This window comes from Apteryx mantelli, chromosome 11 (assembly GCF_036417845.1).
Source record: "Apteryx mantelli isolate bAptMan1 chromosome 11, bAptMan1.hap1, whole genome shotgun sequence".
NCBI classification, from domain to species: Eukaryota; Metazoa; Chordata; class Aves; order Apterygiformes; family Apterygidae; genus Apteryx; species Apteryx mantelli.
The window spans coordinates 25,622,374-25,693,436 of NC_089988.1; the positions used below are offsets into that span (position 1 = coordinate 25,622,374).

The 71,063-nt window shown below is 50.8% G+C and overlaps 3 protein-coding genes across 3 annotated transcripts; all 3 read right to left on the reverse strand.

Annotated features, from left to right (window-relative positions):
- Positions 1-6,099: 6,099 nt before the first annotated feature.
- On the reverse strand, positions 6,100-12,652 carry LOC136993151 (olfactory receptor 14C36-like; the record flags this gene model as incomplete). Its single annotated transcript, XM_067303162.1, has 2 exons — positions 11,750-12,652; positions 6,100-6,123 (listed from the first exon to the last, which is right to left on the reverse strand). Coding segments are annotated over exons 1-2 (927 nt in total), but the record flags the coding sequence as incomplete, so codon positions are not given.
- A 13,282-nt stretch (positions 12,653-25,934) lies between these two features.
- On the reverse strand, positions 25,935-26,870 carry LOC136993146 (olfactory receptor 14A16-like). The gene has a single exon (XM_067303157.1). The coding sequence runs from the start codon at positions 26,868-26,870 to the stop codon at positions 25,935-25,937; it is 936 nt and encodes a 311-aa protein (XP_067159258.1).
- Positions 26,871-59,575: 32,705 nt separating this feature from the next.
- LOC136993147 (olfactory receptor 14A2-like) lies at positions 59,576-60,037 on the reverse strand (the record flags this gene model as incomplete). Its single annotated transcript, XM_067303158.1, has 1 exon — positions 59,576-60,037. A coding segment is annotated over one exon (462 nt), but the record flags the coding sequence as incomplete, so codon positions are not given.
- Between the last annotated feature and the right edge of the window lie 11,026 nt (positions 60,038-71,063).

Below are 71,063 nucleotides of genomic sequence, written 5' to 3' on the forward strand. Positions count from 1 at the left end.
GTTTGAGAAACAGAGTTTCAGGGACTTTTTATTTTCTTTTAGATGGTCTTGTCACCCCTGGGGAGTGTTCCTCGAAGGCAGAAATCCTTGGCATTTCCACTGTGAATCCTGAGAAAAAGCATCCACTGTCCCTTCTTGCAGAGTGAGGACAGCTGGTCTGTTTATTAGTCTCGTTCTCAGCTGTCCTGTGCTTTCACCTCTTTGAGCTGTGGGATGATCACACTCATATGTTGCCCTAGAAAGAAACCAGCCCCTGCTGAGAGCACACGAGTCCAGTTTCAAAGTGCACAGCTCCAAACTTCTCACCCTTTCTCCAGGCACCTGAGGGAGCTCTGCACACTCCCCTTCTAGCCAAGGACACACAGGGCTCTTTGCAGATGCCCAGATACAGCCACCCACCACCATCTCTATACTCTCAGCATCTCTGCACCTTCCTCACTGGGCTGTCAGATATCACAGAGATGCTATGAGACAGCAATGCCTTTCTGGAGGGCAGGTGGCAGCCTGGCAGGACACTATAAGGAAATGGTCAAAGGATTCTTAGGACTGGAGGTGGGCTCTCTCTAAGGCAGAGTCAGCTCAATTTCCAGCCCCACAGACTGCATTTTCTGGAGCTCCACAAGTCAGAAGGGGGCTGGGGCGACCTCATTCCCATGCAGACCCCTCTGTTCCACAACTTGCAGCATCAATGTCTAAATTGCAGCTGAAAACACCCAAATCCAGAAAGGCCGAGAACAAGAGGAGCAGCATGGACAGGAGGGTAAACAAGGAGCAACACCGTGATCCTGCTGCCAAAGGAGGCAGGGAGAGAGACAGAGAGGCATTCTGGAAAGCCTTCCCCTCACTGAGCTGGGCATGCCGCCTCGCAGATGGTGACATCGCAGGGCAGACGCTCTCAGCCCCTTTGTCAGGCTGCATGAAATGGGCCCATAGCAGGAGAGATGCCCCTCTCCTCTGTCGGAAGTCTGGCTGCAGAGGAGGTGGCTCATGCCCTGCAGTTCCCTGTTATTCCCTGCCCATCCCTGCTGCATGGAGCTAGCCTGCTGGCAGCTCTTTCTCTGTCACAACATCTTTTCCCTGTCAGTGCTCACAGATACCATCCCACCCTCCTCCTCCTCCAAAACTGTGCTCACTTTTGCCCTAAGGAAACCTCCCGGGTCAGGGCACTCCCTAGGGGCATCTCTGTGCATGCACATCCTAAGGAGCAAGTCACATAAACTCCAATGAGGCCACAAAGGTGATGTTGATGCTGTCTGTAGGCTAAAGTGGGGATGAAGTGGCTTCCTGAGGTTTCCCAGTGACCTATTAATCTCTCAGAGTGAAGGTTAGGAGTCCCACTTCCTTCCCATAACAGAAACCTCGTTCCTTCATTCTCCCTGCCAAAATTAGGAAACTGAAAGTGCAGACACCTGAAGGAAAGCTCCTACCCTTTCAAGTAGCCCTTCTCTTGATCTCCTCTTGAAAAGACCCCTTGCACATATCCTGCGCATTGATTTGGAGCTGTGAGCATCCCTGACCCACACAGCACCCTCTCAACAGGAGAATGAACCTGCCCTGCCGGGGGTCGCTCCTCTCACGCAGAGTTTCTCCCTATATTGCTATGAGGAGCTCCCCGGTCAGGCTCAGGGCTGAGCCTCACAGGCAGCAGAGTCACTGCCTCGGGCACACAGCACCCTGGGGTGCAGGGACACTGCTCTGAATCACAGCCCTGAGCAGACCTCTGTGTGCTCCCTGGCTTCACACCCTGCAGGCACCCCTGGCAAAATGGAGCTGCACGCCCTGTCCCTGTGATGCTGTGGCAAGGAATCCCTGCTCTGAAGCATCTCCTCCTCTGCCTATGAACTGGATGTGCCGGGAGAGCGATCCTTAAAAAGCCTATGAGTTATGGGATGGGATGGGTTCAGAAGACCCCTCCAGGAACCTCAGTAACATTGTCCTGCAGCCAGAGACTTACAGTGTCAAGGGCTGCGAAGATTTCTCCCACAAGGAGCTCTCCTCTCTCCTCCCACTCCACACTGCCTTGCACTTCTCTCTGCCTTCTCTCCTCTCATCTCAGCAGCAGCAGGCAGTGCCCGCAGCCCTGCTGCTCTTTGCAGAGGAGCTGCTCCTGCACACAGCTGTCTCTGGGCAGTGCTGCCAGGTTGCCATGAGCTCCCTCCATCCCCAGAGCCTGGCCCCACTCAGGAGCAGAGGCCCAGCTGAGCTCATGAATTTCTCTGTCCCTTGTGCTCTCTCCTCCTGGGAAATGTTCACTGCAATGAACTAAAATAATCACCAATGGTCCCTCTCTAAGCACTGAAGGAAGACTGATTCCAGCATTAAAGATTTTTTTCATCAGAGGATAGTTATCTGCAAGAGGTGGAAATGTCCCACTCTAGAAGCCCCTATTCCCACCTCTTACCTAGGCAGGACACATAGAAAGGAGCAAGAAGGGAGCTCATTGACACATGGTTCAGGTGATGATTCAGATGAGTCAATCTGGGCATTTCAACACCATTTAGAAGCCCCTGGAATACAGTAGGATTCAACTAACTCCTGTGAACTCCACAAACACACAGCAGGTGGGATTCCCTTTGCCCAAGCTGATGGGTGCACAACACAGATGTCTGCATGGGAGCTCTCTCTGTAAGCTCCCATTGTAATCACCTGAGATGGAGGGTGGGAGTCAGTTGCTCACACACAAACACCTGGTGACATTGGAAGAGACAGAGGTTGTCCCAGGCATGTGCCAGTGTCTGCTTGCTCTCATGGAGCAACTGTGAGACACACATCCTTCTAGAGCATGAGGTGGGGGCCAGCTGGAGAATTTCCTTGGCCATCTCAAATGACACTAATTGCCCACTACTGTTAGAGCACCCCTCACTATGATGCTGAGACACATGGAGATGCCTACAGTGCAGACTGCTAATGTAATTCAGTGCACACACTCGATGTAATGGCTTAGAAACAGGCTGTCAGGGCCATGTCAGATGCCTGGGGTTTCTAGCACAACTGCCTGGATGGGACCTATGGGAAAACCATGCCCCTTCGGAGTGGCTGCTGGGCAGACAACCCAGGTTATCTCAGGCTTTCTACTTGTGCCCAAACAACTGAATCCCTCCACTGCCTTTAGGCCAAGTCCATGCTGTCTGCATCCAAGCGTGCTGCATAAATGGGAGGCACATCACACCAAGGTCTCCGCCCTAGTCTCTGCACTCTCAAACCCTTCTTGCTCTTCTCTGCCTGAACCTCTTCTCACCCCCCAAGATGATGTGAACGGGGACTAGGGTAATGGTGACCTCAGGGTGCCTGGATCACAGGCTGCGCAGGCCCAGGGTCTTCTTCAGTGGCACCTTGTCCTGCCTGGAGATCGGTTCACCTCTGTCATAAGCCCCAAGGTGCTACAAATCAGCTCAGGCAGCAAACCCCTCTCCTGGCATTCCTGCACAGTCCAGCTCTGTTTCTCCCTGGCCTTGCGCACTGCAGGCTTTGCTCTCTCGGTGGGAACCTCCTTTCACCATTACATTGCCACCTGCTATCCATGCCAGCATGGCTCTGCTCTGAAGTGGGGCCACTGCACACACAGTGTCTTTGGCTGACAGTAACATCTTTCACCATGACCAGTCTGCTCTCTGTGCCACAGCTGATGCTCTGCAGCCCAAATATATGCAAATGCATGCAGCCTGGGGTAGAAACAGGAGCAGATGGAGATGTACAAGCTGTCACAGGTGTGAAACATCACTGGAATGACTGAGATGTGGTGGGATCACTCACATGGCTGGAGGGCAAGGCTTTTGGGTACAATGTCTTCAGGAGAGACTGTCAGAGAAGATGAGGAGGGAGGATGTATTTTGTGTGAAGGGGCAGCTTGGATGTGCGGTGCACTTCCATGGGAGAGGCAAGGGTTTGGGTGAGTGCTTGTGGGTGAGCATCACAGTAGGGGTGACATCATGGTGGGAGCTACAGACCACCCAATGAGGGTAGGGAGGTGGATGCAGTCTCCTTTAAGCAACCTGAGCAAGTCTGTGGATCACAGGCCCTGGTTCTTGTTGGCAGGACTTTAATCCCCCTGACATGAACTGGAAGGGCAAACAGCAGAGTGCAAGCAGGCCACAAGGTTTCTGGGGGGCATCAAGGACAACTTCTTTGCACAGCTGCCAGATGGGCCAATAAGGATGATGCTTTCTTGTATCTGGAAATTTCAAAGACGGAGGAACGGATCAGGGATGGGGCAGTAGGAGAAAGGCAACTGTTACATCCATCTTCCAAAAAGGCCACAAGGGCAACCTGGGGAGCTGTAGGCAGTTCAGCCTCACTTTTGTGAGCAGTGAGTCATCAGGTGAATCCTCTCAGATTACATTTCTGGGCACATGAAGGGATAGAGACCTCCTGAGGTCCCTTCCACCCTGAAGATGTCCATGGTTCTTCCCACTCTCCATCTTCTCTTGTGGATGTCAGGGAAAGCACGCAGGTGCCCTGTGACAGTGGAAGCAGGCCAGCTTTCTTGTCCTCCTCCAGTCAGAATTATTCAGATGCAGGGCTTCTTGGCAGGAATCCCCAAGACAGCCCTGACCAATCCTTGACTTCACTTTTAATTTCCTTGTTTTTTTCTTCCATTCCTTCTAAGTCCTTCTCTTTTACCACCCTGATCCTGTCCCATACAGCCCACCCCACCCCTGCTCACCCTTAACTCAGTGGCACTGGCTTGGTTTCTCTGTTTATTTGTTCATTTTCTTTTTTTTTTTGTTTTATTTTGACACAGAGGAGCTTCAGTCCCAAAGGAACTTGAGAAATTCGGGTGAGTTGGACAACAAATACCTCATGAAGATTTAGAAGACAAGCGTCAAGTCCTGTGCCTAGGTGGGAATAACCCCATCCATGAGGAGAGGTTGAGGGACCTGGTTTTCTTTAGCCAGGAGGCAAAGGGCAGTAGACTATTAGCCTGTGACTGCTTGAAGGGTGGTTTCAGAGATGATGAAAATTTTCTTGGCAGTGGGAAATGGCATGCAAAGGAGAAAGGTCCACAAACTGCCTCTTGAGAGGTTCAGAATGGACTTCAGGTCAAAAGAATGTCACTCGTAGGGCAGTGCTGAGGTGCAACAGGTCACCCAGAGGGAGTCTGGGATCAGCCCCTGGCTTTGTGTTTCAAGGAAAAGCAAGGGAGGACAGGAAGACATCAGGAGAGGTAGGGAGATCATGGGGTGGGAGCAAGGTGGGGAAGCAGCTTGGGTGTGTACATTCTGCAGGGAAACAGGCAGAGGTGTGGGAAAGCATAGGACAGCCTGTGGTGGAGACGGCCAAGGGCACTGCCAAGGCTGAAAGCTCCCAACACAGCTAGGTCTTTGTCCTCTTGGCTATGGCTGGTGTCTCTGACACCGAGGCCCACAAGAAGATGCCATTCCTTAAAGCACTGTGGCCTTGCTACCTCCTTGTCCCTTGGGAGCCCAGGACATGCCATATCATGGTCCTTAACTTGGTATTGTGCACCCTCACCCTCGCACTGGCCCCAGGAAGAGCCCTGACCAATTCGTAATGGAAAGCATCACCCTACCCAGGGGATGGCTGTCAGTTCCTGGTCACTCTGCTTGATAATACACATCAAGGTTGACCTGGCATCACAGCCACCCTCACATTGCCTTTGCCTACCTGCAATCAGGGCCTCCAACTTTCTTCTCTAATCAGCCCCTGCGGAGACTTTGTTGGTAATGGCCCTCGGTGGGACCCATTAATGCTCCAAGAAACTTAGAATTTTTTTTGAATTTAACTTCTTGAGAAGTTTCTTCAGCCTCCTCTCAGCATCTGAAGTTCATGGGCTCAGCCCCAAATACACCAAGGGGTCATTAAAATAATAATAAAAAAACCCTAGGGAGCCATGCCTCTTTCCATAACTTTCTTCAGTTTGTCAATTCTTGTGGGGTTAATTGGAATGTTTGGAGGAGTGTATTGAAATTGGGCAGAATTCAATGAGCACCTGAAAAGAAAGATGTCTGCTTCTTAAGCTTTCTTGAGTCTTCAGTTTGCAGAATAAGTCATACCTTCATTCCCCAATTCATACTGACCCACAGTGTCTCCTCACAAAGTCAGGGCATGTAGGCAAAGCAGTATTTTTGATAGGAGACATGTATGGAGAACCTTCCTCCGCAGCTCTCCAGCCCTGCCATTTCCCTCATCAGCCACTGGGGACTTCACATCACTCTTGTGAAAATCGAACCTTTTGCCACTCAAGGCTGTAGTTGAATGTTACAGCTCATGTGCACCAGTTCCCACCTGCTTTCCTTAGAGAACTAGCTGCAGACGGACACAGAAGGGTTTTTTTCTTAACAGCAAATAAACAAAAATAAAGTTTGGAACAGTTTAATAAAAGATACAAAAAAAACCCTCCTCAACTGTATGCCAAGTCCAAGCTGCCTCCAGTGAGGTCCACTGCCCACAAGACACAACCTGCCTTGAAATGTTTTCCACAGATAGATTGGAAGGGATAGACCAAAACACAACAAAGGAGCTGGCTGAAGTGACAATGAGACTGCTGAAAGACGAGGCAAGCTTCAGACTCCCAGCAGCTCAGAGCAGCAACTGGAGAGTTGAGAGGTACCTGAATGATAAAGAGGAAGGGGAGGAGGAAACTGGGAAACTATGGAAAGTGCATATTTCCAGATAGTCTGATGCAAAGATGACTTCAGAAATGAAAAATTTTATCAGGACATGTGGAAATATGTGAGAGATCACTGAGACTACATGCACAGCCTAATAGACAGAGCAGTGGAAACACAAGGTCAAGGGCACATCGATATTTCTTCTCCCCAGATTAACACCCTTCCTGAAGATTTCCACTATTTCATCATGTTCATTGAAGTAGACTAATATAATCACCAATGGGCCCTCTCTAAGCGCTGAAGGAAGACTGATTCCAGCATTACAAATAATCTCATCAGGGGATGGTTTTGTGCAAGAGGTGGAAATGTCCGTCTCTGGAAGCCCCGATTCCCATCTCTTAACTAGGCAGGACACAGAGAACTGGGCAAGAAGGGGTTGACAACATTGACAACAAGGAGGAGGCTGATCTCACCCCAGGCCAGACCCCGTCAGTGCAGATGTCTCTGTCAAATACAGTTCTCTGCACTTCCCTTTCTACTCTATGGAGGGAACTAAGTTGTCTCAACTCAGTTGTTTTGAGATACTTTTCCTAACGACAAGCTAAGGTCCCACACAGGAATCACCTCCAAAATTTCCAGCACCACATGGCAACACAGCTACCCCAGGGCACCTCAGGCAGCAAATAGCCTCCCTATGAGGTCAAATGAATCAAGCCCCAAAAGTAGATCCTAGTCATAAGTTGAGATCTTCTCAAAAAATAACTCACTGCAACAATTGACAAGAAATCCTCTTTTCCAAAACTTCACACAGTTTTTACCATTGCCATATATATATATATTTTTTTTTTCTTGTTAATTGGCAGGACCATGTTCATGCATTACAGAAATTAGCCTCTCTATGCAAGTGTGTGTTTATACATATATGTGTGTGTGTGTGTGTGTGTGTGTATGTTATATATACACACACAAATTATTCATCAAAATACATTTGCTGCCAACACTCGGAATGCAGAAACTTTGTTTGGAGGAACTACTTTATTTAAACTGTCATGTTTCAGTTCTCTTCTTCTGCCTCTCTGTCCTTTCTTCTTCTTCAGCCACTTCTCTCTTTACAGAGCTCTCCAGGGAAAGATTCACTGAATCACAGCACTTAGGGTAGACGAGACCCAGGGGCTCCCCCCATGTATGCACTGGCCACAAACGTGCTGAGAGTGCACTCCATCCATTGTGCAGGCCATTCATAAAGGTGTTAAGCAGTCCTGCCCCACATGTTGATCACTGAGGGATGCCACTAGTAACCGGCTGCCACTTGGAACTTGGACCACTGATGACAGCGTTTCAGCCTGATGGCCCATCCAATCTTCCACCTGCCTTATGGTCCGTTGATCCAGGGCAGAGCTCAACAATTTGCCTATAAGGAGACTCTGGGGGACTGTGCCAAAGGCCTTGCTAAAGTGAAGGTTCACAAAACCCCTGCAAAATCCCCCTTGTGCACGCAGGCATTCATCTTATGGTAGAAGGCAATCAGCTTGGTCAGGCATGGTTTCCGTTTCCCTTTGGTCAACGCATGCTGCCTCTTCCAGGCCTTCTCCTTCCTATGCTTGGAGATGGTTTCCAGGAGGATTTGCTCCATCACCTTCCTAGGGACTGAGATGAAGATGACTAGCCTGTCGTTGTCCAGATCCTCCCTCTTGCCCTTCTGGAAAACGGCTGAGATGTCTGCCTTTTCCCAGGCATCAGGAACCTCCCTGATTACCCTGACATTTCATAGACAATTGGGAGCAGCATTGCAGTGACTCCAGCCACCTCTCCCTGCACCCTGGGGTGCTTCCTGTAAGGTCCCATGGACTTGTGTGTGCCCACTGGGCAAAAGTCCTCCCCAGATGCATCGTCCTCTACCACAGCTGAGGCTTTGCTAACACAGATGCTGCCAAAGGACTCGGGGGCCAGGGAGGCCTGGCAGTAGACAAGACCAGGAAAAGACCAGGGAAAAGAGGCAATGAGGTCCTCAGCCTTTCCCCTCTCTTTGTCACTACGTCCCCTGCCCCACTGAGCAGGGCCACCACATTTTCCTTGGATGTCTGCCTTGTACTGCCAATGTCCCTACAGAAGCCCTTCAGGTTACCCTCCCCATCCCTTCCTAGCTCCAGCTCCAGCTCCAGCTCCAGCTGAGCTTTGACTTGCCTAACTCCATCCCAAATGAGATGAAATCTTCTCTGCTGCGGTCCAGGATGGTGACTCTGTTATTCCTCTTACCTCTCCACCATCTCAGGAATGAGGAGGGAGGAGGAGGTGTTCACCTGCCTTCTTTTAGATGGTCACATAAAGCACAAAGGGCTCCTGTCCCAGATACATTTGCTCTGTGCTTGAAATGGGGCCTGAGTTCATTGGCTTTCAGGATAATTCAGGTTGAAGGGACCACAGGAGGCCGGTAGTGCAATGTGCTGCTCAAAGCAGGGTCAGATAGAGGGTCAGAAACCAAAAAATGCACCTGCCAAAGGACTTTCAGCAGTGATACAGCAGGAGAAGGCAGTAGAGGGTTGACGGGGTGATCTCATGGACAAAGGGTTTCCTTTTTCCCCTTCTCCTGAGAATGAAATCGTCAGCTCTCCACAGAGAAGAACCTGGGAAACAAACTTTGCCACTAACATGAAGGCAGAGAAGCTCCTGAGTCCCTTACAGACAGAGGCTGGTCCAAAGGCCACCACCCCAATGGCACCAGACCCCCAGGCATGCCTGCCTTGCTGCTGGAGGTCTGCAGGGAACAGAGTGGGGTGTGCAGCCTGCATTCCTGGCCACCCAGCAGGTGTGGTGGGACCCTGCTCCTCTAGATGAGACTGGGCTCTCCTGCATTTCCCCAGTGTGGAGCCTGCGTCCCTTCCAGCTGGGAATACAGCCTGGCAGGGAGGACCAACATGGGAAACACGATCTCTGTTCTGGGGTGTGAAGAGAGAGGGGAGGTCAGAGGGGGATCTGCTCGTGCCCTGGGCAGTGATCCCCTCCCTGCAGCCAGTACAGCCCTGCTGATGCCCTGTAACCTGTGAGTCCAGGAGATGGGACTGCAGTCTGCTCTGGCTGTAAAGATTTCTCAGCCCTTCAGACCCAGGATGCAAAGCACCGCTCTGGGGACACCTCAGCAGTCGAAGGGCCTGAATGCCTGGCGTGTTCCTGAGAACTTCTCTGCAGTCTCCCAGCACTGGTTTGACTCCTGTTGCCCATGGAGCAGAGACTCCTTCTGAGGAGGAACTCGCTCACTGTGTAACTCTGAGGACAGGCTTGACCAGGCAGTACAAGTGCCAGCAAAGCCTCAACCCCACAACACTGTCCCCTGCCCAGGACTCTGCTTTCCAGCCCCTTCCTCCTAGAGGATTTGTGTTTGGAGGGACCAGCAGAGATCTCCAGGAGCATGATCTGCTCTGAGCCAGGCTAACTTGACAGTTAGATCAGGTTGGTAGGTGCTTCTCCAGGAGAGTTTTGAAAATCTCCTGGCCCGTGCCCCTCTGCTATTCAACTGCCATGGTTATTTCTTTATTTTTTCCTTCAACTCATTTGAAATTTCCCTTACTGCATCTTCTCCTTGTTGTCTCTTGCCCTTTCCTCCCCTGCGCCCCCAGCCAGGCAATCCATCTACTTTGACTGAGGACAATCACAGCGTCACCTCCAAGCACATCCTTCCTGGGATTTGCTGGGACCACGGAGGCAGACCATGGTGGCCACCTCCAAGCAGAGATATGCGCTGCAGGTCTCTACACGGTCTCAGAAGAGAGCATATGGAGACATAACACGACCCAGGGCAGAACCTGTGGGCCGATGCCAGGGCAGGGCCAAGGGCAGCAGGCATAGGAAGAGAAGACCTCCAGCAGCTCCTCTCCACACCTAGGCAGGGAGTGATGCACCGGGCAGCGCTCCTGAGAGAGGACGGTGAAACAGGACAGGGGGGCACAGTGCAGTGCTGGGCACTGACCATCTGTGCTGGGTCTGGGAGTCCTGGCAGGTGGTGCTGGTGCCTGCAGCCCTTGAGAAACCCCCAGTCCTGCTAGTAGCAGTGAGTCCCCTTCATGACCGTTGGGAACTTCTGGAGTGTCGTGGCTCCCATCAGCACCTCAGCCCTCCACTGGCCCAGCCCTGCTGCCCTGCATGTGGCCCCACAGCCCCACTGTGCAGGCACCACACAGGACAGAGTGCGTTCTGGAGTGGGGAAACATCCCCCCAGCATGGTCCCCATGACAGCCCTTGGTGTCCCGTCCCCCTCAGCCCACCTGCCTGGCAGCCTCCCACCAGTCCCCAGACCCTGTGCAGCCATGTCCCTGTCCCCCCGGGGTTAGCAGACGGCCATGTTCTGCCATCTGCTGGGGTCTGAGCCCGCAGAGAGGCCAGGCAGGGATGGACATTCCCCCCCATACAGGTGCTGAGGCCAGCAGGGAGACGGAGCTTGTCACCCTCAGAGATCACCCCTCACCAGGACCACAGGGAATGGACAGTGCTGGAAATAGCTGGTATGAGATGCTGGGTGTGTGAGGAGTTTCCTGGGGCAGTTTCTCCTCTCTGTTCATGCAGCAACAAGCTGTGCTGGAACTCTGCACTGAGGCACCCTGCTTCAGGACCCCCATGGGAAGAGAATGGTCTACAGGCCCAGTAGATGGCCTCGGGACCTCCTCTGCATGCTCCCTGACAGCCCTGCAGAGGACCCAGCAGAGGACTTGTCCTCCCTGAGCTCACAGCTGGACATTCAGTCCTCCAGCTGGGCATGGAGCCTTGTCTGGGGATGATGTTTTGGGTAAGGACCAGCACGCAGTGTAGGCAAGTTTGTCTCAAGGAAATGTGCTGGGGACAGGGCATGAGGGACAGCAGCTTTGGAGGAAGAGCCCAGTCTTCAGGCACTGCACCTGGAAAAACCTACTTTATTACAAAGATATTGTGATGGGGTCAGCTCTGAACCAGTGCTAGACACAACTTTATATGGGCACCAGGTGAGACAGAGCAGTCACAGTAAAGGTGGAATGAATCCAACCATTTGTGTAGCAACAGGGTGACAGTTAATAATAACAACAGTAATATTAGTAATAACACAAATAAAGTGAACAAAAAAAGCTCAGTCCTGGTACGGGACACAGTGGGAGTCATTTGTGGAGAGCAATGGCAATGTTACCACTGCTGAAAAATGTCCATGAAATCACTTTCCTCAGGGCATCTTTGAGCTCCTTGTTCCTCATGCTGTAGATGAGGGGGTTCAGTGTTGGAGGCACCACTGAGTACAGAATAGTCACCACCAGATCCACAGCTGGGGAGGAGAGGGAGGGGGGCTTCAGGTAGGCAAACACGTCAGTGGTGACAAACAGGGAGACCACAGCCAGGTGCGGGAGGCACGTCGAAAAGGCTTTGTGCCGGCCCTGCTCAGAGGGGATCCTCAGCACAGCAGTGAAGATCTGCACGTAGGACAGCACAATGAAAATGAAACATCCAAAGATTAAACAGCCACTAACCACAAGAAGGCCAACTTCTCTGAGGTAGGAGTCTGAGCAGGAGAGCTTGAGGATCTGGGGAACTTCACAGAAGAACTGGTCCACTGTGTTGCCTTGGCAGAGTGGTATTGAAAATGTGTTAGCAGTGTGCAGCACAGAATAGAGAAAACTACTGCCCCATGCAGCTGCTGTCATTTTGACACAGGCTCTGGTGCTCATGAGGGTCCCGTAGTGCAGGGGTTTGCAGATGGCAACATAGCGGTCATAGGCCATGACTGTGAGAAGACAATACTCTCCACCTAACAAGAAGAAAAGCAGGAAGACTTGAGCAGCACATCCTGAATAGGAAATGGCCCTGGTGTCCCTCAGGGAATTGGCCATGGATTTGGGGACAGTGGTGGAGATGGTGCCAAGGTCCAGCACAGAGAGGTTGAGGAGGAAGAAGTACATGGGGGTGTGGAGGCGGTGGTCGCAGGCTACGGCTGTGATGATGAGGCTGTTGCCCAGGAGGGCAGCCAGGTAGATGCCCAGGAAGAGTGAGAAGTGCAAGAGCTGCAGCTCCCTTGTGTCTGCAAATGCCAGGAGGAGGAACTCATTGAGGGAGCTGCTGTTGGACATTTTGCTGTCTCCAGGCATGGGGACTGTCCAAAGACGTTGAGAAGTTAGCAGAGACTTCAAGGCAAGAAACCCCCAAACGTTGCAGGTCTCATACAAGCCCCCACATTGCCTCTCTCTTTACTGAGAGGATCTTTGTGCAGCTCCCCTGCTGAAGCTCCACTTTGCCCTGGCTGAGTGTGCTGTAAGGAGCAGGGACCTCTGCCCATGGGTTCCACAGGAGTCAGTCCTGCTGTAAAGCAGTGGGCACAGGACAACGGGGATGGCCAGCTCTGACATTCACAAGTTCTGTCAGGTGATATCCACTCATCGTATAGAAGGGCTTTTCAGCAATGTCAGTCCCAATTCTAAAAAATGAGGTTTGAGAAACAGAGTTTCAGGGACTTTTTATTTTCTTTTAGATGGTCTTGTCACCCCTGGGGAGTGTTCCTCGAAGGCAGAAATCCTTGGCATTTCCACTGTGAATCCTGAGAAAAAGCATCCACTGTCCCTTCTTGCAGAGTGAGGACAGCTGGTCTGTTTATTAGTCTCGTTCTCAGCTGTCCTGTGCTTTCACCTCTTTGAGCTGTGGGATGATCACACTCATATGTTGCCCTAGAAAGAAACCAGCCCCTGCTGAGAGCACACGAGTCCAGTTTCAAAGTGCACAGCTCCAAACTTCTCACCCTTTCTCCAGGCACCTGAGGGAGCTCTGCACACTCCCCTTCTAGCCAAGGACACACAGGGCTCTTTGCAGATGCCCAGATACAGCCACCCACCACCATCTCTATACTCTCAGCATCTCTGCACCTTCCTCACTGGGCTGTCAGATATCACAGAGATGCTATGAGACAGCAATGCCTTTCTGGAGGGCAGGTGGCAGCCTGGCAGGACACTATAAGGAAATGGTCAAAGGATTCTTAGGACTGGAGGTGGGCTCTCTCTAAGGCAGAGTCAGCTCAATTTCCAGCCCCACAGACTGCATTTTCTGGAGCTCCACAAGTCAGAAGGGGGCTGGGGCGACCTCATTCCCATGCAGACCCCTCTGTTCCACAACTTGCAGCATCAATGTCTAAATTGCAGCTGAAAACACCCAAATCCAGAAAGGCCGAGAACAAGAGGAGCAGCATGGACAGGAGGGTAAACAAGGAGCAACACCGTGATCCTGCTGCCAAAGGAGGCAGGGAGAGAGACAGAGAGGCATTCTGGAAAGCCTTCCCCTCACTGAGCTGGGCATGCCGCCTCGCAGATGGTGACATCGCAGGGCAGACGCTCTCAGCCCCTTTGTCAGGCTGCATGAAATGGGCCCATAGCAGGAGAGATGCCCCTCTCCTCTGTCGGAAGTCTGGCTGCAGAGGAGGTGGCTCATGCCCTGCAGTTCCCTGTTATTCCCTGCCCATCCCTGCTGCATGGAGCTAGCCTGCTGGCAGCTCTTTCTCTGTCACAACATCTTTTCCCTGTCAGTGCTCACAGATACCATCCCACCCTCCTCCTCCTCCAAAACTGTGCTCACTTTTGCCCTAAGGAAACCTCCCGGGTCAGGGCACTCCCTAGGGGCATCTCTGTGCATGCACATCCTAAGGAGCAAGTCACATAAACTCCAATGAGGCCACAAAGGTGATGTTGATGCTGTCTGTAGGCTAAAGTGGGGATGAAGTGGCTTCCTGAGGTTTCCCAGTGACCTATTAATCTCTCAGAGTGAAGGTTAGGAGTCCCACTTCCTTCCCATAACAGAAACCTCGTTCCTTCATTCTCCCTGCCAAAATTAGGAAACTGAAAGTGCAGACACCTGAAGGAAAGCTCCTACCCTTTCAAGTAGCCCTTCTCTTGATCTCCTCTTGAAAAGACCCCTTGCACATATCCTGCGCATTGATTTGGAGCTGTGAGCATCCCTGACCCACACAGCACCCTCTCAACAGGAGAATGAACCTGCCCTGCCGGGGGTCGCTCCTCTCACGCAGAGTTTCTCCCTATATTGCTATGAGGAGCTCCCCGGTCAGGCTCAGGGCTGAGCCTCACAGGCAGCAGAGTCACTGCCTCGGGCACACAGCACCCTGGGGTGCAGGGACACTGCTCTGAATCACAGCCCTGAGCAGACCTCTGTGTGCTCCCTGGCTTCACACCCTGCAGGCACCCCTGGCAAAATGGAGCTGCACGCCCTGTCCCTGTGATGCTGTGGCAAGGAATCCCTGCTCTGAAGCATCTCCTCCTCTGCCTATGAACTGGATGTGCCGGGAGAGCGATCCTTAAAAAGCCTATGAGTTATGGGATGGGATGGGTTCAGAAGACCCCTCCAGGAACCTCAGTAACATTGTCCTGCAGCCAGAGACTTACAGTGTCAAGGGCTGCGAAGATTTCTCCCACAAGGAGCTCTCCTCTCTCCTCCCACTCCACACTGCCTTGCACTTCTCTCTGCCTTCTCTCCTCTCATCTCAGCAGCAGCAGGCAGTGCCCGCAGCCCTGCTGCTCTTTGCAGAGGAGCTGCTCCTGCACACAGCTGTCTCTGGGCAGTGCTGCCAGGTTGCCATGAGCTCCCTCCATCCCCAGAGCCTGGCCCCACTCAGGAGCAGAGGCCCAGCTGAGCTCATGAATTTCTCTGTCCCTTGTGCTCTCTCCTCCTGGGAAATGTTCACTGCAATGAACTAAAATAATCACCAATGGTCCCTCTCTAAGCACTGAAGGAAGACTGATTCCAGCATTAAAGATTTTTTTCATCAGAGGATAGTTATCTGCAAGAGGTGGAAATGTCCCACTCTAGAAGCCCCTATTCCCACCTCTTACCTAGGCAGGACACATAGAAAGGAGCAAGAAGGGAGCTCATTGACACATGGTTCAGGTGATGATTCAGATGAGTCAATCTGGGCATTTCAACACCATTTAGAAGCCCCTGGAATACAGTAGGATTCAACTAACTCCTGTGAACTCCACAAACACACAGCAGGTGGGATTCCCTTTGCCCAAGCTGATGGGTGCACAACACAGATGTCTGCATGGGAGCTCTCTCTGTAAGCTCCCATTGTAATCACCTGAGATGGAGGGTGGGAGTCAGTTGCTCACACACAAACACCTGGTGACATTGGAAGAGACAGAGGTTGTCCCAGGCATGTGCCAGTGTCTGCTTGCTCTCATGGAGCAACTGTGAGACACACATCCTTCTAGAGCATGAGGTGGGGGCCAGCTGGAGAATTTCCTTGGCCATCTCAAATGACACTAATTGCCCACTACTGTTAGAGCACCCCTCACTATGATGCTGAGACACATGGAGATGCCTACAGTGCAGACTGCTAATGTAATTCAGTGCACACACTCGATGTAATGGCTTAGAAACAGGCTGTCAGGGCCATGTCAGATGCCTGGGGTTTCTAGCACAACTGCCTGGATGGGACCTATGGGAAAACCATGCCCCTTCGGAGTGGCTGCTGGGCAGACAACCCAGGTTATCTCAGGCTTTCTACTTGTGCCCAAACAACTGAATCCCTCCACTGCCTTTAGGCCAAGTCCATGCTGTCTGCATCCAAGCGTGCTGCATAAATGGGAGGCACATCACACCAAGGTCTCCGCCCTAGTCTCTGCACTCTCAAACCCTTCTTGCTCTTCTCTGCCTGAACCTCTTCTCACCCCCCAAGATGATGTGAACGGGGACTAGGGTAATGGTGACCTCAGGGTGCCTGGATCACAGGCTGCGCAGGCCCAGGGTCTTCTTCAGTGGCACCTTGTCCTGCCTGGAGATCGGTTCACCTCTGTCATAAGCCCCAAGGTGCTACAAATCAGCTCAGGCAGCAAACCCCTCTCCTGGCATTCCTGCACAGTCCAGCTCTGTTTCTCCCTGGCCTTGCGCACTGCAGGCTTTGCTCTCTCGGTGGGAACCTCCTTTCACCATTACATTGCCACCTGCTATCCATGCCAGCATGGCTCTGCTCTGAAGTGGGGCCACTGCACACACAGTGTCTTTGGCTGACAGTAACATCTTTCACCATGACCAGTCTGCTCTCTGTGCCACAGCTGATGCTCTGCAGCCCAAATATATGCAAATGCATGCAGCCTGGGGTAGAAACAGGAGCAGATGGAGATGTACAAGCTGTCACAGGTGTGAAACATCACTGGAATGACTGAGATGTGGTGGGATCACTCACATGGCTGGAGGGCAAGGCTTTTGGGTACAATGTCTTCAGGAGAGACTGTCAGAGAAGATGAGGAGGGAGGATGTATTTTGTGTGAAGGGGCAGCTTGGATGTGCGGTGCACTTCCATGGGAGAGGCAAGGGTTTGGGTGAGTGCTTGTGGGTGAGCATCACAGTAGGGGTGACATCATGGTGGGAGCTACAGACCACCCAATGAGGGTAGGGAGGTGGATGCAGTCTCCTTTAAGCAACCTGAGCAAGTCTGTGGATCACAGGCCCTGGTTCTTGTTGGCAGGACTTTAATCCCCCTGACATGAACTGGAAGGGCAAACAGCAGAGTGCAAGCAGGCCACAAGGTTTCTGGGGGGCATCAAGGACAACTTCTTTGCACAGCTGCCAGATGGGCCAATAAGGATGATGCTTTCTTGTATCTGGAAATTTCAAAGACGGAGGAACTGATCAGGGATGGGGCAGTAGGAGAAAGGCAACTGTTACATCCATCTTCCAAAAAGGCCACAAGGGCAACCTGGGGAGCTGTAGGCAGTTCAGCCTCACTTTTGTGAGCAGTGAGTCATCAGGTGAATCCTCTCAGATTACATTTCTGGGCACATGAAGGGATAGAGACCTCCTGAGGTCCCTTCCACCCTGAAGATGTCCATGGTTCTTCCCACTCTCCATCTTCTCTTGTGGATGTCAGGGAAAGCACGCAGGTGCCCTGTGACAGTGGAAGCAGGCCAGCTTTCTTGTCCTCCTCCAGTCAGAATTATTCAGATGCAGGGCTTCTTGGCAGGAATCCCCAAGACAGCCCTGACCAATCCTTGACTTCACTTTTAATTTCCTTGTTTTTTTCTTCCATTCCTTCTAAGTCCTTCTCTTTTACCACCCTGATCCTGTCCCATACAGCCCACCCCACCCCTGCTCACCCTTAACTCAGTGGCACTGGCTTGGTTTCTCTGTTTATTTGTTCATTTTCTTTTTTTTTTTGTTTTATTTTGACACAGAGGAGCTTCAGTCCCAAAGGAACTTGAGAAATTCGGGTGAGTTGGACAACAAATACCTCATGAAGATTTAGAAGACAAGCGTCAAGTCCTGTGCCTAGGTGGGAATAACCCCATCCATGAGGAGAGGTTGAGGGACCTGGTTTTCTTTAGCCAGGAGGCAAAGGGCAGTAGACTATTAGCCTGTGACTGCTTGAAGGGTGGTTTCAGAGATGATGAAAATTTTCTTGGCAGTGGGAAATGGCATGCAAAGGAGAAAGGTCCACAAACTGCCTCTTGAGAGGTTCAGAATGGACTTCAGGTCAAAAGAATGTCACTCGTAGGGCAGTGCTGAGGTGCAACAGGTCACCCAGAGGGAGTCTGGGATCAGCCCCTGGCTTTGTGTTTCAAGGAAAAGCAAGGGAGGACAGGAAGACATCAGGAGAGGTAGGGAGATCATGGGGTGGGAGCAAGGTGGGGAAGCAGCTTGGGTGTGTACATTCTGCAGGGAAACAGGCAGAGGTGTGGGAAAGCATAGGACAGCCTGTGGTGGAGACGGCCAAGGGCACTGCCAAGGCTGAAAGCTCCCAACACAGCTAGGTCTTTGTCCTCTTGGCTATGGCTGGTGTCTCTGACACCGAGGCCCACAAGAAGATGCCATTCCTTAAAGCACTGTGGCCTTGCTACCTCCTTGTCCCTTGGGAGCCCAGGACATGCCATATCATGGTCCTTAACTTGGTATTGTGCACCCTCACCCTCGCACTGGCCCCAGGAAGAGCCCTGACCAATTCGTAATGGAAAGCATCACCCTACCCAGGGGATGGCTGTCAGTTCCTGGTCACTCTGCTTGATAATACACATCAAGGTTGACCTGGCATCACAGCCACCCTCACATTGCCTTTGCCTACCTGCAATCAGGGCCTCCAACTTTCTTCTCTAATCAGCCCCTGCGGAGACTTTGTTGGTAATGGCCCTCGGTGGGACCCATTAATGCTCCAAGAAACTTAGAATTTTTTTTGAATTTAACTTCTTGAGAAGTTTCTTCAGCCTCCTCTCAGCATCTGAAGTTCATGGGCTCAGCCCCAAATACACCAAGGGGTCATTAAAATAAAAAAAAAAAACCCTAAGGAGCCATGCCTCTTTCCATAACTTTCTTCAGTTTGTCAATTCTTGTGGGGTTAATTGGAATGTTTGGAGGAGTGTATTGAAATTGGGCAGAATTCAATGAGCACCTGAAAAGAAAGATGTCTGCTTCTTAAGCTTTCTTGAGTCTTCAGTTTGCAGAATAAGTCATACCTTCATTCCCCAATTCATACTGACCCACAGTGTCTCCTCACAAAGTCAGGGCATGTAGGCAAAGCAGTATTTTTGATAGGAGACATGTATGGAGAACCTTCCTCCGCAGCTCTCCAGCCCTGCCATTTCCCTCATCAGCCACTGGGGACTTCACATCACTCTTGTGAAAATCGAACCTTTTGCCACTCAAGGCTGTAGTTGAATGTTACAGCTCATGTGCACCAGTTCCCACCTGCTTTCCTTAGAGAACTAGCTGCAGACGGACACAGAAGGGTTTTTTTCTTAACAGCAAATAAACAAAAATAAAGTTTGGAATAGTTTAATAAAAGATACAAAAAAAACCCTCCTCAACTGTATGCCAAGTCCAAGCTGCCTCCAGTGAGGTCCACTGCCCACAAGACACAACCTGCCTTGAAATGTTTTCCACAGATAGATTGGAAGGGATAGACCAAAACACAACAAAGGAGCTGGCTGAAGTGACAATGAGACTGCTGAAAGACGAGGCAAGCTTCAGACTCCCAGCAGCTCAGAGCAGCAACTGGAGAGTTGAGAGGTACCTGAATGATAAAGAGGAAGGGGAGGAGGAAACTGGGAAACTATGGAAAGTGCATATTTCCAGATAGTCTGATGCAAAGATGACTTCAGAAATGAAAAATTTTATCAGGACATGTGGAAATATGTGAGAGATCACTGAGACTACATGCACAGCCTAATAGACAGAGCAGTGGAAACACAAGGTCAAGGGCACATCGATATTTCTTCTCCCCAGATTAACACCCTTCCTGAAGATTTCCACTATTTCATCATGTTCATTGAAGTAGACTAATATAATCACCAATGGGCCCTCTCTAAGCGCTGAAGGAAGACTGATTCCAGCATTACAAATAATCTCATCAGGGGATGGTTTTGTGCAAGAGGTGGAAATGTCCGTCTCTGGAAGCCCCGATTCCCATCTCTTAACTAGGCAGGACACAGAGAACTGGGCAAGAAGGGGTTGACAACATTGACAACAAGGAGGAGGCTGATCTCACCCCAGGCCAGACCCCGTCAGTGCAGATGTCTCTGTCAAATACAGTTCTCTGCACTTCCCTTTCTACTCTATGGAGGGAACTAAGTTGTCTCAACTCAGTTGTTTTGAGATACTTTTCCTAACGACAAGCTAAGGTCCCACACAGGAATCACCTCCAAAATTTCCAGCACCACATGGCAACACAGCTACCCCAGGGCACCTCAGGCAGCAAATAGCCTCCCTATGAGGTCAAATGAATCAAGCCCCAAAAGTAGATCCTAGTCATAAGTTGAGATCTTCTCAAAAAATAACTCACTGCAACAATTGACAAGAAATCCTCTTTTCCAAAACTTCACACAGTTTTTACCATTGCCATATATATATATATTTTTTTTTTCTTGTTAATTGGCAGGACCATGTTCATGCATTACAGAAATTAGCCTCTCTATGCAAGTGTGTGTTTATACATATATGTGTGTGTGTGTGTATGTTATATATACACACACAAATTATTCATCAAAATACATTTGCTGCCAACACTCGGAATGCAGAAACTTTGTTTGGAGGAACTACTTTATTTAAACTGTCATGTTTCAGTTCTCTTCTTCTGCCTCTCTGTCCTTTCTTCTTCTTCAGCCACTTCTCTCTTTACAGAGCTCTCCAGGGAAAGATTCACTGAATCACAGCACTTAGGGTAGACGAGACCCAGGGGCTCCCCCCATGTATGCACTGGCCACAAACGTGCTGAGAGTGCACTCCATCCATTGTGCAGGCCATTCATAAAGGTGTTAAGCAGTCCTGCCCCACATGTTGATCACTGAGGGATGCCACTAGTAACCGGCTGCCACTTGGAACTTGGACCACTGATGACAGCGTTTCAGCCTGATGGCCCATCCAATCTTCCACCTGCCTTATGGTCCGTTGATCCAGGGCAGAGCTCAACAATTTGCCTATAAGGAGACTCTGGGGGACTGTGCCAAAGGCCTTGCTAAAGTGAAGGTTCACAAAACCCCTGCAAAATCCCCCTTGTGCACGCAGGCATTCATCTTATGGTAGAAGGCAATCAGCTTGGTCAGGCATGGTTTCCGTTTCCCTTTGGTCAACGCATGCTGCCTCTTCCAGGCCTTCTCCTTCCTATGCTTGGAGATGGTTTCCAGGAGGATTTGCTCCATCACCTTCCTAGGGACTGAGATGAAGATGACTAGCCTGTCGTTGTCCAGATCCTCCCTCTTGCCCTTCTGGAAAACGGCTGAGATGTCTGCCTTTTCCCAGGCATCAGGAACCTCCCTGATTACCCTGACATTTCATAGACAATTGGGAGCAGCATTGCAGTGACTCCAGCCACCTCTCCCTGCACCCTGGGGTGCTTCCTGTAAGGTCCCATGGACTTGTGTGTGCCCACTGGGCAAAAGTCCTCCCCAGATGCATCGTCCTCTACCACAGCTGAGGCTTTGCTAACACAGATGCTGCCAAAGGACTCGGGGGCCAGGGAGGCCTGGCAGTAGACAAGACCAGGAAAAGACCAGGGAAAAGAGGCAATGAGGTCCTCAGCCTTTCCCCTCTCTTTGTCACTACGTCCCCTGCCCCACTGAGCAGGGCCACCACATTTTCCTTGGATGTCTGCCTTGTACTGCCAATGTCCCTACAGAAGCCCTTCAGGTTACCCTCCCCATCCCTTCCTAGCTCCAGCTCCAGCTCCAGCTCCAGCTGAGCTTTGACTTGCCTAACTCCATCCCAAATGAGATGAAATCTTCTCTGCTGCGGTCCAGGATGGTGACTCTGTTATTCCTCTTACCTCTCCACCATCTCAGGAATGAGGAGGGAGGAGGAGGTGTTCACCTGCCTTCTTTTAGATGGTCACATAAAGCACAAAGGGCTCCTGTCCCAGATACATTTGCTCTGTGCTTGAAATGGGGCCTGAGTTCATTGGCTTTCAGGATAATTCAGGTTGAAGGGACCACAGGAGGCCGGTAGTGCAATGTGCTGCTCAAAGCAGGGTCAGATAGAGGGTCAGAAACCAAAAAATGCACCTGCCAAAGGACTTTCAGCAGTGATACAGCAGGAGAAGGCAGTAGAGGGTTGACGGGGTGATCTCATGGACAAAGGGTTTCCTTTTTCCCCTTCTCCTGAGAATGAAATCGTCAGCTCTCCACAGAGAAGAACCTGGGAAACAAACTTTGCCACTAACATGAAGGCAGAGAAGCTCCTGAGTCCCTTACAGACAGAGGCTGGTCCAAAGGCCACCACCCCAATGGCACCAGACCCCCAGGCATGCCTGCCTTGCTGCTGGAGGTCTGCAGGGAACAGAGTGGGGTGTGCAGCCTGCATTCCTGGCCACCCAGCAGGTGTGGTGGGACCCTGCTCCTCTAGATGAGACTGGGCTCTCCTGCATTTCCCCAGTGTGGAGCCTGCGTCCCTTCCAGCTGGGAATACAGCCTGGCAGGGAGGACCAACATGGGAAACACGATCTCTGTTCTGGGGTGTGAAGAGAGAGGGGAGGTCAGAGGGGGATCTGCTCGTGCCCTGGGCAGTGATCCCCTCCCTGCAGCCAGTACAGCCCTGCTGATGCCCTGTAACCTGTGAGTCCAGGAGATGGGACTGCAGTCTGCTCTGGCTGTAAAGATTTCTCAGCCCTTCAGACCCAGGATGCAAAGCACCGCTCTGGGGACACCTCAGCAGTTGAAGAGCCTGAAAGCCTGGTGTGTTCCTGAGAACTTCTCTGCAGTCTCCCCGCACTGCTTTGACTCCTGTTGCCCATGGAGCAGAGACTCCTTTTGAGGATGAACTCGCTCACTGTGTGACTCTGAGGACAGGCTTGACAAGGCAGTACAAGTGCCAGCAAAGCCTCAACCCCACAACACTGTCCCCTGCCTCTGACTCTGTCTTCCAGCCCCTTCCTCCTAGAGGATTTGGGTTGGGAGGGACCACCAGAGATCTCCAGGAACACGATCTGCTCTGAGATGGGCTAACTTGACAGTTAGATGAGGTTGGTAGGTGCTTTCTCCAGGAGAGTTTTTTAAGATTTCCAGTCCCCTGCCGCAGTGCTACTCAGTACCATGGGTATTCTATATTTTTTCCCATCAACTCATTTGAAATTTCCCCTACTGCCTCTTCTCCTTGTTGTCTCTTGTCCTTTCCTCCCCTTGGCCCCCACCCAGACCATCCCATCTGCTTTGACTGAGGACAATCACAGTCTCGCCTCCAAGCACAGCCTTCCTGGGATCACTTGGGACCACGCAGGCAGTCTGTGGTGGCCAGCTGCAAGCAGAGCTAGGCACTGCAGGTCCCTATGTAGTGTCAGATGAGAATGTATGGAAACATAACATGACCCAGGGCAGAGCCTGTGGGCCAATGCCAGGGCAGACCTGGGAACAGCAGGGATGAGAAGAGCAGACCTCCAGCAGCTCTTCTCCACACCTGGGCAGGGAGTGATGCACCCAGCAGCGCTCCTGAGCGAGGACGGTGACACAGGATGGGGGGCATTGTGAGCTGCAGTGCTGAGCACCGACCATCTGTGCTGGGTCTGGGAGTCCTGACAGGTGGTGCTGGTGGCTGTAGACTTTGAGAAACCTACAGTCCTGCTAGCAGCAGTGAGTCCCCTCCATGACTGCCAGGAGCTTCTGGAGTGTCGTGGCTCCCATCTGTGTCTCATCCCTCCACTGACCCAGCCCTGCTGCTGTGCATGTGGCCCCACAGCCCCACTGTGCAGGCATCACACAGGACAGGGTGTGTTCTGGGGTGGGGAAACATCCCCCCAACATAGTCCCCATGATAGTCCTTGGTGCCCTGTCTCCCTCAGCTCTCCTGACTGACAGCCTCCCACCAGTCCCCAGACCCTACCCAGACCTGATCCTTTCAACTGGGATCAGCATACGGCCATGCTCTGGGGTCTGATGAGGTCTGAGCCCTCAGAGAGGCCATCTCCAAGCATGTGGAGGAAAAGAAGGTGATCAGGAGTAGTCAGCATGGCTTCACCAAGGGGAAATCATGCCTAACCAATCTGATAGCCTGCTATGATGGAATGACTGGCTGGGTAGATGAGGGGAGAGCAGTGGATGTTGTCTACCTAGACTTCAGCAAGGCTTTTGACACTGCCTCCCATAACATCCTCATAGACAAGCTCAGGAAGTGTGGGCTAGATGAGTGGACAGTGAGGTGGATTGAGAACTGGCTGAATGGCAGAGCTCCGAGGGCTGTGATCAGCAGCACAGAGTCTAGTTGGAGGCCTGTAGCTAGCGGTGTCCCCCAGGGGTCAGTCCTGGGTCCAGTCTTGTTCAACTTCTTCATCAATGACCTGGATGAAGGGACAGAGTGCACCCTCAGCAAGTTGGCTGATGATACAAAACTGGGAGGAGTGGCTGATACCCCAGAGGGCTGTGCTGCCATTCAGAGGGACCTGGAGAGGCTGGAGAGGTGGGCAGAGAGGAACCTCCTGAAGTTCAACAAAGGGAAGTGCAGGGTCCTGCACCTGGGGAGGAATAACCCCATGCACCAGTACAGGTTGGGGGTTGACCTGCTGGAGAACAGCTCTGCGGAGAAGGACCTGGGAGTGCTGGTGGACACCAAGTTAAGCATGAGGCAGCAATGTGCCCTTGTGGCCAAGAAGGCCAATGGTATCCTGGGCTGCATCAGGAAGAGTGTTGCCAGCAGGTCGAGGGAGGTGATTCTCCCCCTCTACTCAGCCCTGGTGAGGCCACATCTGGAGTACTGTGTCCAGTTCTGGGCTCCCCAGTACAAGAGGGATGTGGCACTACTGGAGCAAGTCCAGCGAAGGGCCACAAAGATGATGAGGGGACTGGAGCATCTCTCTTCTGAGGAAAGGCTGAGAGAGCTGGGCCTGTTTAGCCTGGAGAAGAGAAGACTGAGAGGGGATCTAATCAACGTGTACAAGTATCTGAAGGGAGGGTGTCGAGAGGATGGGACCAGACTCTTTTCAGTGGTGCCGAGTGACAGGACGCGAGGCAACGGGCACAAACTGAAACACAGACACTTCCATCTGAACATGAGGAAATACTTTTTCACTGTGAGGGTGACAGAGCATTGGAACAGGTTGCCCAGAGAGGTGGTGGAGTCTCCTTCTCTGGAGATATTCAAAACCCGCCTGGACGTGATCCTGTGCAACGTGCTCTAGGTGACCCTTCTTGAGCAGGAGGGTTGGACTAGATGATCTCCAGAGGTCCCTTCCAACCTCTACCATTCTGTGATTGTGATGAGGAGAACATCTTTAAAAAGAGGTCCTACTGCTGTGTGGGGATGTGTCTCCAGGAAAGCTGCAGCCCCCACGGGAAGGCTGCAGTGAGGAAATGCCTGCTGTGGCAGTAGGGGGATGATACTGTCCAGCACTGGGTCTGTCCCCACAAGCTGCTGCCTGACTCCCCTCCCCTCCACTCCCCCTCCACTTGTAGTGTTGGAACGCCAGAGAGGGAAAGGACCAGCCCACAGTGACACTTGGCTGCCACCCTCACAGGAGAGGAGGTTGACATCACACCCTGACTGTGGCCAGGGGAGCTGAGCTCTCCTAATGGACATGGGACCCATGGTCTCACCGTGTCTGTACTAGTCTGACCCTGACTCTGTGCCCCTGAGCTCCCTCAGTGTCAGTGCCAAAAGAGACCCTGCAAAGGGAAACTCTTCTCATTGCCCTGGGGGCACCAGAGGGAGCTCAGACTAGCAGGCTCTGACGTTCCCCCATCTCTGCTGATGAAGGGGGACACCTGGCTTCCTGCTGCAACATGGCCTCTGGGTCAGACTCAAATGAGACATTCCTGAGTAGACATAACAGGAACCTGTTTTTTTTTTTTTTTTTTTTTTAAGGAAAAAGAGAAAAAAGAGAAAGAAAGAAAGAAACGCAAAACACACAGCCTTGATGCCAGATAGCCTGAGGAGTGGATGCACAATGGACAGTTATTGATGCTGATATTGTACCCATTGAATGAGTTTCTTCAGCTCATCTTTGAGCTCCTTGTTCCTCATACTGTAGAGGAGCGGGTTCAGCGTTGGAGGCACCAACGAGTACAGAACAGACAGCAACAGATCCAGAGCTGGGGAGGAGAGGGAGGGGGGCTTCAGGTAAGCAAACATGACAGTGCTGATGAACAGGGAGACCACGGCCAGGTGTGGGAGGCATATGGAAAAGGCTTTGTGTCGCCCCTGCTCAGAGGGGATCCTCAGCACAACAGTGAAGATCTGCACGTAGGACAGCACAATGAAAACGAAACACACAAAGCCTAAAAAAAGACTAACCGCACTAAGCCCAACTTCCCTGAGGTAGGCGTCTGAGCAGGAGAGCTTGAGGATCTGGGGGATTTCACAAAAGAACTGCTCCACGACATTACCTTGGCAGAGTGGTATTGAAAATGTGTTAGCAGTGTGCAGGACAGCATTGAGAAAACCACTGGCCCAGGCAGCTGCTGCCATTCTGACACAAGCTCTGTTGCCCATGAGGGTCCCATAGTGCAGGGGTCTGCAAATGGCAACATAGCGGTCATAGGCCATGACTGTGAGCAGATAAAATTCTGCGGAAAATAAGAAAAAGAAGAAAAAGACTTGAGCAGCACATCCCAAGTAGGAAACGGCCATGGTGTCCCACAGGGAATTGGCCATGGATTTGGGGACAGTGGTGGAGATGGTGCCAAGGTCCAGAACAGAGAGGCTGAGGAGGAAGAAGTACATGGGGGTGTGGAGGTGGTGGTCGCAGGCTACGGCTGTGATGATGAGGCCATTGCCCAGGATGGCAGCCAGGTAGATGCCCAGGAAGAGTGAGAAGTGCAAGAGCTGCAGCTCCCGTGTGTCCGCAAATGCCAGGAGGAGGAACTCGTTGAAGGAGCTGCTGTTGGACATTTGCTCCTTTGTGGCACAGGGGGATTTTCTGAGGAAGAAGACACATTGACAAGTTAGGACAGACTTCTCTGAGCAAAACTTTCTCATAAAACCCTCCCAAACACACACACATTACCTCTCCCCATCTTAGCAGAACCGTCATGGACAACTGGCGCTTGAGCTCTGATTTGTGCTGGCCAAGTTTGACATGAGGAACAGGGGTGTCTGCCCATGGGCTCCAGAGGAGTCAGCCCTGACCCACAGCACTGTGTACATGAGAACAGGGGTGACTATACTTTTATATTCCCAGTTCCACTCAGATTTCATCCATTGATAATATTGAAGGCATTTTCAGCATCTTCACTCCCACTTCTAAATAATGTGGGTGCATTAAAAGTTTCAAGGCTTCTTTTGTTTCTTTTAGCTGACCCTGTCACACCTGAGGAGGATTCTTGGAGGTAGAAATCCTCAGCATTGCTGCTGCACGCAGAGTGAGCAGCTGTGATTCTGGAGAGGCAAAAGGATTCATTCTGGCATTAGTGCAGACGGAGCAGAGCTGGTCTGTCCAGCTGCCTTCTTCCCAGATGCCCTGTGCTCCCACCTCGGAGGTGGAGGACAGTTGCACTCGTGTTACCCCAAAAAGAAACGACACAGCGGAGGGCAGAGGAATGCACTTGCAAAGTGCCCATCAGCACTCTGTCTGAGGGGATGTGAGGCAGGTCTCAGCCCTCCCCTTCTAGCCAGCAACACATCGGCCTCCTTCCAGCTCCCCACACCCACCCTCCCACCAGCATGTCGCATGTCCATTGCCTCAGGATCTAGGTGGCTTCTGCCTGGGGCACCTAGATAACACGCAGCTGCAATGGGAGAGCTGTGTCCTTGTGGAGGGCAGCTTGCAGCCCAGCCAGACACCCCAGGGAAATGGTGGAATGTCCTAAGGATGGGGTGTCCTGGCGAGAGAGTTGGCTCACTCCCAGCACACACCCCCACTGCATTGCCCAGAGCCCCACAGGTTAGAGGGGCACTTGGGCACCTCACTGTCAAGGACACATTTGTGTGGCAGCAACCGCAGGGTCAGTGTCTGAACTGCATCATAACCCCCCCTGCCCAGAGAGTCCAAGGGGAAGCACAAGGGCAGCACAGGCAGGTGGGAAACATGGAGCAATAGCATGATATTTGTGCGGAGGGAGGCAGGGCCAGGGAGGGACAGAGGGGCACTCAGGAGTGTCTCCTCTCCTGCATGTCCGGCTGCCGAGGAAACGACTCCTGCCCTGGACCCCCCAGCCTTGAGAGCAGAGGGCTGTGCTGGCTGAGAGAGGAGAGGAGGCCTTGGAGTTGACAGTTTCCTCTCACACTTTGAGCATGACTCTGCTGCCTGGAGCCATCCCTGCGGGGAGCTGTTTCTCCATCCCCACGTCTCTCCCCTCTCAGTGCTCACACACCCCATCCCACCCGCTGTGAGCTCAGCTCTGCCCTGCAGAAACCTCCTGGGGGCAGGACACTGCCCAGGGCACCTCCATGTTTGCGGGTGTTACGGAGCAGGGGAGAGAAACCTTGCTGAGGCTGGAAGGTGATGCTGGCTCTGTCCTTAGGCAGAGGGGTGGATGAAGGCATTTGCTGAGTCCCTCCCAGAACTGCTCCTCTCTCAGTGTCACTGTTTTGGAGCCTCCGTCTCCTGTCTAAACCTGACAGATCTATTCCCATTTCACCCCACCCTAACAGAAAATAAGTGAAAGCACAGACTCATGACAGCTCCTTCCCTTTCATGTATCCGCTGCCTTGACTTTCCTTTTGGAAAATCTCCTCCAGAAATGTCCTGGGATTGAGCTGGAGCTGTGGGCAGCCCTGACCCACGCAGTACCCTCCCAAAGGCAAAATGAACCTGCTCCACCAGGGATCACTCCTCCCACCCAGAGCTTCTCCCCACAGCACAGCCGGGAGTTCCCCGGGCAGGCTGAGTGCTGACCCTCGCAGTCAGTAAAGTCAATGCCTGGGACACACAGGACACTTGGCACAGGGCACCGCTCTGAATTAAAGCCCTGCACAGGCTTGTGTGCACACCCCAGCTTCACCCCCCTGCAGCGTCCCTGGGAGAAGGTAGCAGGATGCCCTGTCCCTGTGATGGTGTGGCAGGGAATTCCTGCTCTGAAGCATCTCCCTGTCCTCTGCAAAGGAGAAACCGGGAGAGGCATCCTTAAAAATCCAATTGTGCGACTGGATGGGTTTCAAGACCCCTCCAGGAACGTCAGTAGCATTGCCCTGCAGCCAGAGACTTACTGTGTCAGGGGCTGTGAAGATTTCTCCCACAATGAACTGTCAGCCATCCTTGCACTCCACACTGCCTTTCACTTCTCTCTGCCTTGTCTCATCTCATGTCAGCAGCAGCAGGCAGTGCCCGGAGCCCTGCTGCTGTTTGCAGAAGAGCTGCTCCTGCACACAGCTGTCTCTGGGCAGTGCTGCCCAGTTGCCATGAGCTCCCTTCATCCCCGGAGCCTGGCCCCGCTCAGAAGCAGAGGACCAGTTGAAATCATGAATTTCTCTGTCCCTTGTGCTACCTCCTCCTCAGAAATGGTCACTGGAACAAACTAAAATAATCACCAATGCTCCTCCTGGGAAATGCTTCCTCCTGGGAAACATTCACTGAAGTAGACTAAAATAGTCAGTTATTTTCCTTTGCTAAAGAGTGGAGAGAGAGTGATTCCAGCATTGCAATTTATCTTATCAGAGAAAGGTTATCTACAAAAAGTGGAAATGTCCCACTCAGGAAGCCCTGATTCCCACCTCTTAACTAGGCAGGACACCTAGACAGGGACAGGAATAGAATTTGTTTTCCCATTGTTCAGGAATTGGTTCAGATGAGTCAGTCTGGGCTTCTCAGAGTGCTTTAGAGGGCCCTGGGATGCAGTAGGATTCGGATCCTTCTCGTGAGTTCCACAAAAAAACACAAAAGAGGTGGGAGTCCCCTTGCCCAGGCAGAAGTGAGCACAGCATAGATGTCTGCATGAAAGATCTTGGTCTATGCTCCTATTTCAATCACTAGAGATGGAGGGCGCGATCAGTTGCTCACATGCAAACACCTGGTGACATTGGAAGAGACAGAGGTGGTCCAAGGCATGTGCCTGTGTCTGCTTGCTCTGATGGAGCAAGTGTGACACCCACATCCTTCTAGAGCATGAGGTGGGAGCTAGGCGGGGAATTGCCTTGGCCACCTGCAATGATACTAGATGCCCACTGCGACCAGAGCTCCACTCACTAGGAAGCTGAGACACATGCAGATCCTGATAGTGCAAACAGTTGATGTCATCCAGTGCAGGCACTTGATTCAGTGACACAGAAATAGGCCTGCAGGACCATGTTGGATGCCTGGTGTTTCCAGCCCATCTACATGTCTCTAGCAGATACACCATGGGACCTCTAGGAAAACCATGCCCCTTTGGAGTGGTTTTTGGGCAAGTGCCCCAGGACATCTCAGGTTTCCTACTTGTGCCCAAACAACTGGATCCCACCACTGCCTTTAGGCCAAGTCCTTCTGATCTACAGCCAAGACTGCTTCACAAATGGAAGAGGCACATCCCACCAAGGTCTCCATTCTAGTCTTTGCACCCTTAAAACCTTCTAGCTTTCCTCCCCCGAACCTCTTCTCACCCCCAGATGATATGAACAGGAACTGGGCTAATGATGACCTCAGGGTGCCTGGATCACAGGCTGCCCAGGGCCAGGGACTTCTTCAGTTGGACCTTGTCCTGCCTGGAGATCGGTTCACCTCTGTCACAGGCCCCAAGGTGCCACAGAGTCAGCTCAGGCAGCCAACCCCTCTCCTGGCATTCCTGCACAGCCCAGCTCAGTTTCTCCTTGGCCTTGGGCACTGCAGGCTTTGCTCTCTCAGTGGGAACCTCATTCCACCATTACATTGCCACCTGCTATTGATGCCAGCATGTCTGTGCTCTGAAGTGGGGCCATTGCACACACGGTGTCCTTGGCCATTGGTAACAGGTTTCACCATGTACTGTGCCACAGCTGAGGCTCTGCAACCCAAATATACACAAATGCATGCAGTCTGAGAGGCACAGAGAGGAGCAGATGGAGACGCACAAGTTGTCACAGGACTGAAACATGGTTGGAATAACTGAGATGCAGCGGGACCGTTAGCATGATTGGAGGGCTGTGATGACAGGGTACAAGCTGTACAGGCAAGACCATTAGGGAAGATGAGCAGGGGGGATGCCCTTGGTGTGAAGGGACAGCTCAGATGGATGGAGCTCTTGCATGGGATGGACAAGGGTTTGGGTGAGAGCTTGTGCGTGAGCATCAGAGTAAAGGTGACATTGTGATGGGGGTTACAGACCCCCTGATGAGGGTGAGGAGGTGGATGCAGTCTCCTTTAAGCAACCTGAGGAAGTCAGTGGGTCACAGGGCCTGGTTCTTCTGGGGGAACTTTAATCTCGCTGACATTCATTGGAAGGGCAAACAGCAGGGTGCAAGCAGTCCATGAGATTTCTGGAGGGTGTCAGGGCCAGCTTCCAAGCACAGCTCCCTGATGGGCCTGTAAGGTGACACTCACCTGGACCTGGTACTCACACACAAGGAAGCACTGATGAGGGCTGTGATAATCTGTGGAAACCTTGTTTGCAGTGACTATGGAATAGTGGAGTCCCAGATCGTGAGGGCAATGAGGAATACAATCAGGCATTATGGTAAGATGGGTAGACACACAGGTGGGTAAAAAGCTGGTTGGATGATCGTGCTCAGAGGGTTTTTTTGAATGGGTCATGCTTTACCAGGAAGCCAGGTAAAGGTGGAGTGTGGAGGGGTCTATACTGGGACCTGTCCTGTCTAACCGGTTCATCAGAGACCTGGAGGATGAAACTCTCATCACATTTGTAGATGACACTTAGCCAGGAGGAACAGTCATATGTTTGAGGGCTGCCATTCAGATGGACCTCAACACGCAGGAGGAATGGGCTGTCAGGAAATTCAACAAGGACAAATGCAGGTCCTGCCTCTGGCACAGACCAACACCCTGCAGTGATACGGGCTGGGGAGAGCTCTGCCAAAAAAGGAAATGGGAATCTTTGTGGGCAGCGAGCTGAACATGAGCCAGCAGCGTGCCCTGGCAGCAAAGCAGGCCACAGCATCTTGGGCTGCATGAACAGGACCACAGCCAGGAGATGGAGGGAAGTGATTATGCCCCTCTACTCAACACTAGTTAGAGCACATCTAGATAATGTGTCCAGTTGGGGCTGCCTGTAGAAGAATGCTGTTGATCACAGGGAGTGAGTTCAGTGGCAGGCCTCCAAGGTGGCTGGGGGCTGGAGCACTTGCCCTCTGAGGAGAGGCTGAGGGAATGGGTTTGCTCAGCGCAGAAAGGGGAAGGTTTTGGTGAGGATTCATAATAGTTTCCCAACTCAAGGTTGCCTCTGAAAATGAACCAGGTTTTTACAGGAATTCATGGCAGGAGAATGAGAGGCAAAGGGTATAAGCTGAAACAAGTGCACTTAAAATTGTGTATAGGGAAGAAAAATCAGTGAGGATCCTGAAGCATTTGAGGTGGGGTCCAGAGGGGTTAGGGACTCTATCTTCTGGGAGGCTTGTGGGAGATAGCTGGACAAAGGCCTGAGGAACTTGGTGTGAATTCAGTGTTGATTCCTAAGTGAGCAGGAGGTTGGATGACAGTCCCCCCAGGGTCCCTTCCAGCCTGAATGACTTGGTGATTTTGTCCTCTCTGGCGATAGCCACTACAATTCTTGCAGGCAGCAAATCCTTTGCTGCATGTGGGTTAGTACCTGACACGGCCTCCCCAGCGCCAGTCCCTCCTAGTGGTGTGAGCTTGCCTCTTGGACCTGAAAGGTTTTCAGTTCAAGGTTTCATTATGAGCGACTGCTTGTCCAGAGTGAGTCCTCTTCACAGCCTACAACACCTGAACATTACAACACGATGCCAAATGCGTATGGCAAATGCAGAAAGTCATGGTGTGAGGGTGATTGCACTCTAACATCCATGAGGTCCTTTGCTGATCCAAGAATAATCAGAAGGACTGAAAGAGCCTTTAAAGCTCCTAGGCACACCTAGGTAATGCTGACTTTGTCCCTCTGGGAGTTAAGGGAGCTGTGTTTGTTCAGCCTGGAGAAGAGAAGGACTTGGGGAGACCTAATAACAGCCTCCCCATGCCCACCAGGATGTCATCAAGAAAATGGAGGCAGGCTTTTCACCCTTGTGCATGATGTGAGGGTGAAGGCCAATGGGCATTAGCTGAAAGAAGAGAGGTTCAGTTTGGGTGTAAGGAGAAACTTTTGACCCATCCAGAGAGTCAAGCACTGGGGCAGGTTGCCCAGAGAGACTGTGCCATCTCCATCATCAGAGGTTTTCAAGTCCGAAATGAGTAAAGCCCTGAGCAACCTGATTGGACCTGATAGCTGACCCTGCTGTGGGAAGGAGGTTGGGCCAGAGACATCCTGGGGTCCCTTCTAGATGGAATGATTCTGCATTTCCTTCCACCTCGAGTCTTCTCTTGATCTTGGGAAAACATTCCGCTTGCCTGTGATCATGGAAGCAGATCTCAGAAAAGTATAATCGGATCAACTGCATGTTCCTTCTCCTGTTCCAGAGTAGTTCAAATTCAGGACTGCTTGGCAGGTACCCCCAAATAGCCTCTTTTTTTTTCTTCTTCACTTTTTATTGCATTTTTCCCTCTTTTCCATATTCCAAGTTGTTTTCTTTTACCAACCTGATACCTTCCCATGAAGTCAGCCAACCCCTCTTTACCCTTTCCTCTTTGACCCTGGATTTGCTTTCTTTGTACATTCACTTGGCTTTTCTGAGCTGCTTGCCATGGTGATGCCTACCTTTGCCAGCAGTCCCTTTAAAGGACTACCTCCTTTTATTACCCGTAGTGTCCTGCAGGTCCTCCTGCTGTTATCCTGTCAGAGGCACCGCAAGACAGGATGAGCCATCTGCACACACTCATTTACAGCTGACAGAAGGGAACTTCAGTCAAGAGGGGCCTTGAGAAACTTGGGGATTTGGCCAACAGAAACCTCATGCTGTTGTATAAGGAGCACTGGTAGGTCCTGCATCTGGTGGCAGAACAGTCCATGCATCAGGAGAGGCTGGCACCTGATCGTCAGAGGAGTGACCCTGAGGAGAAGGGCCTGGACATTACGAGGGATGCCATATGAGCCAGTGGTGCACACTCACTGCAGATGAGGCCAGCTTCATATGAGGCTGCTGCAGGAAGCGTGTGGCCACCCAGACAAGTGGAATTATTATGTCCCTCAACTCAGCCCTGATGTGGCCGCATCTGGAATAGTGTATCCCAGTGTGGACTGCCAGTGCGGGAGGAATGGGGAGCAACTGGAGAGGGTCCAGAGGAGTCTTCCAAGATGGCGTTAGTGTGCTGAAGCACATGGCCTGTATGGAGAGGCTGAGGGACCTGGGCTTCTTCAGCCTGGTGAAATGGAGGCAAAGGGCAGTACAGTAGTAGCCTCCAAGTGCTTGAAGAGATGATGGATCTTTTCTTGGTGGTGGGAAACAGCATGAGAAGGGGAACCAGGCTGAAACGGGAGCTCACAACTCATCTCCAGGGCAATATGACACCATAAAAGAAGGGGAAGGAGGGATATGCAGCAAAGGAAGAATTCAAAAATATTGTCCACCGAAATAGGGACGGTGTTAGGGAAGCCAAAGCTCTCAGTAGGTACATACTGGCAGGGGACATCAAAGGCACGAAGAAGAGCTACTACTGCTTCAGGAATGGTAAAGAATAAAAGGAAAATGTTGGCTCTTTGGTGAAGGGGGCAGAGAATCTAGTAAGAGCAGATGTAGGGAGGTCTGAGGAGCTCAGTGCCTTTTTGGCTTCCGTCTTCTCCAGCAAGGTCTCCCGGGCTGTTGTGCCTAGAGTCAGGGCTCCAGACGAGAAAAGCAACCAACAGGGGATGAGGGCTGATTGAGGGATGACTTGCAAGAACTCTACCCCTACAAGTCAGTGGGACTGGAATGGCTGCACCCATGGACACTGAGAGAGCTGGCTGCTGTCATAGCAAGGCCACCCTCTGTCATCCTTGAGAGGTCGTGGAGATGGGGTGAGGTCCCAATAACTGCAGAAAGGCAAACGTTACATCCACTCTCAAGAAAGGCCCAGAGGGCAACCCAGGGAATGACAGGTCATGCAGCCTCAACTGGTTGAGGAGTGTGTCATGGAGTGAGTCCACTCATTTCTGGGCACATGAGGGAGAAGAAGGTGATAGGGAAGAGGCAGCATGGATTTGCTCAGGGTAAATTGTGCCTCACCAACCTGATTGCCTTCTAGGATTGCATAGCTCTATTTGTGTTTGGAGAGCAGAAAATGCCTTTCAACTTGATTTGAGCAAGGTGTTTGACACTGTCTCCCACAATATCCTTGTGGAATACAATTTAGAATTTTACCACCTAGATGGGTGCACAACCAGATGATTTGATTAGTGACATGGAAGAGGCAATACTCACTATGCTTGTTGAGAACAAAAAAACTGCAGGGGGCCCCAGCCATATGCTTGAGGGCTGCCTTTCAGAGGGCCCTAGACAGGCAGGAGGAATGGGCTGTCAATACATGGAGTCCAGGGCATGAGCCACCTCCTCTACATCCAGACCACTTGCATGCATGTTAGAACATTTCAGTCTAGAAAAGTAGACAACTGGATAGGTAAAAAGCTGCTTGGATGACCAGAGGCTGAGAGGGCAGTGGTGAATGGGTAGTAGTCTTCCTGGAGGCCAGGGAGAAGTGGAGCACCACAGGGTCTCTCCACGAACTTGTCCTGTTTATCATCTGTATTGGTTACACTGAGGATGCAACACTCATCATGCCTGTAGATGAGGGCTGCCATTCGGAGGAACCTAGGCATGCAGGAGGAACGGACTGTCAGGAACCTCATGGAATTCAATAAGGACAAATGACATGTCTTGCACTTGGGATAAACCAACACCCCACAGTGTTACAGGCTGGGGCCTGAGGGCCTGGGCAGCAGCTCTGTGGAAAAGGACGTGAGGGTGCTGGGGGACAGGAGGCAAACCATGAGCCAGCAGCATTCCCTGGCAGCAAAGAAGACCAGAAGCATTGTGGGCTGTATGAGCAGGAGCACAGGCAGGAGGTGGAGGGAAATGGTGATTGCCTTCTAAGTCAGTATTCATTGGAGCACATCTAGAACCCTGCATCCAGTTTTGGGTTCCCAGAACAAGAAAGAGGTTGATAACTGGGAGCGAGTCTGGCCCAGGGCCCTCACAGCAGTCAGGGAGCTGGAGCACTTGCTTTGTGAGGAAGCACTGGAACTTGATGCCCAGACAGCGCTGTGCAGTCTCCTCCTTTGGAGGTTGCCAAGACCAGGCTGGATGAAGCCCAGAGCAAGCTGGCCTGACCCCAGAGATGACCCTGCTGGGAGCAAGCAGATTGGGCTGGAGACCCCCTGAGGTCCCTTCCACTCTGAAGGAGTCCATCATTCTTCCCACTCTCAATCTTTTCTTGTGGATGTCAGGGAAAGCACGCATGTGCCCTGGTACAGTGGAAGCAAGCAACTTTCCTGTCCTGCTCCAGGCAGAATTATTCAGATGCAGGGCTTCTTGGCAGGAATCCCCAAGACAGCCCTGACCAATCCTTGGCTTCACTTCTAATTTCCTTGTTTTTTTTCTCCCCCCCCCCCCCAAGTCTGTCTCTTTTACCATACTGATCCTGTCCCATTCTGCTCATCCTCACCTGCTCACCCTTAGCTCATTGGCACTGGATTGTTCTGTTTTTGTTGTTGTTTTGTTTTGTTTTGTTTTTGTTTTGCTTTTTTTTTTGACACAGAGGAGCTTCAGTCCCGAAGGAACTTGAAAAATTCGGGTCATTTGGACAACAGATACCTCATGAAGGTTTACAAGTGAAGAGTCAAGTCCTGCGCCTAGGTGGGAATAAACCCGTCCATGAGGAGAAGTTGAGGGACCTGGGCTTCTTTAGTCTGCTGAAGTGGAGGCAAAGGGCAGTAGAGTAGGAGCCGATGACTGCTTGAAGGGTGTTTTCAGAGATGATGAAAATTTTCTTGGCAGTGGGAAAGAGCATGAGAAGGGGAAAGAGCTACAAACTGCATCTTGAGAGGTTCAGACTGGACTTCAGGTCAAAAGAATGTCACTCGTAGGGTAGTGCTGAGGTGCAACAGGTCACCCAGAGGGAGTCTGTGATCAGCCCCTGGCTTTGTGGTTCAAGGAAAAGCAAGTGAGGACAGGAAGACATGAGGAGAGGTAGGGAGATCATGGGGTGGGAGCAAGGTGGGGAAGCAGCTTGGGTGTGTACATTCTGCAGGGAAACAGGCAGAGGTGTGGGAAAGCATAGGACAGCCTGTGGTGGAGGTGGCCGAGGGCACTGCCAAGGCTGAAAGCTCCCAACACAGCTAGGTCTTTGTCCTTTTGACTATGGCTGGTGTCTCTGACACCGAGGTCCACAAGAAGATGCCATTCCTTAAAGCACTGTGGCCTTGCTGCCTCCTTGTCCCTTGGGAGCCCAGGACATGCCATATCATGGTCCTTAACTTGGCATTGTGCACCCTCACCCTCACACTGGCCCCAGGAAGAGCCCTGACCAATTCGTAATGGAAAGCATCACCCTACCCAGGGGATGGCTGTCAGTTCCTGGTCACTCTGCTTGATAATACACATCAAGGTTGACCTGGCATCACAGCCACCCTCACATTGCCTTTGCCTACCTGCAATCAGGGCCTCCAACTTTCTTCTCTAATCAGCCCCTGCGGAGACTTTGTTGGTAATGGCCCTCGGTGGGACCCATTAATGCTCCAAGAAACTTAGAATTTTTTTTGAATTTAACTTCTTGAGAAGTTTCTTCAGCCTCCTCTCAGCATCTGAAGTTCATGGGCTCAGCCCCAAATACACCAAGGGGTCATTAAAATAAAAAAAAAAAAACCCTAAGGAGCCATGCCTCTTTCCATAACTTTCTTCAGTTTGTCAATTCTTGTGGGGTTAATTGGAATGTTTGGAGGAGTGTATTGAAATTGGGCAGATTTCAATGAGCACCTGGAAATGAAAGATGTCTGCTTCTTAAGCTTTCTTGAGTCTTCAGTTTGCAGAATAAGTCATAACCTCATTCCCCGATTCATACTGACCCACAGTGTCTCCTAATGAAGTCGGGACATGTTGGACAAGCAGAATTTTTGATAGGAGACATGTATGGAGAACCTTCCTCCCCAGCTCCCCAGCCCTGCCATTTCCTTCAGTAGCCACTGGGGACTTCACATCACTCTTGTGAAAATCGAACCTTTTGCCACTCAAGGCTGTAGCTGAATGTTACAGCTCATGTGCACCAGTTCCCACCTGCTTTCCTTCGAGAACTAGCTGCAAAGAGACACATTATGATTTTTCTTAATAGCAAACAAACAAAATTAAAATTTGGAACAGTTTAATAAAAGATACAAGACACTCCTCAACTGTATGTCAAGTACAAGCTGCCTCCAGTGAGGTCCACTGCCCACAAGGCATAACCTTCCTTGAAATATTTTTGACAGATACATTGGAAGGGATAGACCAAAACACAACAAAGGAGGTGGCTAAAGAGACGAGGAGACTGCTGAAAGATGAGGCAATCTTCAGACTCCCAGCAGCTCAGAGCAGCACCTGGAGAGCTGAGAGGTACCTGAAAGGATAAAGAGCAAGGGGAGAAGGAAAACTGGGAAACTATGGAAAATGCATATGTCCAGAGAGTCTGATGCAAAGATACCTTCAGAAATGACCAGTTTAATCAGGACATATGGAAATATGTGAGAGATCACTGAGATTTTATCCACAGCCTAATAGACAGAGCAGTGGAAACACAAGGTCAAGGGCAGATCGATATTTCTTCTCTCCAGATTTACACCCTTCCTGAAGATTTCCACTCTTTCATCATGTTCATTGAAGTAGACTAAAATAATCACCAATGGGCCCTCTCTAAGCGCTGAAGGAAGACTGATTCCAGAACTACAAACTGTGGCATCAGAGGATGGTTATGTGCAAGAGGTGGAAATGTCCGACTCTGGAAGCCCTGATTCCCATCTCTTAACTGGGCAGGACTCAGAACGGGGCAAGAAGGGAGCACATTGACATCTCGCCACACTTCCTTTTCATTCCCTGCACAGTCAACAAAGTGTGACTTCATTTTTGGGGACAACAAGGATGAGGCTGATCTCATCCCAGGCCAGACCCCATCAGTGCAGATGTCTCTGTCTCATACAGTTCTCTACACTTCCCTTTCTCCTCCAAAGAGGGAACTTAGTTGTCTCAGCTGATTTGCTTTGAGATACATTTCCTAATGACAAGCTAAGGTCCCGCAGGAGCCGCCTCCAAAATTTCCAGCACCACATGGCGACACAGCTACCCCAGGGCATCTCAGGCAGCAATAGCCTCTCTATGTGGTCAAATAAATCAAGCCCAAAAAAGGAGATCCTAGTCATAAGTTGAGATCTTCTCAAAAGATAACTCACTGCAACAACTGACAAGAAATGCTCGTTTCCAAAACTTCACACAGTTTTTACCATTGCCAGATATTTTTTTCTTTCTTATTAATTGGCAGCACCATGTTCATGCGCTACAGGAATTAGCCTGTCTATGCGACTGTACATGCATATATACACACATTATTCATCAAACTACATTTGCTACCAACACTTGGAATGGAAAAACTTTGTTCTGAGGAACTACTTTATTTAAACTGTCATGTTTCAGCTCTCTTCTTCTGCCTCTCTGTTCTTTCTTCTTCCTCGGCCTCTTCCCTCTTTACGGAGCACTCCAGGGAACGGTTCACTGAATCACGGCACTTAGGGTGGATGAGACCTCTGGACGTCACCTTGTCCAGTCCCCCTGGTCAATGCAGAGGGAACTAGATGAGGTTGTCCAGGGGCTCCCCCCACTTATGCATTGTCCACAAGGGTCCTGAGAGTGCGCTCCATCCATTGTGCAGGCCATTCATAAAGGTGTTAAAGAGTCCTGCCCCACATGATGATCACTGAGGGATGCTGCTAGTAACCAGCTGCCACATGGAACTTGTACCACTGATGACAGCGTTTCAGCCTGATGATCCATCCAATCTTCCACCTGCCTTCTGGTCCATTGATCCAGGGCAGAGCTCAACAATTTGCCTATAAGGAGACTCTGGGGGACTGTGCCAAAGGCTTTGCTAAAGTGAAGGTTCACAAAATCCCCTGCAAAATCCCCCTTGTGCACGCACGCATTCACCTTATGGCAGAAGGCAATCAGGTTGGTCAGGCATGCTTTCCATTTCCCCTTGGTCATCCCATGCTGCCTCTTCCAGGCCTTCCCCTTCATATGCTTGGAGATGGTTTCCAGGAGGATTTGCTCCATCACCTTCCCAGGGACTGAGATGAAGATGACCAGCCTGTCCTTTCCAAAATCCTCCCTCTTGCCCTTCTGCAAAATGGGTGTGATGTCTGCCTTTTCCCAGTCATCAGGAACCTCCCTGATTACCCTGACATTTCATAGACAATTGGGAGCAGCGTTGCAGTGACTCCAGGCACCTCTCCCTGCACCCTGGGGTGTTTCCCTTCTGATCCCATGGACTTGTGTGTGCCCACTGGGCAAAAGTCCTCCCCAGCTGCATCTTCCTCTACCATGGGTGAGGCTTTGCTAACTCAGATGCTGCCAAAGGACTTGGGGGCCAGGGAGGCCTGGAGGTAGACAAGACCAGGAAAAGACAAGGTAGAAGAGGCAATGAGCTCCTTAGCCTTTCCCCTCTCTTTGTCACTATGTCCCCTGTCCCACTGAGCAGGGACACTACATTTTCCTTGTGTCACTGCCTTGTGCTGCCAACGTCCTTACAGAAGCCCTTCAGGTTACCCTCCCCATCCCTTCTTAGCTCTAGCTCCAGCTCCAGCTCCAACTGAGCTTTGGCTTGCCTAACTCCGTCCCAAACAAAATAATATCCTCTCTGCTGCAGTCCAGGGTGGTGACTCTCTTATTCCTCTTACCTCTCTACCATCTCACAGGCACTGCAGTGACAGACAACCTCCAGATTCACATCCCCATCCAGCCTGAGCTTCAGGCAAGAAACCAAGGGGAGGATGGCACCATCTACTTAGAGGCACAAACTACAGAGGTACAGAAATCACACCGCAGAAAAGCTTGCTCTTCTCCCCTCACCCCTGAGGGGATCCAGGCAATGGCCTTTCAGGTGGTTAAAGGTGGATGCAAAGAATTTCCAGAGTAATGTAGATATGCCTGAGGCAGTGCCTCCCAGGCTGCCCTTACAGGCAACAGGGAGGAGGAGGTACTCACCTGCCTTCTTTTAGATGGTCACATAAAGCACAAAGGACTCCTCTCCCAGAGACATTTGCTCTGTGCTTGAAATGGGGCCTGAGATCATAGGTGTTCAGGATAATTCAACTTGAAGGGACACAGGAGGCCTGTAGTGCAATGTGCTGCTCAAAGCAGGGTCAGATAGAGGGTCAGAAACCAAAGAATGCTCCTGCCAAAGGACTTCTGGGGGTGATAGATCAGGAGAAGGCAGTAGAGGGTTGATGGGGTGATACAAGTCCCAGGCACAAAAGGGTTTCCCTTTCGCCTTCTCCCGAGAATTAAATCCTCAGCTCTCCACAGAGAAGAAACTGGGACATGAACTTTGCCACTGACATGGAGGCAGAGAAGCTCCTGAGTCCCTTACAGACAGAGGCTGGTGCAAAGGCTACCACCCCAATGGCACCAGACCCCCAGGCATGCCTGCCTTCTTGCTGGGCACCCTGCAGCCCCAGCCAGGAGGTGTGTGGGGAACAGAGTGGGGTCTGCAGCCTGCAGCCCTGGCCACCCAGCAGGTGTGGTGGGACCCTGCTCCTCTAGATGACGCTGGGCTCTCCTGCATTTCCCCAGTGTGAAGGCTGCGTCCCCTCCAGTTGGGAATGCAGCCTGGCAGGGAGGGCCAACATGGGAAACACAATCTCTGTTGCGGGGTGTGAAGAGAGAGGGGAGGTCAGAGGGGGATCTGCTCATGCCCTGGGCAGTGGTTCCCTCCCTGCAGCCAGTACAGCCCTGCTGATGCCCTGTAACCTGTGAGCCCAGTGGATGGGACTGCGATCTGCTCTGGCTCTAAAGATTTCTCAGCCCTTCAGACCCAGGATTAAAGCACCGCTCTGGGGACACCTCAGCAGTTGAAGAGCCTGAATGCCTCGTGTGTTCCTGAGAACTTCTCTGTAGTATCCCTGCACTGGTTGGACTCCTGTTGTCCCTGGAGCAGAGACTCCTTCTGAGGATGAACTCGCTCACTGTGTCCCTCTGAGGACAGGCTTGACCAGGCAGTAGAAACACCAGCAAGGCCTCAACCCCACAACAGTGTCCCCTGCCCCTCACTCTGCCTTCCAGCCCCTTCCTCGTAGAGGATTTGGGTTGGGAGGGACTGCTGGAGATCTCCAGGACCATGATCTGCTCTGAGCGGGGCTAACTTGACAGTTAGATGAGGTTGGTAGGTGCTTTCTCCAGGAGAGTTTTTTTTAAGATTTCCTGTCCCTTGCTCCAGTGCTGCTCAACTACCATGGTTATTTCTTTATTTTTCCTTCAACTCTTTTGAAATTTCCTGTACTGCATCTTTTCCTTGTTGTCTCTTGTCCTTTCCTCCCCTTGGTCCCCAGCCAGACCATCCCATCTACTTTGACTGAGGACAATCACAGCCTCACCTCCAAGCACAGCCTTGCTGGGATCTCCTGGGACCACGCAGGCAGGCTGTGGTCCAAGCAGACCTGTGTGCTGCAGATCCCTACGTGGTCTCAGACAAGAACGTATGGAGACATAACATGACCCAGGGCAGAGCCTGTGGGCTGAAGACAGGGCAGAGCCAAGGGCAGCAGGCATGAGAAGAGAAGACCTCCAGCAGCTCTTCTCCACACCTAGGCAGGGAGTGATGCACCCAGCGGTGCTCCTGAGAGAACACAGTGACACAGGATCGGGGGCACTGTGAGCTGCAGTGCATGGCACTGGCCATCTGTGCTGGGTCTGGGAGTCCTGACAGGTGGTGCTGGTGCCTGTAGCCCTTAAGAAAATTCCCAGTCCTGCTAGCAGCAGTGAGTGACCTCCATGCATGTCAGGAGCTTCTGGAATGCGGTGGCTCCCATCTGTGCCTCATCCCTCCACTTACTGAGCCCTGCTGCCTTGCATGCAGTCCCACGGCCCCCACTGTGCAGGCACTGCACAGTACAGGGTGTGTTCTGGGGTGGGGAAACATCCCTCCAGCATGGTCCCCATGACAGCCCTTGGTGCCCTGGCCACTACGGCTCTCCTGCCTGGCAGCCTTCCACCAGTCCCCAGACCCTGCACAGGCCTGTCCCTGTCCCCCTGGGGTTAGCAGAAGGCCATGCTCTGGGGTCTGATGAAGTCTGAGCCCTCAGAGAGGCCAGGCAGGGCAGCCATTCCCCTAAGACGGGTGCTGAGGTCAGGAGGCAGACAAAGCTGGTCACATTCAAAGATCACACCGCACCAGGACCATGGGGAATGGCCGGTGCTGGAAATGGCTGGTACGAGAGTCTGGGAGTATGAGGAATTTCCTGGGGCAGTTTCTCCTCTCTGTTCATGCAACAACAAGCTGGGCTGCATCTTTGCACTGAGACACCCTGCTTGAGGCTCCCATGGGAGGAGGATGGTCTACAGGCCCAGGAGATGGCCCCAGGACCTCCTCTGCATGCTCCCTGACAGTCCTGCAGAGGACCCAGCAGAGGGCTCATCCTCCCAGGGATCACAGCTGGACATCCAGTCCTCCAGCTGGGCATGCAGCCTTCTCTGGGGGTGACTTTTGGGGTGAGAACCAGCATGCAGGGTGGGGGAGATTGTCTAAAGGAAATGTGCTGGGGACACGGTGTGAGGGACAGCAGCTTTGGAGGAAGAGCCCAGTCTTCAGGCACTGCACCTGCAAGAACCTACTTTATTACAGAGATACTGTGAGGGAGTCAGAGCTGACCCAGTGTTAGACATAGCTTTATAGGGCACCAGGTGGCCTCAGAGCAGTCTCAGAAATGTGGAATGAACCCAACCATTTGTGTAGCAACATGGTGACAGATAATAATAACAACAGCAATAATTGTAATAATACAAAAATGGTGAACAAACAAAGCTCAGTCCTGGTACGGGACACAGGGGGAGTCATTTGTGGAGAGCAATGGCAATGTCACCACTGCTGAAAAATGTCCATGAAATCACTTTCCTCAGGGCATCTTTGAGCTCCTTGTTCCTCATACTGTAGATGAGGGGGTTCACTGCTGGAGGCACCACCGAGTACAGAACAGCCAGCACCAGATCCAGAGCTGGGGAGGAGAGGGAGGGGGGCTTCAGGTAGGCAAACATGATAGTGCTGACAAACAGGGAAACCACGGCCAGGTGTGGGAGGCACATGGAAAAGGCTTTGTGCCTGCCCTGCTCAGAGGGGATCCTCAGCACAACAGTGAAGATCTGCACGTAGGACAGCACAATGAAAACAAAGCACCCAACAAATAAACAGCCACTAACCACAAGAACCCCAACTTCCCTGAGGTAGAAGTCTGAGCAGGAGAGCTTGAGGATCTGGGGGACTTCACAGAAGAACTGATCCACTGTGTTGCCTTGGCAGAGTGGTATGGAAAATGTGTTAGCAGTGTGCAGCACAGAATAGAGAAAAGCACTGGCCCAGACAGCTGCTGCCATTCTGACACAAGCTCTGGTGCCCATGAGGGTCCCATAGTGCAAGGGTCTGCAGATGGCAACGTAGCGGTCATAGGCCATAACAGTGAGAAGAAAATACTCTCCTCCTAACAAGAAGAAAAGCAGGAAGACTTGAGCAGCACATCCTGAGTAGGAAATGGCCCTGGTGTCCCACAGGGAATTGGCCATGGATTTGGGGACAATGGTGGTGATGGAGCCAAGGTCAAGGAGGGAGAGGTTGAGGAGGAAGAAGTACATGGGGGTGTGGAGGCGGTGGTCGCAGGCTACGGCTGTGATGATGAGGCTGTTGCCCAGGAGGGCAGCCAGGTAGATGCCCAGGAAGAGTGAGAAGTGCAAGAGCTGCAGCTCCCTTGTGTCTGCAAATGCCAGGAGGAGGAACTCATTCAGGAAACTGCTGTTGGACATTTTGCTATCTCCAGGCATGGGGGACTGTGCAAAGAAGAAAAGACACTGAGAAGTTAGCAGAGACTTTTCAAGCCAAGAAACCCCCAAATGTTGCAGGTCTCATACAAGCCCCCACATTGCCTCTCTCTCTACTGAGAGGATCTTTGTGCAGCTCCCATGCTTGAGCTTGCTTTGCACTGTCTGAGTGTGCTGTGAGGAGCAGGGACCTCTGCCCATGGGCTCCAGAGCAATCAGTCCTGCTGTCAAGCAGTGGGTACAGGGGAACAAGGGTGACCTGCTCTGACAGACACAATTTCCATCAGGTGAAATCCACTCATCGTGTAGAAGGGCTTTTCAGCATCTTCACTCTGAATTCTAAAGAATGAGGTTTGAGGAACAGAGTTTCAGGGTTTTTTTTATTTTCTTTTAGATGGTCTTGTCACCCCTGGGGAGTGTTCCTCAAAGGTAGAAATCCTTGGCATTTCCACTGAATCCTGATAAAAACGGATTCACTGTCCCTTGCTGCAGAGTGAGGACAGCTAGTCTGTCTGTTAGTCTCATTCCCAGCTGTCCTGTGCTCGCAACCTCTTGGAGCAGGAGGATGATCACACTCATATGTTGCCCCAGAAAGAAAGCAGCCCCTGCTGACAGCACACGAGTCCAGTTTCAAAGTGCACAGCTCCAAACTTCTCACCCTTTCTCCGGGCACCTGAGGGAGATCTCCACACTCACCTTCTAGCCAAGGACACACAGGGCTCTTTGCAGATACCCACATACAGCCTCCCACCACCATCTCCATACTCTCAGCATCTCTGCACCTTCCTCATGGGTCTCTCAGATATCACAGAGGTGCTATGAGACAGCTCTGCCTTTCTAGAGGGCAGCACGCAGGCTGCCAGGACACGACAGGGAAACGGTCAAAGGACTCAGGACTGGAGATGACTCTCCTTAAGGGAGAGTCAGCTCATTTCCCAGCTCACCAGACTGCATTTCCTGGAGCACCACAAGTCAGAAGGGGGCTGGGGCCACCTCATTCCCATGCAGACACTTCTTCTGCACAACTTGCAGCATCAAATTCTGAACTGCAGCTGAAAACACCCAACCCCAGAAAAGCCCAAAATAAGAACAGGAGCAGCATGGCCAGGAGGGGTAACAAGGAGCAGCACCATGATCGTGCTGCCAAGGGAGGCAAGGAGAGAGACAGAGAGGCATTTTGGAAAGCCTTCACCTTATCCAGCTGGGCATGCCACCTCGCAGATGGTGACGTTGCAGCGCAGTCGCTCTCAGCCCCTTTGTCAGGCAGCCTGAAATGGGCCCATAACAGCAGAGATGCCCCTCTCCTCTGTCGGAAGTCTGGCTGCAGAGGGGGTGGCTCATGCCCTGGAGTTCCCTCTCATTCCCTGCCCATCCCTGCTGCCTGGAGCTATCCCTGCTGCCAGCTCTTCTTCTGTCACAACATCTTTTCCCTGTCAGTGCTCACAGATACCATCCCACCCTCTGTGTGCTCAGCTCTGCCTTACAGAAACCTCCCGGATCTTGGCACTGTCTAGGGGCATCTCTGTGCATGCACGTCCTAAGGAGCAGGTCACATAAACTCCTATGAGGCCACAAAGGTGATGTTGATGCTCTCTGTAGGCTAAAGTGGGGATGAAGTGGCTTCCTGAGGTTTCTCACAGACCTGTTAATCTCTGAGAGTGAAGGTTTAGGAGTCCCACCTCCTTGACAAAACCAAAAACTTGTTCCTTCATTCTCCCTGCCAAAATTAGGAAACTGAAAGTGCAGACACCTGAAGGAAAGCTCCTTCCCTTTCAAGAAGCCCTTTTCCTGATCTCTTGAAAACACCCCTTGCACATTTCCTATGCATGAGCGAGAGCTGTGAGCAGCCCTGACCCACACAGCAACCTCTCAGCAGGAGAATAAACCTGCCCTGCTAGGGGCTGGTCCTCTCTCCCAGAGTTTCTTCCCATAGTGATGGGGGGGCGGGGGTCCCCAGGCAGGCTGATGGCTCACCATCGCATGCAGCAGAGTCACTAGCCCAGGCACACAGCACCCTGGGGTGCAGGGACACTGCTCTGAATCACAGACCTGCACAGACCTGTGTGTGCTCCCTGGCTTCACACCCCTGCAGCCACCCCTGGCAGAATGGAGCTGCACGCCCTGTCCCTGTGATGGTGTGGCAGGGAATCCCTGCTCTGAAGCATCTCCTCCTCTGCCTATACACTGGAGGAGCTGGGAGAGTGATCCTTAAAAAGCCCATCAGTTATGGGATGGGATGGGTTCAGAAGACCCCTCCAGGAACCTCAGTAGCATTGACCTGCAGCCAGAGACTTACTGTGTCAGGGGCTGTGATGGTTACTGCCACAAGGAGCTCTCCTCTCTCCTCCCACTCCACACTGCCTTGCACTTCTCTCTGTCATGTCACCTCTCATGTCAGCAGCAGCAGGCAGTGCCCAGAGACCTGCTGCTCTTTGCAGAGGAGCTGCTCCTGCACAAAGCTGTCTCTGGGCAGTGCTGCCCAGTTTCCATGAGCTCCCTCCATCCCCAGAGCCTGGCCCTGCTCAGCAGCAGAGGCCCAGCTGAGCTCATGAATTTCCCTGTCCCTTGTGCTCCCTCCTCCTGGGAAATGTTTACTCCAATAAACTAAAATAATCACCAATGGGCCCTCTCTAAGCACTGAAGGAAGACTCATTCCAGCATTACAGATTGTTTCACCAGAGCATGGTTATCTGCAAGAGGTGGAAATGTCCCACTCTAGAAGCCCCTATTCCCACCTCTTACCTAGGCAGGACACATAGAAAGGAGCAAGAAGGGAGCTGATTGACACCTGGTTCAGGTGATGATTCAGATGAGTCAATCTGGGCATTTCAAGACCATTTAGAAGTCCCTGGAATACAGTGGGATTCAGCTAACTCCTGTGAACTCCACAAACACACAGCAGGTGGGATTCCCTTTGCCCAAGCTGATGGGTGCACAACACAGATGTCTGCATGGGAGCTCTCTCTGTAAGCTCCCATTGTAATCACCTGAGATGGAGGGTGGGAGTCAGTTGCTCACACACAAACACCTGGTGACATTGGAAGAGACAGAGGTTGTCCCAGGCATGTGCCAGTGTCTGCTTGCTCTGATGGAGCAACTGTGAGACACACATCCTTCTAGAGCATGAGGTGGGGGCCAGCTGGAGAATTTCTTTGGCCATCTCAAATGACACTAGATGCCCACTACTGTTAGAGCACCCCTCACTATGATGCTGAGACACATGGAGATGCCTACAGTGCAAACTGCTAATGTAATTCAGTGCACACACTTGATGTAATGGCTTAGAAATAGGCTGGCAGGGCCATGTCAGATGCCTGGGGTTTCTAGCACAACTGCATGGATGGGACCTATGGAAAACCATGCCTCTTTGGAGTGGTTGCTGGGCAGACAACACAGGTTATCTCAGGGTTTCTACCTGTGCCCAGACAACTGAATCCCTCCACTGCCTTTAGGGAAAGTCTTTCCCATCTGCTTCCAAGTGTGCTGCATAAATGGGAGGCACATCACACCAAGGTCTCCGCTCTAGTCTCTGCACTCTCAAACCCTTCTTGCTCTTCTCTGCCTGAATCTCTTCTCACATCTGGATGACGTGAACTGGGACTGGGCTAATGATGACCTCAGGGTGCCAAATCACAGGCTGCCCAGTGCCAGGGACTTCTTCAGTGGCACCTTGTCCTGCCTGAAGATCACTTCACCTCTGTCATAGGCCCCAAGGTGCTACAAGCCCTTTCCTGCCAGGGCTGCACAGCTCAGCTCTGTTTCTCGCTGGCCTTGGGCACTGCAGGCTTTGCTCTCTCGGTGGGAACCTCCTTGCACCATTACATTGCCACCTGCTATCCATGCCAGCAAGGCTCTGCTCTGAAGTGGGGCCATTGCACACACAGTGTCCTTGGCTCTTGGTAACAGGTTTCACCACAACCAGTCTGCTCTCTGTGCCACAGCTGATGCTCTGCAACACTAATATATGCAAATGTATGCAGCCTGGGGGAGAGACAGGAGCAGATGGAGATGTACAAGCTTTCGCAGATGTGAAACATCATTGGAATGACTGAGATGTGGTGGGATCACTCACATGTTTGGAGGGTGATGCTTGTAGGGTACAATCTCTTCAGGAGAGATTGCCAGGGAAAATGAGGAGGGAGGATGCCTTTTGTGGGAAGGGGCAGCTTGGATGTGTGGAGCTCTTCCATGGGAGAGGCAAGGGTTTGGGTGAGTGCTTGTGGGTGAGCATCACAGTAGGGGTGACATCATGGTGGGAGCTACAGACCACCTAATGAGGGTACGGAGGTGGGTGCAGTCTCCTTTAAGCAACCTGAGCAAGTCTGTGGATCACAGGCCCTGGTTCTTGTTGGCAGGACTTTAATCCCCCGACATGAAGCATAAGGGCAAACAGCAGAGTGCAAGCAGGCCAGGGGGTTTCTGGAGGGCATCAAGGACAACTTTTTTGCACAGCTCCCAGATGGGCTGATAAGGGTGATGCTTTCTTGTATCTGGAAATTTCATACAAGGGGGAACGGATCAGGGATGGGATAGTAGGAGAAAGGCAACTGTTAGATCCATCTTCCAAAAAGGCCACAAGGGCAACCTGGGGAGCTGCAGGCAGTGCAGACTCCCTTTGGTGAGGAGTGAGTCATGGAGTGAACCCTCTCAAAACACATTTCTGGGCACATGAAGGAGAAGAAGGTGCCTGGGAACAGTTAGCATGCATTTACCCAGGGTAAATTCTGCCTAACCAACCTGATTGATTTCTATGATTAAAAAAAAATCTATTTGTGGATGCAGAAGAGTAAATGTGTTTTTCCTGGGCTTTAGCAAGGTGTTTGACACTGTCTCCCACAATATTCTTGCATGCACATTAGAACATTAGAGTCTAGAAGAGTAGACAACCGTATTGGAAAAAGCTGCTTGGATGATCAGAGGCTGAGAGGGCAGTGGTCAATGGGCAGTACTCTTCCTGGAGGCCAGGGAGAAGTGGAGCACCACTGATCTCTCCAGGAACTTGTCCTGTTTATCATCTGTATTGGTTACACTGAGGATGCAACACTCATCATACCTGTAGATGATCCCTAACTGGAGGTGGGGGGGGGCACTCATATGCTTGAGGGCTGCCATTGCGAGGGACCTAGAGAGGCAGGAGGCATGGGCTGTCAGGAACCTTATGAATTCAACAAGGACAAATGACAGGTCTTTTACCTGGGATAAACCAACACTCCACCGTGTTGCAGGCTGGGGCCTGAGTGCCTGGGGAACAGCTCTGTGGAAAAGGACGTGAGGGTGCTGGGGGACAGGAGGCAAAACATGAGCCAGCAGCATTCCCTGGCAGGAAAGGCGGCCAGAAGCATTGTGGGCTGTATGCGCAGGAGCACAGGCAGGAGGTGGAGGGAAATGGTGATCGCCTTCTAGTCAGTATTCATTAGACCACATCTAGAACCCTGCATCCAGTTTTGGGTTGCCAGAACAAGAAAGAAGTTGATAAGTGGGAGCGAGTTTGGCCAAGGGCCCTCACAGTAGTCGAGGAACTGGAGCACTTGCTCTGCAAGGAAATGGGGCTGGTTCCACTTGGAGAAGAGATGGCTTTGGAGGGATCTCATAGCACCCTTCCAATGGCCACGAGGAGGTCATCCATAAGATGTAGGCAGGCTCTTCACCAGGGTGCATGGTGGGAGGACAAGAGACAATGGGCATAAGTTGGAAGAAGAGAGGTTAGTGCAGGAGACAAGGAAAAGCTTTTCCACTACAAGAATGGTGGAGCATTGGAAGTGGTTGCCCAGAGAGGCTGTGCAGTGTCCTGCCTTGGAGGTTTCCAAGACCAGACTGGATGAAGCCCAGAGCAACCTGCTCTGACCCCAGAGCTGACCCTGCTGTGAGCAAGGAGATTGGGCTAGAGACCTCCTGAGGTCCCTTCTACCCTGAAGGAGTCCATGGTTCTTCTCACTCTCAATCTTCTCTTGTGAATGTCAGGGAAAGCACGCAGGTGCCCTGTGACAGTGGAAGCAGGGCAGCTTTCTTGTCCTCCTGCAGTCAGAATTCTTCAGATGCAGGGCTTCTTGGCAGGAATCCCCAAGAAAGCCCTTATCAATCCTTGGCTTCACTTGGAATTTACTTTTACTTTTCTTCCCCCTCTTCTAAGTCTGTCTCTTTTACCATTCTGATCCCTTCCCATACGGCCCACCCCACCCCTGCTCACCCTTATACTCATTGGTGCTGGTTTGGTTTGGTGGGTTTCTTTGATTGTTTGTTTCATTTTGACACAAAGGAGATTCAGTCCCAAAGGATCTTGAGAAACTCAGGTGATTTGGACAACAAGTACATCATGAAGTTTTCCAAGAGAAGTGTCAAGTCCTGTGCCTAGGTGGGAATGATCCTGTCTGTGAAGAGAGGTTGAGGGACTTGGCCTTCTTTATGCTGCTGAAGTGCAGGGAAAGGGCAGTAGTAGCCTGTGACTGCTCGAAGAGTGGTTTCAGAAAGATACCATTTGGCTGTGGCTGTGGAAAAGATCCACAAACTGAATCTTGAGAGGTTCAGAATGGACTTCAGGTCAAAAGAATGTCACTCGTAGGGTAGTGCTGAGGTGCAACAGGTCACCAAGAGGGAGTCTGTGATCAGCCCCTGCCTTTGTGTTTCAAGGAAAAGCAAGGGAGGACAGGAAGACATCAGGAGAGGCAGGGAGATCGCAGGGTGAGAGCAAGGTGGGGAAGCAGCTTGGGTGTGTACAGTCTGCAGGGAAACAGGCAGAGGTGTGGGAAAGCATAGGACAGCCTGTGGTGGAGATGGCCCAGGGCACTGCCAGGACTGAAAGCTCCCAACACAGCTAGGCCTTTGTCCTTTTGCCTGTGGCTGGTGTCTCTGACTCTGAGGCCCACAAGAAGACACCATTCCTTAAAACACTGCGGCCTTGCTGCCTCCTTGTAACTTGGGAGTCCAGGAGGTGCTGTATCACGGTCCTGCAGTCAGTGTTGTGCACCCCACCCACACACTGGCCCCAGGAAGAGCCCTGAGCAATGCGTGATGGAAAGCACCACCCTACGCAGGGGCTGGCTGTCAGTGCCTGGTCACTCTGCTTGATAACACACATCAAGGTTGACTTGACATCACAGCCACCCTCACATTGCCTTTGCCTACCTGCAATCAGGGCCTCCAACTTTCTCCTCTAATCAGCCCCTGGGGAGCCTTTGTTGGTAATGGCCCTCAGTGGGACCCATTAACGCTCCAAGAAACTTGGGATTTGCTTCTGACATTAAGTTTTGAGAAGTTGCTTCAGCCTCCTCTCAGTATCTGAAGTTCATGGGCTCAACCCCAAATACACCCAAGGGGTCATTGAAATACAAAAATCCCTAAGGAGCCATGCCTCTTTCCATAATTTTCTTGTTTGTCAGTTCTTGTGTGGTTAATTGAAAAGTTTGCAGCAGTGAATTGAAAATAGGCAGATTTCAATAAGCACCTGAAAAGAAAGACGTCTGCTTCTCAAGCTTTCTTCATTGTTCACTTTTCAGAATAAGTCACACCCACATTCTCCAATTCATACTGATCCACGGTGTCTCGTAACAAAGTATGGACATGTAGGCAAAGCAGTATTTCTGATAGGAGACCTGTATGGAGAACCTTCCTCCCCAGCTCACCAGCCCTGCCATTTCCCTCATCAGTCATTGCGGACTTCACATCACTCTGGTGAAAAATCCAACCTTTTGCCACTCAAGGCTGTAGCTGAATGTTACAGCTCATGTGCACCAATTCCCACTTGCTTTCCTTAGAGAACTAGCTGCAAGCAGGCACAGAAGGTTTTTTTCTTAATAGCAAACAAACAAAAATAAAATTTGGAACAGTTTATAAATATTAAAGAAACTCCTCAACTGTATGCCAAGTCCAAGCTGCCTCCAGTGAGGTCCACTGCCCACAAGGCATAACCTGCCTTGAAATGTTTTCGACAGATAGATAGAAAAGGATAGACAAGAAACACAACGAAGGAGCTGGCTAAAGAGACAAGGAGACTGCTGAAAGATGAGGCAAGCTTCAGACTCCCAGCAGCTCAGAGCAGCAACTGGAGAGTTGAGGGGTACCTGAATGACAAAGAATAAAGGGAGGAGGAAAACTGGGAAACTATGGGAAGAGCACATGCCCAGAGATGCAAAGACGCCTTTAGAAATGACCAATTTAATCAGGACATGTGGAAATATGTGAGAGACCACTGAGATTTTATCCACAGCCTAAAAGACAGAGCAGTGGAAACACAAGGTCAAAGGCAGATCGATATTTCTTCTCCCGTCATTAATACCCTTCCTGAAGATATCTACTCTTTAATCATGTTCTTTGAAGTAGACTAAAATAATCACCAATGGGCCCTCTCTCAGCACTGAAGGAAGACTGATTCCAGCATTACAGATTGTCGCATCAGAGGCTTGTTATGTGCAAGAGGTGGAAATGTCCGGCTCCGGAAGCCCCTATTTCCATCTCTTTAGGCAGGACACAGAGAACGGGGCAAGAAGGGAGCTTATTGAGAACAAGGAGGAGGCTGATCTCACCCCAGGCCAGACCCCGTCAGTGCAGATGTCTCTGTCAAATCCAGGTCTCTGCACTTCCCTTTCTTCTCCAAAGAGGGAACTAAGTTGTCTCAGCTGAGTTGTTTTGAGATACCTTTCCTAATGACAAGCTAAGGTCCCGCAGGAGCCGCCTCCAAAATTTCCAGCACCACATGGCAACACAGCTACCCCAGGGCATCTCAGGCAGCAGTAGCCTCTCTCTGTGGTCAGATGAATCAAGCCCCAAAAGGAGATCCTAGTCAAAAGTTGAGATCTTCTCAAAAAATAACTCACTGCGATAATAGACAAGAAATGCTCGTTTCCAAAACTTCACACTATTTTTACCATTGCCATATATTTTTTCTTTCTTATGAATTGGCAACACCATGTTCATGCGCTACAGGAATTAGCCTGTCTATGCAAGTGAATATATATATATGTATAAACAGACATTATTCATCAAAATACATTTTTTACCAGCACTCAGAATGGAGAAACTTTGTTCTCAGCAACTACTTTATTTTAACTGTCATGTTTCAGCTCTCTTCTTCTGCCTCTCTGTCCTTTCTTCTTCCTCTCACTATTCTGTCTTTACAGAGCCCTCCAGGGAAAGATTTACTGAATCACAGCACTTAGGGTGGACGACACTTCTGGACATCACCTAGTCCCAGCCACCCTGGTCAATGCAGAGGGAACTAGATGAGGTTGCCCAGGGCCTCCCCCCACTTATGCATTGTCCACAAGGGTACTGAGAGTGCGCTCCATCCACTGTGCAGGCCATTCATAAAGGTGTTAAACAGTCCTGCCCCACATGTTGATCACTGAGGGATGTCACTAGTAACCAGCTGCCACTTGGAACTTGTACCACTGATGACAGCGTTTCAGCCTGATGGTCCAGCCAATCTTCCACCTGCCTTATGCTCCACTGATCCAAGGCAGAGCTCAACAATTTACCTCTAAGGAGACTCTGGGGGACTGTGCCAAAGGCCTTGCTAAAGTGAAGGTTCACAAAATCCCCTGCTTTCCCCTTGTGCACAAAGCCATTCATCCGATGGTAGAAGGCAATCAGGTTGGTCAGGCATGCTTTGCAGTTCCCCTTGGTCAACACATGCTGCCTCTTCCAGGCCTTCTCCTTCCTATGCTTGGAGATGGTTTCCAGGAGGATTTGCTCCATCCCCTTCCCAGGGACTGAGATGAAGATGACCAGGCTGTCATTCCCCATACCCTCCCTCTTGCCCTCCTGCAAAACTGCTGAGATGTGTGCCTTTTCCCAGTCATCAGGAACCTCCCTGATTACCCTGACATTTCACAGACAATTGGGAGCAGCATTGCAGTGACTCCCGCCACCTCTCCCTGCATCCTGCGGTGCTTCCCGTCTGCTCCCATGGACTTGTGTGTGCCCACTGGGCAAAAGTCCTCCCCAGCTGCATCGTCTTCTACCACAGCTGAGGCTTTGCTAACACACAGGCTGCCAAAGGACTTGGGGGGCCAGGGAGGCCTGTCAGTAGACAAGACCAGGAAAAGACAAGGTGAAAGAGGCAATGAGCTCCTCAGCCTTTCGCCTGTATTTGTCATTAAATCCCCTGCCCCACTGAGCAGGGAGAACACATTTTCCTTGTCTGGCTGCCTTGTGTTACCAATATCCTGACCGAAGCCCTTCAGATTATCCTCCGCATCCCTTCCTAGCTCTAGCTCCAGCTCCAGCTGAGCTTTGGCTTGCCTAACTCCATCCCAAACAAGATGAAATCCTCTCTGCTGCAGTCCAGGGTGGTGACTCTGTTATTCCTCTTACCTCTCCACCATCTCACAGTCATGGCAGTGACAGACAGCCTCCACATCCACATGCCCATCCAGCCTGAGCTTCAGGCAAGAAACCAAGGGGAGGGTGGCACCATCTACTTAGAGGCGCAAACTACAGAGGTACAGAAATCATACCGCAGAAAAGGCTGCATTTCTCCCCTCACCACTGAGGGGATCTAGGCAATGGACTTTCAGGTGGTTAAAGGTGGATGCAAAGAATTTCCATTGTAATGTAGATATGCCTGAGGCAGTGCCTCCCAGGCTGCCCTTACAGTCAACAGGGAGGAGGAAGTGTTGGCCTGCCTTCTTTTGAATGGTCACATAAAGCACAAAGGACTCCTGTCCCAGAGACATTTGATCTGTGCTTGAACTGGGGCCTGAGATCATAGGTGTTCAGGATAATTCTGGTTGAAGGGACCACAGGAGGCCTGTACTGCAATGTGCTGCTCAAAGCAGGGTCAGATAGAGAGTCAGAAACCAAAAAATGCCCCTGCCAAAGGATTTCTGGGGGTGACACAGCAGGAGAAGGCAGTAAAGGGTTGACGGGGTGATCCCATGGACAACAAGGTTTCTTTTTTCCCCTTCTCCTAAAAATGGCATCCTCACCTCTGCAGAAGGAAGAAGCTGGGACACGAACTTTGCCACTAACATGGAGGCGGAGAAGCTCCTGAGTCCCTTACAGACAGAGGCTGGTGCAAAGGCCACCACCCCAATGGCACCAGACCCCCCCAGGCATGTCTGCCTTGCTGCTGGGCACCCTGCAGCCCCAGCCAGCAGGTGTGTGGGGAACAGAGTGGTGTCTGCCCCCTGCAGCCCTGGCCACCCAGCAGGTGTGGTGGGACCCTGCTCCTCTAGATGAGACTGGGCTCTCATGCATTTCCCCAGCAGGGATGGCCAACACGGGAAACACGATCTCTATTCCAGGGTGTGAAGAGAGAGAGGAGGGCAGAGGGGGATCTGCTCATGCCCTGGGCAGTGATTCCCTCCCTGCAGCCAGTACAGCCCTGCTGATGCCCTGTAACCTGTGAGCCCAGGAGATGGGACTGCAGTCTGCTCTGGCTCTAAAGATTTCTCAGCCCTTCAGACCCAGGAGGCAAAGCACCGGTCTGGGGACACCTCAGCAGTTGAAGGGCCTGAATGCCTGGTGTGTTCCTAACTTCTCTGTCATTTCCCAGCACTGTTTTGACTCCTGTTGCCCATGGAGCAGAGACTCCTTTTGAGGATGAACTCGCTCACTGTGTCACTCTGAGGACAGGCTTGACCAGGCAGTACAAATGCCAGCAAGGCCTCAACCCCACAACAGCGTCCCCTGCCCCTCACTCTGCCTTCCAGCCCCTTCCTCCTAGGGGGTTTGGGTCAGGAGGCACCACCAGAGATCTCCAGGAGCACAATCTGCTCTGAGCTGGGCTAACTTGACAGTTAGATCAGGTTGGTAGGTGCTTTCTCCAGCAGAGTTTTTAAAGATTTCCTGTTCCCTGTCGCAGTGCTACTCAACTACCATGGATGTTTCTTTATTTTTTCCTTCAACTCATTTGAAATTTCCCTTCCTGCATCTTCTTCATGTTGTCTCTTGTCCTTTCCTCCCCTTGGCCCCCAGCCAGGTCATCCCACCAACTTTGACTGAGGACAATCACAGCCTCACCTCCAAGCACAGCCTTGCTCGGATCTCCTGGGACCAGGCAGGCAGTCTGTGGTGGCCATCTCCAAGCAGAGGTAGGCGCTGCAGGTCCCTACCTTTGTGGTCTCAGAGGAGAGCTAATGGAGACATAACATGACGCAGGGCAGAGCCTGTCAGCCGATGCCAGGGTAGAGCTGGGGCAGCAGGCATGAGAAGAGAAGACCTCCAGCAGCTCCTCTCCACATCTGGGCAGGTAGTGATGCACCCAGCGGTGCTCCTGAGAGAGGATGGTGACAAAGGACAGGGGGCACCATGAGCTGCATTGCTGGGAGACCATCTGTGCTGGGTCTGGGAGTCCTGGCAGGTGGTGCCGGTGGCTGTAGCCCTCGAGAAACCCCTGACCCTGCTAGCAGCAGTGATTCCCCTCCATGACTGGTGGGAACTTCTCGGGTGTCATGGCTCCCAACTCCCTCCTGTCCCTGTGCTGGCCCAGCCCTGCTGCCCTCCATGTCGCCCCATGGCCCCACTGCACAGACACTGCAGAGGACAGGGTGCGTTCAGGGGTGGGGAAATGTCCTCCAGGCATGGTCTGCATGACAGCCCTTGGTGCCCTGTCCCCCATGGCCCTCCTGCCTGGCAGCCTCCCACCAGTCCCCAGGTCCTGCTCAGTCCTGATCCTGTCCTCTCGGGGTTAGCAGAAGGCCATGCTCCAAGGTCTGCTGAGATCTAAGCCCAAAGGGAAGGGCCAGGCAGGACTGGCCATTACCCCCATACAGGTGCTGCGGCCAGCAGGCAGACAGAGCTGGTCGCATTCAAAGATCATCCCTCACCAGGACTGTGGGGAATGGCCAGTGCTGGAAATGGCTGGTATGAGGGTCTGGGTCTGGGTCTGGGAGGAGTTTCCTGGGGCAGTTTCTCCCCTCTGTTCATGCAGCAACAAGCTGGGCTGCATCTTTGCACTGAGGCACCCTGCTTGAGGGCCCCCATGGGAGGAGGATGGTCTACAGGCCCAGGAGATGGCCCCAGGACCTCCTCTGCATGCTCCCTGACAGCCCTGCAGAGGACCCAGCACAGGGCTCGTCCTCCCAGGGCTCACAGCTGGACATCCGGTCCTCCAGCTGGACATGGAGCCTTGTGTGGGGGTGACTTTTGGGGTAAGGACCAGCACACAGGGTGGGGGAGATAGATTGTGTGAAGATGTGCTGGGGACAGGGCCTGAGGGACAGCAGCAAACTGATACGGCTCTCGAGTCCTGCTTCCTTCAACACAAGCTCCCACAAGGGGTCCCAGCCTTCCTTTTGGTGCCACCCATCAGGAGGGATGATGGCACTAGGAGCTGGGAGGGTGAGGAGCATTCATCCTTCTTCAACCACTTCCCAGGCCATGCAGAGAGCTAGGACAACAAGGACTTCTGGCTCTGCACCATGAGCTCGCTTTGGTGTACCCACACTCTGAACATCATTGTCTTGGATTAAAAGTTGGCATTTCTCTCTCCAAGACAATTTCAAGCCCAGTTCCACTTCCTTCTCATCTCTCCCAGTCCCTCCTCTGATCTCGCTGGCCATTCCTGCACCCCCTCCTCTGTACTCCTGCAGGGCCTTGAGCTCACAGTGCTGCTCTGCAGAGCGAGCAGGCTGGGGGGCCACAGGACCACAGGGTGACTCTTCACTGGCTGTGCTGGTCAGGGTGGGAGGCAGATCCAACCAAATGTGCATCACGGCCTCTAATCCCTCCAGGGGACTGCAGATGTGGTAAGTGCTTGGAGGGGCTGTGGAGTATTTCCAAAGCTATTAGTTGTGTCCAGGTGCACCTCTAGATCTTGCCCCTGGTATTTCACAGAGCGTGACATGTCACTCTCCAGTCTCCCTTCCCCATACCAGCTAGGTCCCAACTGCCTCTCCTGGGATTGCAGAGTCCCCTTTTGCCTTTAGATCGCTGCGTTTAGTGCTTTACCTTTAAGTGACTCCACCTTGGAGGATCTCTCCCTTTGTAAGGTTCCACTCACCGCCCATGCCAGGCACACGCTGTCCCAGGAGATGTCCTGTGCTCTCCTGGCACCTCAGATTCCCCTCCAGAAGGATGGACATCTGACACTGGGCCTTAAAATGTGGGACAGCTGTGGATATGTAAATCCATGACCATTCATCCCCTCCACTATCACTGGACACCGATGGGTGAGCCCTAAATCCAGCCCTTCATCTCTAAGAGATCATAACATGATTATGAGCTTTTTGCTCCTGGACCCATGGAGAACCCTGTGCAACAGGCCCTCCTGGACTGCAATTCCTTGGGGCGATTCTTGACACTAGCTTTGGAGGAAGCCCAGCCTTCAGGCACTGCACCTGGAAGAACCTACTTTATTAAAGAGGTACTGTGAGGGACTCAGCTCTGATCCACTGTTAGACACAACTTTATATGGGCACCAAGTGAGACAGAGCAGGCTCAGTGAAGGTGGAATGAACCCAAGCATTTGTGTAGCAACATGATTATAAATACTAATAATGATAGTAACAACTGTAATAATAAAAATAAAGTGAACAAATAAAGCTCAGTCCTGGTACGGGACACAGTGGGAGTCATTTGTGGAGAGCAATGGCAATGTTACCACTGCTGAAAAATGTCCATGAAATCACTTTCCTCAGGGCATCTTTGAGGTCCTTGTTCCTCATGCTGTAGATGAGGGGATTCAGTGTTGGAGGCACCACCGAGTACAGAACAGCCACCACTAGATCCAGAACTGGGGAGGATATGGAGGGGGGCTTTAGGTAGGCAAAGATGATAGTGCTGGCAAACAGGGAGACCACAGTCAGGTGAGGGATGCACATGGAAAAGGCTTTGTGTCGGCCCTGCTCAGAGGGGATCCTCAGCACAGCAGTGAAGATCTGCACATAGGACAGCACAATGAAAATGAAACACCCAAAGAATACACAGGCACCAACCACTATAAGCCCAACTTCCCTGAGGTAGGAGTCTGAGCAGGAGAGCTTGAGGATCTGGGGGATTTCACAGAAGAACTGGTCCACCACATTACCTTGGCAGAGTGGTATGGAAAATGTGTTAGCAGTGTTCAGAAGACCATGGAGAAAACCACTGGCCCAAGCAGCTGCTGCCATTTTGACACAAGCTCTGCTGCCCATGATGGTACCATAGTGCAGGGGCTTGCAGATGGCAACGTAGCGGTCATAGGCCATGACTGTGAGAAGAGAAAACTCTCCTCCAACTGAGAAGAAAAACAGGAAGACCTGGGCGGCACATCCCAAGTAGGAAATGGCCCTGGTGTCCCACAGGGAATTGGCCATGGATTTGGGGACAGTGTTGGAGATGGTGCCAAGGTCAAGGAGGGAGAGGTTGAGGAGGAAGAAGTACATGGGGGTGTGGAGGCGGTGGTCACAGGCTATGGCTGTGATGATGAGGCCGTTGCCCAGGAGGGCAGCCAGGTAGATGCCCAGGAAGAGTGAGAAGTGCAAGAGCTGCAGCTCCCGTGTGTCCGCAAATGCCAGGAGGAGGAACTCGTTGAGGGAGCTGCCGTTGGACATTTTTCTATCTCTAGGCATGGGGGATTGTGCAAAGAAGAAAAGACATTGAGAAGTTAGCAGAGAATTTTCAATCAAAGAAACCCCCAAATGTTGCCGTTCTCATACAAGCCCCCACATTGCTTCTCTCTTTAATGAGAGGATCTTTGTGCAGCTCCCTTGCTTGGGCTCAGCTTTGCACTGGCTGAGTGGGCTGTGAGGAGCAGGGACCTCTGCCCATGGGCTCCACAGGAGTCAACCCTGATGTAAAGCTGTGGGCACACGGGAACAGGGGTGACCAGCTCTGACATGCACAATTTCCATCAGGTGAAATCCACTCAGCGTGTAGAAGGGCTTTTCAGTGTCTTCACTCTGAATTTTAAAGAATAAGGTTTGAGGAAGAGAGTTTCAGGGTTTTTTTTTTTCTTTCAGATGTTGTTGTCACCCCTGGGGAGTGTTCCTCAAAGGTAGAAATCCTTGGCATTTCCACTGTGACTCCTGAGAAAAACAGATTCACTGTCATTTGGTGCAGAGTGAGGACAGCTAGTCTGTCTACTAGTCTCATTCCCAGCTGTCCTGTGCATCCACCTCTTTGAGCTGGAGGATGATCACACTCATATGTTGCCCTAGAAAGAAAGCAGCCCCTGCTGAGAGCACATGAGTCCAGTTTCAAAGTGCACAGCTCCAAACTTCTCACCCTTTCTCCGGGCACCTGAGGGAGATCTCCACACTCCCCTTCTAGCCAAGCACACACAGGGCTCTTTGCAGATGCCTACATACAGCCTCCCACCACCATCTCCATACTCTCACCATCTCTGCACCTTCCTCACGGGTCTCTCAGATATCACAGAGGTGCTATGAGACAGCAGTGCCTTTCTAGAGGGCAGCATGCAGTCTGCCAGGACTCTCGGAAAACAGTCAAAGGACTCTTAGGGCTGAAGATGGGTTCGCCTTAAGGGAGAGTCAACTCATTTCCCAGACCCACGGACTGCATTTTCTGGAGCTCCACAAGTCAGAAGGGGGCTGGGGCACCCTCATTCCCATGCAGACCCCCTCTGCTGCACAACTTGCAGCATCAAATTCTGAACTGCAGCTGAAAACCACCAACCCCAGAGAGCCCGAGAACAAGAACAGGAGCATCATGGAGAGGAGGGGAAACAAGGAGCAACACCATGATCCTGCTGCAAAGGGACGCAAGAAGAGACAGACAGACAGGAACTCAGGAAAGCCTTCACCTTACCAGCTAGGCATGCCGCCTCGTAGGCAGTGACATCGCAGGGCAGTCACTCTCAGTCCCTTTGTCAGGCACCTCTCCTCTGCCGCTGGTCTGGCTGCAGAGAAGGCAACTCATGCCCTGGACCCCATGGCTGTCAGGGCAGAGGCTCTGCTGTGCGGAAGAGGAGACACAGGGAGCTTGCTCAGAGGAAGGTGTCTGCATCGGAGGGACTGACCACTGACCATGACTTGCCCAAATCCATCCTCCCATGACGATTCTGTTGGCAGTTCCCCCTCATTCCCTGCCCATCTCTACTGCCTGGGGCTGTTCCTGCTGCCTGGAGCTTTCTCTCTCCCAACATCTTTTCCCTGTCCATACTCACAGACCCTGTCCCACCCTCTCTCTGCGCAGTTCTGCCCTACAGAAACCTCCTGGATCAGGGCACTGTCCAGGGCATCTCTGTGCTCACAGGTCCTAAGCAGCAGGTCACATAAACCCTGATAAGTCCATAAAGGTGCTGCTGGTGCTGCTGTAGGTGGAGGTCGGGCTGAAAGGGTTTGCTGAGCTTTCTCACAGCCCTACTGATCTCTGAGAGGGAAGGTCAGTGAGTCCCAGTTCCTTGCCAAACCAGAAGACTCTTTCCTTTTTTCTCCCTGCCAACATTAGGAACCTGGAAGCCCTGGAAGGAAAGCTCCTTCCCTTTCAAGTAGCCTTTTTTGCACCTTCCTCTGCAGTGCAGGGACACTGCTCTGAATCACAGCCCTGTGCAGACCTGTGTGCATATCCCAGCTTCACAGCCCTGCACCATCCTTGGGAGAAAGTAGCAGCATGCCCTGTCCCTGTGATGGTGTGGCAGGGGATTCCCTGCTCTGAAGCATCTCTCCCTCCTCTGCAAAGGAAAGCAATCCTTAAAAAAACCTATCAGTCATGGGATGAAATAGGTGTAGAAGACCCTTCCAGGAACCTCAGTAGCATTGCCCTGCAGCCAGAGACTTACTGTTTCAGGGGCTGTGAAGATTTCTCTCACAAGAAGCTCTCCTCTGTCCTCCCATTCCACACTGCCTTGCACTTCTCTCTGCCTTGTCTCCTCTCATGTCAGCAGCAGCCGGCAGCACCTGGAGTCCTGCTGCTCTTTGCAGAGGAGCTGCTCCTGCACACAGCTGTCTGGGCAGTGCTGCTTGGTTGCCATGAATTGCCTCCATCCCCAGAGCCTGACCCTGCTCAGCAGCAGAGGCCCAGCTGAAGATGTGACTTTCTCTGTCCCTTGTGCTCCCTCCTCCTGGGAAATGTTCACTGAAACTAACTGAAATAATCACTGATGGTCCCTCTTGAAACAATACAGAGAGACCAGTTACAGCATTGTCACTTGTTTCATCAGAGGATGGTTATCTATGACAGGTGGAAACATCCCACCCTGGAAATCCATATTCCCATGTCTTAACTAGGCAGGACACCTAGAAGCGGACAAGAAGGGAGGTCATTCACCCATGGTTCACGTTTTCATTTAGATGAGTCAGTCTGGACATTGCATGCCCATTTAGAAGTCCCTGGGATACCGTGGGATGCAGATCCCTCCTGTGAACTCCACAAAAAACACACAGGAGGTGGGATTCCCCTTGCAAAAAAATGAAGTGTGCACAACAGAGGTGTCTGCATGGGAGCTCCTTGTCTAATCGCCCACTATAATCACTGGTGATGGAGGGTGGGAGTCAGTTGCTCAACACACAAACACCTGGTGACACTGGAAGAGAAAGAGGTGGACCAAGGCATGTGCCAGAGTCTTCTTGCTCGGATGGAGCAACTGTGACACCCCCATCCTTCTGTAGCATGAGTTGGGGGTCAGGTGGAGAATTCCCTTGGCCATCTGAAATGACACTAGATGCCTCCTACTGCTAGAGCTCCACTCACTATGAAGCTGAGACGCAGGAAGATCCCAATGTTACAAACAGCTAATGCAATTCAGTGCAGACACTTGATTTAATGGCATAGAAATAGGCTGGCAGCCCATGTCAGATGCCTGGGGTGTCCAGCACATCCACATGTCTCTAGCAGTTGCAGCATGGGACCTACAGGAAGCCAGGCCTTTTAGGAGTGGTTGCTGGGCAACCCAGAGAAGTCTATGGGATTGGATGGCTGGCATCCATGGACATTGAGAGAGCTGGCTGCTGTGACAGCAAGGCTGCTCTCTATCATCTTTGAAAGGTTGTGGAGATCGGGGATGGGGGGAGGGGTCCCAAAGACCAGAAGAAGGAATACGTTGTGCGCATCTTCTAAAAAGGCCACAAGGACAAACCAGGGAGCTGCAGGCCATTCAGCCTCACATTGGTGAGGGGTTTGTCATGGAGGCAATCCTCTCAGATCACATTTCTGGGCACATGAGGGAGAAGAAGGTGTCTGGGAACAGTCAGCATGGAGTTACTGAAGGCAAATCATTCCTGACCAACCTGATTGCCTTCTGTGATATAAGACCAGTACTTGTGGAGGAGAGGAGAGTAGTGGATGTCCAGTAGACATCCAGATGGGCAAAAAACTGCTTGGATGATCGAGATCAGAGGGTTTTCATGAATGGATCATGCTTTACGGGGAAGCCAGGTAAAGGTGGGGTATGCAGGGGTCTACACTCCACATCCTGTCCTGTTTGAAAGGTTCATTAGTGACCTGCAGAATGGAAATCTGATCACTTCTGTAGATGACACATAGCTGGGTGGAACAGTCATAAGCTCAAGGGCTGCCATTCAGAGGGACCTCAGCAGGCAGCAAGAATGGGCTGTCAGGAACTTTGTGAAGGTCAACAAGGACAAATGCCAGGTCCTGCACCTGGGATAGAGCAACACCCTGCAGTGATAGGGGCTGGAGAGTGCCCAGCTGGGCAGCAGCTCTGTGGAGGAGGATGTTATGGAAAATATTAAGCTTGCCAGCCACCATAACAGGGTCCAACCCTAGGTTCCTGCTGAGGCACAAGTTCAAAGTCAGACTGAAGAAAAATAAAATTTAATGATACACGTGTGGTAATTACAGCTCGAGCTGGGTGCCTCTGAAGAGGGACCCCGAACAAAGAAATCCCTGGGCAATTATACCCTTACAATCTAAATTCCCCACCCCTTAAGCGAGAGTTTGGACCAATAGTAATAGTTAGGTCTGGGGTCTTCCCCTTCTTCACTGGGCCCCTTCATTGTCTCTAGGCAGGCTGCTTCTTATCTTCAAGGTTGGCTACTCCTGCTGTCCGTGTAACTTCTTTATCTCTCCAGCTTGAACCGGCTCTGGGGCCCCCTTTTACTTATCTAAGTAAAAGTTCACAGCCTCAGGCCTAAGGCTTCAGCAAATTTCGCTACTAATGCTAAGCAAGTTATGCTAAGCAATTAATTCTAGACAGCTTCAGTCTGATATTCTCTAACAGTCCTCCCTTTGTTTTTATTAAGCATCCCTGCTAATATGTTAAGCAGAGTTCTCGAAGCCTTTCGAGGCGTACTATCACTCGCCATAATCTTATGTACAATATGGTTGTAAGCAATAGGCATAACATGGTCAAACTTAACACAACTACTACTGGGTGCAACATGTGATTATAGATCCCTGTTGTGGTTGGTGACCATCCCAGAAGTGTCTCCCACCAATGATATTCTCCATCCTTCTTCACTCTTTCCAAGATGTGCTGTATCGCTTCTGTATCATGATGAACGGTGATTAGAGTTTTTTGTCCATTGTTTCGGATGCGTTTTAACAGTTGACACAGGTCATCATGCTGTAGTAGTTTCTGTACCAATGTAAGGTTCATTCCAATGGGGGTAGGCAATAAATCTTGACTTAAGGTATAATTAGATTGTATTAATTGATGAGACACAACAGGAGCTGAATAATTAAAGTCACAGCCCATAACTTTAGAGAAATTACAAACACAAATATTTGAATGATTACTTGTGTCTACAGTAATGTTATCTACAAATATAAGATTGCAGAGGGTTCTCATACAAATGCATCCTTTTCCAATATATACAAGTATAGTTTCAGGGGTTTCATCAGGAGGTATTTCAAAATGACAAACATTTTGTTCAGTATCAAGACAAATGTCTTGAGCTTTGATGGTATTACTCTCACAAATAAATCCTTGTTGTTCGTACAACACATGCGTTAACATCAACAGTTTGCCATTTGTTTCTGTTTCGTTGAGCCCATACTCTGTGTTCTATCGGATAGAGTATAGTCCCATTGTGGCTTAATCCCAGCGCAATGATCGGGTATATGGTGTATACCGAAGCATTGCGTATTGTTAAGACAAAAGCTGTGGCCTTATTATCGATGGGGTTATAAGTAAAATTGACTAAGTACCACCAGGACTGGAATTCTTTTTCAAATTTAGTTGCATTCTCCCAAATTACCTTTCAAATTTCAGTGGGTAAGGTGCCCTCTTCACCTTCCCTTATGATTGCTGCTACCACAGATTGCATCCACAGTTGCGCTTGGATGCAACTGAGAGCTAAAGAAACATTAATTTGGACTGCAAGTGCATCCACAATCAATTGGTGGTCCCTTTCGTTAATTCCTTCCCACTGAGGCAATACATCAGACAACAGCCATTGGTTAGTTCCCAATGCTAATAGGGAGGACCGTAATGGGTGTTCTAATTTGTTTAACTCACTTGTTGTTGTGCTCAATTTATTTACGAGTACCTCGGTATCTATACTATTTAAGACTCCCAATCCTGTCCCTATGATACCGGTTACATCTCTCCTTGTTCGTCTTGGAGAGGTGAGGGTTCGTCCACGTAGCCATGCTAACCATCCTGTATAGGACGTACTTAGGAATGGTGAACAGGCCGGTTTGATTGTAGAGATATTAATTTGCATCAACAGCTCTATTCATTTAAAAGACCATGATGGATTAAATAACACTCGTTGTTGGCCTGTATTTTTAACTACATATGGTCCTGCCTTTACTATTATGGGAGACACTTTACTCGAGGGAGTCATTCTGGATTGATCCGAGGGAGTCAATTTTGATTGATCTGAGCTAACACAGGAGACCCAGGCTTCTATTCCTCCTTTGGCAGATACTGATATACACCACTTTTGGTCAGTTTTACACTGTTTTTTTTTACAGCATTTGCTTTTAGTTTCTGTCAATACTGTTTCATGTAAGTTTGCTGACATACAACAAAAGGTTAAATTGAATTCATTCATTCCTATCCCTGAATAATTAAACCAAATTTGGTTTCCTTTGGTATTGTTTTCAGTATAACTTTGTATATCATAATTATCTCGTCTTATTAATTGTATACTTATCCATCCGGAACTTGTGTATAGAAACAATATTAGGCACATCCACGGAGCATGCGTGGTTGTCTTCATTGCTCTGTAGTGACACCTGCTGTACTCACTTCTTGGTCTGCCATTCGTTTCACGTGTGAGTGGTAAAATCCAATTCTCTTTCCCTAGGATTTTAACAGCGTAATAAGAACTTAACAATACAGTGCAGGGTCCTTCCCATTTTGGTTCCAATTTACTTTTTCGTGAGAATACTTTTACCAATACTTTATCTCCAGGTTGTATATTTTGCACTTGTATTTCGGGTGGTGTAGATTGATACCACTGAGCATATTTTTTAAGATTTTCAAACCTTTTTTGCATACCTATAACATACTGGGTTAGCCGTTCATCTCCGTCCAACAGGCTGGTCTTAGCCGGGATATAAGTTCCTGGTATAGCCAATTGATGCCCAAATAAGACTTCTGCTGGGGATAATCCTACTGGTTGTCTAGGGGTTGTTCTAATTTCCCACAGCACTAAGTTTAAGGCGTTAGGCCATTTGAGTCTTGCCTGTGTACATACCCGTGCTAACTTGTTTTTAATAGTCCTGTTCATTCTCTCAATTTGTCCTCAAGACTGGGGATGATAAGGTGTGTACAATTCTCTATGAATTCCTAGCATTTGATATAATTTCCCTAAAAGTCCTGCTGAAAAGTGAGAACCCCTATCTGAATCTATAATTTCTGGGACTCCATACCTAGGGACAATTTCTTTTAACAAGGCTTTAATCACTGCAGCCGTATCTGCTTTGCAGGTAGGAAAGGCTTCCACCCAGCCGCTTAGTTGATCAACTATCACAAGGAGATGTTTAAATCCTTCTGCTGCTGGCATGTCAGCATAGTCAATTTGTAGACGCTGGAATGGAAAATAAGCCCTTGGGCAGCCTCCTCTGTTAATCTTTGGATAAGTATCGTTAAATTTTTGGCAAGTTTGGCAGGTTGTTGTTATGCATTTCGCAACCACATGCACTCGGGAGCTGCCCAGGTTTGTAGAATACATGAGGCGACAGTTGATGCTCCTCCATGTCCACAATCATGATATCACCTATCCGTAGAAAGTAAATACCTTAAGGAAAGGATGGGCTTACCTCTGATAGTCCAAATTCCTTTTTCATCTTGAACTGCTTCCCACTTTTTCCAATTCTCTTTCTTCTTCTGCGCCATATACACAGTCATTGGGTGACCCAAAACTACAGGTCGTGTTTTTCTAATAAGGGCTGCTGTAGCTGCTATCGCTCTGATGCATCCTGGAGTGCCTTTGATTACCGCATCTAGTTGGGTGAAGTAATAGGCCACTGGCCTACGGTGAGGACCTAGTTTTTGACTGAATACTCCACTTGCTACTCCATTGTTCATGAACAAATAATTCAAATGGCTTACTATAGTCTGGTATTCCTAGAGCTGGGGCTGAGACCAATGCCCTTTTTACAGATATGAAAGCTTTCTCTTTTTCTGGAGTCCAGGCCAAAGGCTCTGTCTCCTCCGTTTTTGTTGCCTGGACCAATGGTTTGGTAAGCTCTCCCAACCCAGGAATCCATGGCTGACAAAATCCTACAGCTCCTAAAAAATCCCCTAAATTGCTTTTTTGTTATAGGACGGGGTATATTGAGAATTGTCTTTACCCGTTCTGGATCAATTAATCTGTGTCTTTCCTTCAAGATAAGCCCCAAATATTTTACCTCTTGTTGACACAGCTGGAGTTTGGACGGAGATGCTCGATGCCCTTTCTCTGCAAGAGCGTTACATAGAGAAATAGTGTCTTTCAAACATGTCTCGTAATCTTTACTTGCTAATAACAAATCATCTACATATTGTATTAACACTGAATGTCCTGGAAGTTTGATATCTGCAAGATCATTTTTAAGTATGTGTGAAAAAAAGAAAAAAAAATAGTCAGAGACCCAGTAAATCCCTGTAGTAGCCTAGTCCAAGTCAATCGTTGTCCCTTCCAAGTGAAGGCAAAAAGATCTTGGCTGTCCTCAGCTACTGGTATACTAAAAAAGGCTGCCGTTAAATCAATCACGGTAAAATAAGTTGCCCAGTGGGGCATCTGTGGTAATATAGTTGATGGGTCAGGAACTACTGGATGCGGAGCGATTACATTTTGGTTTACAACTCTTAGGTCTTGTACAAACCGATACTCTGGATTGCCATTTAGAATCCTGCCTATTCTTTTTAACTGGCAGAATCGGGGTGTTGTATGGGGATTCACAAACTCTAAGGATACCCAGTTTTAGATAGTGATCATTTTGTTTTTGGATACTCTTCTCTGCTTCCTTTGGGATAGGGTATTGTTTAGCCGCAGGAGGTAATCCTCCCCTTGTTTTGATTGAGACTGGACTAGCTGATTTCAATAGTCCAACATCAATTCCTGAACAGCTCCAAAACTTTCCAGGAACTGATTCTAAACCTGTCGGAATTTGCAGATTAGTTGACTCTGGTTCTGGTGTCTCAGCCAGAACACATGAGCCCATTATTATTAATTTCATCCCTTCCGGCTGTAAGCAGATCTGAGTATCCAGGGCTTGTAAGAGATCCCTCCCTAAAAGGCAAAAGGGTGAATCCATGGAAATTATGAAACGTCCCCACACTCCTTTTCCTCCAATAGTGAGCAACAAGGGCTTAGTCAATGTTCGTTCGCCTTTTCCCATTACTCCCTGTATTGTTATTTTATCTGATGACTTACATCCTTTAGGCTCAAAATTCAGAAGAGAAAGGGTAGCTCCAGTATCCACTGAGAAGGGAATTTCTTGACCTGCTATATTTGCCATTACCTGCCCCCTGAAATCCAAATCTATATCCCATAAATTTACCCCAATTCCCACGGTGTTTTCTGGGTCTCCCATCTCCTGTCATTGTGGACTGGCTGGGAATTGCCTGGTGTCATTCCCAGTACTCGGCTGTCTCATGCCATCCCTTCTATTCCTAGGCATGCGGGGTCTCACTGGGCATTCCTGCTGCCAGTGCCCTTGTTCACCACAATAATGGCAATAATCATTAACTCTTAAGCGTACAATACGTTCGCTTTGGTTCCGCCTGTCTCCTCTGACCCTTGCTCGTCCCCTTCCTCTAGTTTCTTTAAACTCGTCTCTTAACACAGCCGCTAACACACTCACTTCCTCCTTCTTCTGTCGTCTCTTTTCTTTCACCTTCTCTTCATCTTGACCGTTATATACAAATGTGGCTAAGCGTACTATTTCATCCATAGACTTCCCTGGCCAGTCAGGAACATGTTTAGAAAAATACTTTTTAATGTCCAAGGCCGTTTGATCTACAAATGTAGAAACTATTAGGGGCCTATTAGCCTCGGCTTCTGGGTCTATCCCCCCTCCAAACATTCTGATTTGTTTAAATAGTCTGGAAAGGAAAGCTGAGGGCTGTTCCTCAGGTTGTTGCTGACACTCCCTTATTTTAGACCAATTCGCAGTCTTTTGTCCTGCCAAACGTATAGCTTCTTCTAAGCCTTGTCTGGCTAATTGCAACTGACAGTAATCTGCCTCTACATTATGATTCCACCCGGGGTCCACAATCGGCCAGGCCGTTCGAGCAGCCAGAACACCCCCCTCTCCTTCCCAACGACAGTTTACATCCAGAATTGAGTGTTTTTCATCTGGAGTGAACAAGGCTTCAAGGAGCATTTCACACACACACACACACACACACACACACTCCCCCCCAGGCAGGATCATACGCCCACAGTATTCCTCTTACAATTTATAACACTTTCTCTGGATCTTCCCTAATCCTGGGAGTTTGTTGACTCCATGCAATCCAATCTTGGGGCCCCCAGGGTCGGTAAATTCGCATTGTAGCTACCCGAGGTGCCCCGTCCGGACCTGGCGGGGGCACTCCTGGCACAGGAACGACGTGCAAAGGGGCTTGAAAGGCAGAGGGGGAAGGCAAGGGGGGGTATAGAGAAGTTGAAACAGAGGATAGCGCATAGGGTGGAGCAGTTTCCACAAGCGTTTTAGCAGCTGCACTACTTTCAATACTCTGAGAAAACTTTTCTTTGCCCAACTATCCCATACATACCAATAATCCGTTTGTCCGGGGAACCTATCCTGCAAATGGTGACGCAGGAAAGTTAACTCCTGATGATCAAAGGTTCCCTGTGGCGGCCATTGTTCTGCCGGGTTACCAGCCTTTGTCAG

Bases quoted from the DNA above. Each gene is read 5' to 3' on its own strand.
- LOC136993146 (XM_067303157.1), bottom strand. From the start codon at position 26,870: ATGTCCAACAGCAGCTCCTTCAACGAGTTCCTCCTCCTGGCATTTGCG.